We start from the raw sequence: 72089 nt of genomic DNA on the forward strand, positions 1-72089 counted from the left end.
AGTCCAGCAGCCAGTTGCACAGGGAGGTGCTGATCCCCAGTTTGCTCAGTTTGTCTGGGAGCTGTTGGGGGATGATTGTGTTGAATGCTGAGCTGAGGTCGATGAACAGCATTCTGAAGTAGGAGTCTCTGGTCTCCGTGTGGGTGAGCGCTGTGTGGAGAGCAGTGGAGATGGCATCATCGGTCGAGCGGTTGGGCCAATATGCAAACTGGAAAGGGTCATGGTTGGGGGGAAGGCAGCCTTGATGTGGTTCATAACTAGCAATGACATGCGGTGAGGTTCATGGCTGGTGAGGCACTGACGTCATCACAGTCAGATTTACAAACATATGAACTCTACAGAGTAGCTTATTCACCATTTGATTGGCAACAGTTAACGTGTTTTGTTGAAAATGTCATGTCAGCATTCTTTATATAAACTGTAGCATAGAAAAAAAGAATTAAAAAAAAATATTATTGTGTTACCTTTACTTATAAATGAAGTCCATGCGCCGCTCCTTCTGAAGAAAGGCATCTATACCTTCTTTTTATAAGCCTTCCTTATCTTTCTTCATTTTTAAAAATCTCTCTATTTCTTTCAATTTAGATATGTAATCCTCCATTCTGAAAATAAGGCCAAGCAACACGAAAAAAATGACTGGATGGTTGCATTTAACTTGCTAACTGTTTACTGTAGCTTGCTCTCACGAATTCTATTATTCTGCAGCCGAGGAGGCGCAAGAAGAATCTCTAATCACCAGCGCCCCCTGTCATGAGCCAGGAGAACTGTGTGCCTCACCTATGCACACAATGTTCATAAAAATAAAATAAAACACTGTAGTACAGTGTTTATAATGTACAGTGACTGAACATTATATACACCAGCTAAACTGTAGAAATTTAGTTCATATACTAAAAGTGGTTGAACACTTTAATAGCGATATGCAGAGAGACAGCAATGCGGTCTCACTGCAAAGCAAGCCAGCACAGTTAGCATAGTGATTGCACAATCCATGGTGAGGCTCAGCCGGCTGCTGCATCACCGCTTGTCTCTACTTAGTATCTGAACGGTAAATGTGAAAATTCAGCAATTTTGAAAAAAAATCCAAAAATTGTGAAGTTAAATGGAAAAGAACTTTAAAGTACAAATCACTAAATACATATAACTGTTTAATTTATTTTTTCATTTGATATTTCCATGACAGGCACTGCCTCACCTGCCTCCCCTGACTGCACATCACTGATAACTAGCCGCTCGAAACACTTGTTTTCTTTGTTTTCTTTTTTGGTACCCAACAATCACTGATAGTTCTATGGGCACATACATTTATTATTAGACAAAACTAATTCTATATGTAATAGTAAAGCGATTTTAATATTTTTAATGCAATTACATACAGAATTAGAGGTTCACGCCATGCTATGTGTGTATTTGATGCTGAATGTGGAAACTACTGTCACAGTGCTTCCTTTCGTCTCTTGTGGTCCCAGAGTGAAGCAGCGTGGGGAGAGGTGAGATGTAATTACCCAATCAGTGCGTGCCATCCTTATTAAAACACTACTAACTGTGTGCCATTATTGAAATATCCCCCACCGGACTCTTCTTAATTCATTAAATAAATTAGCGCCAGCATCTTTAATAATTCATAGAATGATGTCTCGTTTTTCTTTTCCTCCCCTGCTGTGGCTAACTTCGACAATGGCATGAGTTTAATAACGAGACTCTACAGATTAAAAACTCTGTGTGTGTGTGTGTGTGTGTGTGTGTGTGTGTGTGTGTGTGTGTGTGTGTGTGTGTGTGTGTGTGTGTGCGAGTGTGCGTGTGCACGTTTGCGTGCGTGTGTGTGTTCCAAAACAGAAATTAGGTTTCTCCCTGTCTTTTTCATTTTGAGATAAATGCTATTTATTTAACCGCCCAAGCCTGATTTTTACAAACTCATAGATGTAGGTCAAATATAGTCACACATGATTTGAGGCAAGTCTGTCAAAAGCACATCTTTGTTTTTTTCCCATTTGGATTGCAGTCTTCTGTCTTGTCTCTCACAGTTGTGGTGCATTATTGTGATAATAAGAATATCCTCAAGCAGGGGAGGAGAAAATAGGTGTCTAATAAAGCAGGCACCCAGATGAGGTACCCATCTTTGTCTCTACGAATCTTTAATTGACACATCTGCATCCCTAATGAAATATTTACCACCACTGATGATGGTGTAGTGATGCGTGGCAGTCACCGCTGTGTTGCCGATGGTGATGTTGGCATGAGATTGTGTTCCTGATGTTATTGGCGTCTATACCGGTTACTATTAATACCGAGTCAGGCTCTCATATTAATTGCTTATGGCGAAATCATTTTTATGTCTCTGACTACAGGGAGTAAAAGTGAGAGCCAGCCATTCACTGGCAGAAGTGAATCAGGTACATTACGGTCATTTTACTTTAAGACAAGATCATTTTTACATTCTGTTTAAAATTGTGTAAGAGTGACTTTAAAGGACAACAGACACCATTTTTTTTGTTTTATAACTGACATCAGAAAAATGTTTTATAGTATCTAAAATACCCCAAACACGCAGGCTGATATTTTTAGTCAAAAGCAAAACACCAATAAAAATGACTTGAAAGACAACCGACGTCACTTTTTTGTTTTTTAACTGACATCAGAAAAACGTTTTATAACATCTAAAATACCCAAAACACGCAGTATGATATTTTTATTCAAATGCAAAACACCAATAAAAATCTGCAAAAAATTGAGCTGCAAATTGGGCATTTTCAGAAAGTCCCGCCCCCAGTTCGTGACGTCACGCCAAGACGTCTTGCATTGCTGGAGAAAAAAAACAATGGCTTCAGATTCGGATAATATGCTTTCTTGTTACACATCCAGTTAAGAATATGATTCAAATAGTTCTGAAGAGGAAAACATACATGTTTGCAATCGGGCGGGGGGGAATGTCTCACCCAAAAAGATGCAAGAAAATGGCCACCGAGCTGTGAGGAATGAATCAGCCCGTTTCCTCAGGCTGATAGATTCCTTTCTTGGAGCTTGGACTCCCTCTGCTGGCGGCTTTTGGATGTAACATCAAGGTTTTCAGATGAACAGTACAGCAAAATACAGTAAAGTCTCGTTATATCGATATCGGTTATATCGATAGTACCGCTTATTACGATATTATTTTCGTTTCCCTTGCACATTTCTAGTCTTTTTATGTATAATTAGTACCGTTTAGTACGATACCCGGTTGTTACGATAATCCGGTTATTACGGTGCTCCTTTTCATCCCCCGCCGGCCATTTTTGTTGTGTACATCGATATATCCGTCGCGCCATTGGTCAACTTGGTCACGTGTCTTGTTACGTGAGCCGCCATCGGTCGCGCCATTGGTCGACTTGGTCACATGAGCCGCCATCGGTCGCGCTATTGGTCGACTTGGCCGTGTGACTTTGTCACGTGACACGCCATCGGTCGCGCCATTGGTCAACTTGGTCACGTGTCTTGGTTACGTGTCACGCCATCAGTCGCGCCATTGGTCGACTTGGTCAGGTGACTTGGTTACGTGCCCAGCACTCGTGTAGCAGAGCCATTTTCATTTTCAGACGCTAGCTCGTGTGTAGCAGACGAAATTGAAGTGTTTGTGTTAAAAGGTAAAAATGGGAAGCAGAAGAAGATTGATGACTTTTTTAAATTGTATACATAATACAGTAAGATGTAAGCGTTGCAGTTTCCCTGTTGTGTTATGTACATGCCCACTGTACTGTATATGAATGCAATCGTTTTTTGCAACAATGTTTCTTGTTTTGTCTGCTGAAGCGCGATGATTTTGAAAATTATTAACATTCCATACTGTGTATTAAAGGACAGCCGATAAAAATGACTTCACGCCAAGACATCTTGCATTGCTTGTGAATCCAAACAATGGCTTCAGATTTGGATAATATGCTTTCTTGTTACACATCCAGTTATGAATATGTTTCAAATACACTGTAGTTCTGAAGATTAAAGCATACATGTTTACAATCATTAAAGAATTATATGTGCCATTTTGAGGCAACATTGGGGGAACAAAAAAGGGAGCTAATGGCCAGCTCCGTTTCTTATATGGCGCTTGGCTGCCCTCTTTTGGCGGCTTTTGTTTAATGCAGTTCGGCGCAGGATCGGATATATCGATAGTCCCGGTTATATCGATATTTTTTCGGACTCCCTTGAGTATCGATATAACGAGACTTTACTGTACATTGATGTGATGAAGGACTGCTACAATGTGTCTTTTTGTCGGTCAGGTGGGGGGTCCTCTATTGACGTAACGTGAGGACTCGTCACCAACTCAAAAACAAGACTTCCTGAATGTTCAGCGCGAGTCTTAAAACGTAAAATATAGCTATATGCGATGGAATCTTTGTAAAATACACTCAGTAGAAGTCATTTGAAGCAATTTTACAAATTATGGACACAACTTATCCGGAGACGTCGGTTGTCCTTTAAAGTTGCCCAAAACTGCCACTAATGAGCTCAAAACTGGAAATATTCAGAAAGTCCCGCCCCCATATTCCTGACGTCTCATCAGGGACCTCATTCACAAACTGCATTGCTCCAGCATCAAAACAATGCTTCAGAGAGTTCAGGAGGGGAAAGGAGAAGATCCTTTCTTGTTATTCATCCAGTTATGAATATGATTCAAATAGTTCTGAAGAGGGAAGCATAAGTGGTTTGCGATAGATCAAAGATGTCCTTCCGTATCAATTCGACATATGCAAGCGACGAAACTGGTGGACACACCATATGAAGCATATATGAAGCGCCACGAATTACAGGAGTGGTACATCGATGAAAATGTTTCTTCAGCCGTCATCTGTATTTCTTTGAAGGTGTCGGACATTTCGCTTCTTATCCAAGAAACGTCATTAGCAAACTGAGTTTGGCTTGGAAGAACTCCATTTTACTTATATACGTTCAACAAAATAATTTCGAGCTGGATGATCCACATTGAGAGGAGCAGAAACAACACGAGAGGATGACAGCGGTGATCTATTGCTAACTCCGGTTAGCTCCCCGTTCTCCTTCGGCTGGTACTCTACGGCTACGAGCTAACATCAGCTGGATGTTTGTCCAATCGGTTTGCTCCACTAATATGGTGATTGCTCTCTTTCACCACTGGAAGCAACTTTCTACCCTTTGTCAGGTTGAGAGGATGACAGCGGTTATCCAAGCGGGGAATCGCTAACTCCGGGTAGCTCCTCGTTTGCCTCCGGCTGGTGCTTTACTGCTCTGGTCTGTTGGAAATGGCTGGTTTGTCCGCTGGGAATTATTGTAAACTTACACCTTCTTTATGCGTGTTACCGTAATTGGCTGCCACATAATGATTCACCATCGCATTATTTATGTAGTTTTCCTTCTATTTTCGTGATCAACACAGTGGCGAAACGAAGTACCCAAAATGTATTGTGTGTCGCTTTCTCGGTCAGGGAAGTTCTCTTTGCGACGTCACTTCTGGCATCGGCATCAACTCGAAAACAAGACTTCATGAATATTCAACAAGTCTTAAAACGTAAAATATAGCTATATGCGGTGGAATCTTTGTAAAATGCGGTCAGTAGAAGTCATTTGATTTTACAAATTATGCAGATGCGACTTCTCGTAAGATGTTGGTTGTCCTTTAATGTTATTAATGTATCATTTAAAACAGGGGTGCTCATTACGTCGATCGCGATCTACCGGTCGATCGCAGAGGTAGTACTGGTCGATCGCAGCGTGACAGTAAAAAAAACATTTGTCAGCCTATCAAACGTCCCGTCACTTGATTGACATACAGGGCAACCATTCAGATGACAACTGAATTTTTACCTTTAGGTCGCTGTGCATGCGTAAACAACGGCGGTAAACGCAGCAAAATTTACAAGCTAGTCAGCGAATTACCTCAGATTTTAAGCCCTTGCTAAAACATATGGTGATCAAAATGAGTGAGAAACCTGGATAAAGTAAGGGGGTAAAACATATTACTTTCATACGGAATGGGAAAATGTGGAGCCAGCCTTTTCCTACATGAAGATCATTAAGTCCAAATACCGTTCCACCATGAATGATGAACATTTGGAAATGTGCTTGAGGCTGGCTGTCAGCAGCTACTGTCCGGACTATGCAACCCTGGCTGATTCAATTCAGTGCAAGTCATCAAAGTAAACTCAGGTAATTACAAAAAATGTTAATAGTTATTTATTATGTTATGTATATGTAGTTATTATGTGTGTTGTGCAATATTGGCTTATTCAGTTATGCAAGGTACATCAACATACATTGTACATACAACGATGAGAAGGTTTCTTCAGCCGTCATCTGTACAAATTTGAGAACCAAATTAAGAACCACCACAGACGTATTGTACGTACAAAGAATCCTTAAAACATTTGAAAATAATTATGTTTTGCATTTTTGTCGTGGGTAGATCATTTTAACTTGGTAGTTTTTATAAGTAGCTCGTATGCTGAAAAAGTGTGAGCACCCCTGATTTAAAACATACAGCATTTGGGAAATAAAACAACATAAGTGAGAATGTGTGTAAACATTGTACTTGATAATTTTGAGTGATGTTTCGCCACTCACTGTGCAGAAAAAGAAAATATTGATGGAAAACAGCTGTCACACAGTGTGAACACTTTACTGTGCAATCGCAGAGTAATCACGTTTCAAATTTTTTAATACATTTTATTTTGTTAGCGCCATATCCAAAAATAGAGTGAAAGCTTTTTTTCCTTACGATTCTACACACAATATTTTAATATGACAATGTCAATAAGTTTGTCTTAATTTTGCAAATGTATTCAACATACAACTAAGAGCGCGGTAATATAATGACGCTATGAAAAACAAAACATGGAAAATGTGAGGCCCAACCGTGGTCCCAGTTTGGCCGAGATCCCGGCCAACCAGAGGTCCCTCATGGACAGCCATACCTCCTGCCCGACCTGGTAATTGGGTGCATGGTGGCGACGACGGTCCGCGACCAGTTGGTTCCGGGATACCGTGAGCGACAAGGCGTCCCTGGTCTCCTTCCACACTGGATGGGCCCGTCTGAGGTGGTGTTCGATGGACGGGACCTCCACCTGGCCCTCCTGGGTGGGGAACGGAGGCGGCTGATGACCACAGTCGGACATGAACGGGGACCAACCTGTGGCTGTGGAGACCAGGGTAATGTGGGCGTACTCCACCCAAGGCAAGTGGAGGGCCCACGACGCGGGACTGTGAAGGCACACGCACCGGAGGGCCGCCTCCAGGTCCTGGTTTCTTCTCTCCGTCTGGCCGTTGGTCTGGAGATGGTAGCCAGACGACAGGCTCGCCGAAGCCCCTAGGGACCGACAGAAACGTTTCCATACCTTGGACACGAACTGCGGTCCCCGGTCCGACCAGATGTCCGACGGAATCCCATGGAGACGGACGACGTGGTTAACCAGGAGTTGAGCCGTCTCGATGGCGGATGGCAACCTGGTTAACGGGATGAAGTGGGCCGACTTGGAGAAGCAGTCCACGACGGTGAGAACGACCGTCTTGCCACGGGACGGGACGGGGGGAGACCTGTCACGAAGTCGACGGAGATGTGGGACCAGGGTCGCGAGGGAACCGGTAGCGGCTGGAGGAGTCCCGCCGGGGGTTGGTGGGAGGCCTTCCCACGAGCACAGGTGGGGCACACCTTTACGAATTCCGTGACGTCCTTCCTGTATTCCCGCCACCAGAACCGCTGGGCGATGAGCTGGATCGTCCTGTTGACCCCCGGGTGACAGGCGACCCTGGAGGTGTGTCCCCAGAGTAGCACCTCCGTGCATAGAGCGGGGGGCGAACAGCCGATTCACCGGGCAACCCTTGGGGCTAGGGTTTCCCCCCAAAGCCTCCTGGACATTCCTCTCAACCTCCCACCGCAGGTCGCCCAGGATGTGTCGCGCCGGCAGAATGTTGGCGATGGCCTCCTCCTTCTCTGCCGGCTCGTGGATGTGAGATAGGGTGTCAGGCTTGGTGTTCTGCGACCCTGGGCAGTAGGTGTGTCACATCCTCGTCGCTGTCAGGAGCGCGCCCCTCCCCTCCTGTCTCCTCCTCCGCTGCTCCTTGGAGCGGGCCCCTCCCTTCCTGGCTCACCCGGCTCATGCACCTGTTCCCCATTACCTTAATTGTGCCTTCGGCTATAAAAGCCACACCTACCGTACGGTCGCTGTGGGAGTATTCTAGGAAGTTACCCGCCACTACTACGCAAGCAGGTCTCTTTGTCATTGCCCTTATCCACAACTTGTTATGCTGCCATATCATTTGTGTCTCAGTAAAAGACTCTTTATTGGAAACTCTGTCTCACCGTGTATTTCGGATCCAACCTTTACCCCTTCCGTCGTTCCTCGAGTCCTGTCACCCCGCCTCGAGTGGACGTGACAAGGTGAGAGTAAAGTTGAATCGCATGAGGAACAGCGCCCATCGGGCCTGCCGCGAGTTGAGTCTCTTGGCGGACCGAATGGCGGCCAGGTTTTTGTGGTCTGTGAATACAGTGAATGGGTGTTTGGCCCCCTCAAGCCAGTGTCTCCATTCCTGTAGCGCCAGGATGACCGCCAGCAGTTCTCGGCTCCCCACGTCATAGTTGGCCTCTGCGGGGCTGAGCCGGCGGGAGAAGAAGGCGCATGGGTGGAGCTTCTGGTCGATCGGGGAGCGCTGTGATAGGACAGCGCCCACTCCGGACTCAAATGCGTCGACCTCGACCGCGAACGCGAGGTCCGGGTCAGGGTGACGCAAGACCGGAGAGTTGGAGAAGGCTCGACAGAGGCGGTTTAACGCCCCCTCTGCGTCGGGTGTCCACCTGAATGGGACCTTGGGGGATGTGAGGTTAGTGAGGGGGAGTGCCTTCTGACTATAACCGCGGATAAAGCGGCAGTAGAAATTGGCTAACCCCAAGAATCGCTGGAGTTGTTTGCGCGTCTTCGGGGTTGGCCATTCCATCACCGCTTTGGTTTTGGCGGGATCGACCCGGAGCTGCCCCTGCTCCACGACGAACCCTAGAAAAGACAGAGAGCGGACGTGGAACTCGCACTTCTCTGCCTTCACGTAGGAGCCGCGCCAGGACCTGTCGGAGTTGCTGCCGGTGTTCTTCTGTAGATTTAGAGAAAATGAGGATGTCATCTAAGTAAACAAATACAAAGACGTTGAGAAAGTCCCTGAGCACATCGTTAATGAGGTTTTGGAATACGGCGGGCGCGCTCGTGAGTCCGAACGGCATCACCAGGTACTCAAAATGCCCCAAGGGCGTTTTGAATGCGGTTTTCCACTCGTCCCCCTCTTTGATGTGGACCAGAAGATAAGCACTTCGTAAATCCAATTTGGTAAAAATGGTCGCCGATAGAAGAGGCGCGAAGGCTGAATCCATGAGGGGGAGAGGGTATTTGTCACGGACGGTGATGTCGTTCAGACCCCGATAGTCGACACATGGACGCAGGGATCTCTCTTGAACCGTGCACCGAGCGGGGAACGCGAAGGTCGAATAAGTCCCGCCGCAAGGTGTATGTAGGTGCTCAGGGCTTCTTCTTCCGGGTGTGAAATGTGGTAGAGTCTGGAATCCGGTAGTGGGGCCCCTGGCTGCAGTTCAATCACGCAGTCATACGGTCGGTGAGGCGGCAGGGATTGCGCGTTGTCCTTGCTGTACACCTCTCACAGGTCATGGAAACAATGTGGCACACCCTCGAGACAAATCTCTATGGGCGGGCCACCGCGGGAGGGGTCTTGCCCTGCCGTAGCCGACTGTAGGCAATGGGCATAGCAGTAGGGGCTCCAACCCTGTATGGTGGGACCCTCCCAAGAGGTGGAAGGGCTGTGGGTGCTGAGCCAAGGGAGGCCTAGGATGAGTGGCGCGTTGCGGGAGGGCATTACAAGGAATTGGCGGTGTTCAACATGGTTACCCGATAACCTGAGTTTAAGTGGTGCGGTGGTACGGGTAACCTTGGCCAGTAGTCGACCATCAAGGTTGAGAATCTCCTTGAGGGTCTGGAGAATCTCGAAGTCGCAGCCCAATGATTCGTCCAGTTGGGGGTCGACGAAGCACCCATCTGCCACCGAATCCACTAGAGCCCGTATAGCTTGGGAGTTGGAAGGCAGAATAATTCGCCGTCCAACTCCAATCGCGTGACGGGCGCCGTTCTCAATGCCTCTGATGGCCGCCGCGGTCGCCGTCTGGCCGGGGACTTGCGGGTGCTGGAGGTCTTGGGCGGGGGTCCTTGGGTGCGATGACCCCCGGGGTTCGCTCGATCGCCTCCTGTCGTTGCGCCTGCTTGTCGCCGTCTGGTGTGGTTGTCCGCTGCTCGTCCGCTGCTCATGTCCGGGTTCGCCGGACCGCTGGGTACCTTGCTCCCGCTGCCGCTCCCGGAGGCGATGGTCTAGGCAGATGACTACGTCGATCATTTCGCTGAGGGAGGTGCCCGCGTCGCGGGTGGTCAGCTTTTCCTTGAGAGCGGCACTCAGTCCGCGACGAAACACTCCTCTCAGCGCTCGATCGTTGTAGCCGCTCCGGGCAGCCTGGATGCGAAAGTCGATGGAGTACTCAGCGGCCGAACGCGTCCCTTGAACACAGTCGAGAAGGAGTCCCTCGGCCTCGCACTCTGTTACTGGGTGGTGGAACATTTGGCGAAGCTCGGCCACAAAGTCCGGGTAGGAACTGCAAAGTCCGAGCCGGGACTCCCGGATGGCCAATTCCCATGACTCGGCCTGGCCCGTGAGCAGGCTGGTGATGAATGCCTCATCGCTAACGAAGGCGGAGGCTTGTTGTTCAAAAACCAACGAGCACTGCATCAAGAATTGAGCACAGCGCCCGGTTTCGCCTTCGTAGCATGAGGGGTGTGGCAGTGAGGGCTCGCGACTACTCACGGAGGGGGGGGGGGGGGTTGACCGTCAGGGTAGCGAGTCGTGTCTCGACCTCCTGTAGGCGTTGAGCAAGCGAGGACGCGATGTGGCGGTTCTCCGCGATCGCTTGCGCCAGCTGGCTCGAACACTCCGCCTGATTAGCTAAGGCAGATACGAATTTGTCTCCACCGGCAAGATCCATAGTTGGTCGGTGTATTATGTCACGTCCGCTCGAGGAGTGGTGACAATACTCGAGGGACGACGGAAGGTAGTAAGGATCGGATCCGAAATACACGGTGGAGACAGTGATTCTAATAAAGGGTCTTTACTGAGACACATCAAACATAACAGAAAGTCAAGAACAATGAAGGAGGGCAACGGCAAACAGACCTGCGTGCGGAAGGGTGACGGGGGACTTCCAGGAATACACCGACAACGACATAATGGTAAGTGAGGCTTTTATAGCCAGAGGGCACAATCAAGGAAATGGGGAACAGGTGCGTGAGTCAGGTGAACCGGGAGGGGAGGGGCCGGCTCAAGGAGCAGAGGAGGAAGAGACAGGAGGGGAGGGGCTCGCTCCTGGCGACGACGAGGATGTGACACATAGTGCATCCTACTGTGTGGATTATTGTTTCCGATGATCACATATAGCTACATGTGGTAAACAAAATGTCAATAAAAAAATCCAGAGGCATTCTATCCTGCTGCACACACTGTCATTCCAAACAGCATTTAATTTATAAAACCTTATTTTGACAATGGTCTGTATTGACTTATAACATTTCCTATGTGTACCTAGTAAATTGAGTTTATAAGACGAATAACCATCATTGCTTTAAATTTATTCTCTGTCACTGCACGCTATTTGGAGGCCTCCATGCACTGAGGCATGCGACTGTGTGTCTGTATGTGTGTGTGTGTGTGTGTGTGTGTGTGTGTGTGTGTGTGTGTGTGTGTGTGTGTGTGTGTGTGTGTGTGTGTGTGTGTGTGTGTGTGTGTGTGTGTGCGTGCGTGCGTGCGTGCGTGCGTGCGTGCGTGCGTGCCACGCTTGTCGGGATGAGGCGAACCTCTCAGCCATGTCAGGGACAGCTTCGTGGAGGGTGGCAGCCGGTTAAAATGATGATGATGAAATTAAAATTCTGTGCCCAGCAGAAGGGGCTGCGGTGATTTCACTGGCGGCTGTGCGCATCGATCTGTTCCAGCATTTGACTTTCAACCATGACAAAACTGTGGGCAAATTAATTGTTCTCCAGGATATTAGGCATCAGAGTCCATTAATCCTCTATGGAACCCCACACCACATGAATACTAATCATCTTTCGCAGGCAACCGCCTCATTCCTCGCTGCGCTGGCAGACTTCACTTTTACTAGCTAGCCTATACCTATTCTTTTTTTGTCCATTTTTTCTTTAGCTTTGCTAATTTCCATACACATTGCATCAGAACACTGTTGTTAAGTTTCAGCAAATAATAAATAACAGTAATTTCAAATACACAATAATTAGGTCCAACTGTCAAAGAATGTGCTCTCCGTTGTATTTACTTATCTTTGAGGTAACACCTGAAAAAGACAGGAAGGTGTTCAAATTATTACTATAAATATTTTTTAACTATCAACTCTATAGGAACGTACTGGGAAAATATAGGCAAATATCCCCAAACCGCGGTTGATATGCAGCCATAGTATAATGCGCACATGAATGAGTGACTCACTGTTAGGCAAATGTTAAAAGTTACAAACAAACATACACTAGTAGTCCGAGCCACTTGGATGGCATTCTGTATTATACAATCTCAAATCACCCCGTACATTTCATCGCCAACCCAAAGGAGTTCAACAGCTACAGACCGGTGGCGCTGACGTCTCACCTGATGAAGACGCTGGAGAGACTCGTCCTCGCCCACCTGCGACCGCTGGCAAGCTCATCACTGGACCCGCTACAGTTTGCCTACCAGCCCAGCATCGGTGTGGAGGATTCCATCATCAACCTCCTCCATACGGCGTTGCTGCACCTGGAGAATGCTGGGAGCACGGTGAGGATCACATTCTTCGATTTCTCCAGTGCCTTCAACACCATCCAGCCAAATCTACTGGGGGACAAGCTGCGGCATGCCGGAGTCGACCATCACCTCACATCTTGGATTACAGATTACCTCACAAACAGACCACAGTACGTGAGGGTAAAGAACTGTGAGTCGGACAGGCTTCTCTGCAGCACCGGAGCGCCGCAGGGAACAGTCCTGGCTCCATTCCTCTTCACCCTCTACACCTCGGACTTCAACTACAACACCCCAACCTGCCACCTTCAGAAGTTCTCTGACGACTCAGCTATTGTCGGCCTCATTACAGAGGGAGACGATACGGAGTACAGGGGACTGACAAAGGACTTTGTGGACTGGTGCCAGCAGAATCATCTCCAGATCAACACTGGGAAAACCAAGGAGCTGGTGGTGGACTTCTGCAGGAAACAATCCTCACCAGCACCATTGAACATCCAGGGTTCGGACATTGAGAGGGTGACCTCCTCCAAGTACCTGGGTGTTACTCTCAACAATAAAATGGACTGGACAACAAACACGGATGCTCTAATCAAAAAGGGACAGAGTTGCCTCTTCCTACTCAGGAAACTGAGGTCTTTTTGAGTTCAGGGGTCACTCCTAAAGACTTTCTATGACTCTGTGGTGGCATCAGCCATCCACTATGGCATTGTCTGCTGGTCAGGCAGCATCACCACCCGGGACAGAAAAAGACTGGAGCGCCTTGTCAAGCGGGCCAGTTCTGTCGTGGGCTGCTCGCTGGACTCTCTGGAGGAGGTGGGCAACAGACGGACGCTAGCTAAACTAAAAGCTATGATGGACAGCCCCTCCCATCCCCTCCTGCCCACCCTGACAGCACTGGGTAGCTCCTTTAGCCAGAGACTATTACACCCGCGCTGCAAGAAGGAGAGGTACTCGTTCCTACCGACTACTGTCAGGCTTCACAATTCTCAATGATCACATTTCTCTTATGGAACGGTTTTGCACATTTACATTTGCACAGTATACAGTTGACATTTTTATTTTGTTATGCTTAGAATATCTTGTTTTCTATCCTTTCACCCCATCCCAACCCCATCCCTTTTCAATTGCTGCTGTGGACTGCAAATTTCCCCATTGTGGGACGAATAAAGGTATTCTGATTCTGATTCATCTATATTAGTTTGCCTGCCTAGATAAGATTGTGCTAATGGTGTAGTGTGCCTGACATTTGAGAGAGGGAAAAATAGCCCCCAACTCCAATTATGTAAGATATTAGCACATTAGTCGGTGTGAGATCTAATTGGATAGAGGCCCTGCACACCATGACAACAATCACCTAGACCCTGTTTATCTCATAATTGATAGTCTGGAGCTAAAGCAGCACAGGCATCAAAAATTCATACAGCCCAGTGAGGGATGGCCCTCCCCTCTATTGATTGCTTTTTAGTTTCCCTCCTCCAACCAAAGTAATTTGATGAGATTTGGCTTGAGCCTGTGGTACTGAAGTTTTGTTGTGTTTTTATAGATGGCCTGTACTGGCGCAGTTATGGTTCTGTATCACATTAAAGCTGACAGGGTCAGGAACACAGAGACTATATATCCACACCCCTTGCTTATTTACAAACCAATGGAGATATGCCTCATTTGAACCAACAAATTGGGTTGCATCATGCTGATGAGCAACCAACCTGTCTTCAGCCTTCCAGAGTAGGTGCAAACACCACCCCCAACTTTCTTAATGTCATATTACTTGAAGTACAGTATTGCAAATTAGAATTGGTGTTGCAATTTCATTACCACATATAGTAATACATTACTTTTTTTAAGATTGGACCTACGGAATGTTTTCCTTCTTTAATATATCATCCGGTGACATCCAAGGAATTAATGCTTCAATCTTCCCTCGTTGACTTTTTTCACTCCATTGTTTCTCACATGAAAGGCATTTTCAGTTCACAAGCCAACACCATGTCAATTGTTGCAAAATACTTTCTTTTGAAAATGTGTGGAATGCTTTCTTTGTGAGCAGACAGATTGTTTGTTGGAACATTCAAAAGATAATTCATTGATTATTATTAAATTACATTTTGCAATGTGCCTTTTCTTCCACAAGATTCAACATGAAGAATACAATGTATTTACACTCACAGTTTTCCAAGTATAAGGATAGCTTAATAGCAAATCATCAAAATGTTTTGATGATGATACTAGAATCCAAGTTTTCATATATTTAAAGGACAACCGACGTCTCCGGACAAGTTGTGTCCATAATTTGTAAAATGGCTTCAAATGACTTCTACTGAGCGTATTTTAATAAGATTGCACCGCATATAGCTATATTTGACGTTTCAAGACTCGCTCTGAATATTCAGGAAATCTTGTTTTTGAGTTGGTGACAAGTCCGTACGTGATGTCATGAAAGGACCGCCCCCTAACCGTAAAAAAGACGCATTGTAGCGTCCTTCCATCACATCCATGTATTTTGCTGTACATGTTTGGTCTGAGAACCGTGTTGCACCCAAAAGCCGCCAGAAGAGGGAGTCCAAGCTCCATATAAGGAATTTATCAGCCTGTGGAAGCGGAGGTGGCCACTGGAGGTCGCCATTTTGTGCCTCTTTTCTGATGATCCATTGTTGCCCCAATGTTGCCTCAAAATGGCAAGGAATGAATTCTTTAATCGATTGCAAACATGTATGCTTTCCTCTTCAGAACTATTTGAATCATATTCATAAGTGGATGTGTAACAACAAAGCATATTCTCCGAATCTGAAGCCATTGTTTGGATTCTCCATGCAAGACGTCTTGGAGTGATGTCATGAACTGGGGGCGGGACTTTCTGAAAATGCCCAATTCGCAGCTCCATTTTTTGCAGATTTTGGACACTTTAAGTCTTTTTTTTTTGGTGTTTTGCATTTGACTAAAAATATCATACTGCGTGTTTTGGGTATTTTAGATGCTATCAAACGTTTTTCTGATGTCAGTTAAAAAACAAAAAAGTGACGTCGGTTGTCCTTTAAATAATGTAAATTAATCAGCAACACATTTTTGCAGAAATGGACCTTCCATCAATAATAATGGAAGGTCCATCAAGCAGTCAGGGCACGGATGACTGCTTACTGACGAATGATAAGAAATGTAAAAAAAAAAAACGAGTATAATTAATAGAGTAGATTTTTGTTGGTCAATGTCGTCTGTCATGATCCTCTCCTTTTGTTTATTTTTTTTCCCTGTCATCAACTGGAAAGTAGGCGCTCACTCACCAATCACACCTATCCCGAATCTGGCCTCGTTACTTGTTGCCTTTAAAAGCCATGCCACGTTGGCAACTGGTTCATCAAGCTGAAAATTTCCCCAAGATGGCGGCGCGTGAACACGCAGCGGCTCCCCTCTCCCGGCAAATTGGAGTTTTCATGTTTATGTTTGTTAAGTAATTATAAGTGCCTTGCATGCTGGGTCCGAGAGGGCAGTAATTTCATCTGTGCTGTATGTCATGCATATTAGCATATTTGACAATAAAGCTGACTTTGACTTTGACTTTGATAACATTGGAGTGGGAACCCATCAGCAAATGTTTGTGATTGGAAATTGTAAGTTAGAAGTCAATCTCAATGAGAAGCATGAAACTTTCAGTAACTTTAAGTGCGCTGAGGACCACTGACCTCTTCTCTCTCTCTCTCTCTCTCTCTCTCTCTCTCTCTCTCTCTCTCTCTCTCTCTCTCTCTCTCTCTCTCTCGCTCGCTCGCTCTCTCAGGCTGTCAGGTGTGGATAAAAATGAAAGCAGTTTGCCCAATAGAGATATCCCTTCAGCTTCAGGATGCCTGCAAGTATGAAGTATTTTATTTGAAGCAATTTGGATTGGGTTCTACCCTTTGTCACAATGCAAAGTAGGATACTGTTTAAAGTAAGCCATTTTAACTTGAAAGTAAAAGTTTTGGGCGTTTTATGATGACCACCGGGTGGCCTGGCTGCTTTCAAAGGGATAATAACAGACCGGCAAAACTTCTGCAATTGTGCCTGTAATTTGTGTCTCGATAGCTACTCTACTGTATATATCTAGTCTTCTTTATTACACACTATATCAGCATTAGCATAGATTTTTATTCCAAATATTACAGTAATTTTCTGAACCGCTTTATCCTCACAAGGTTCACAAGGGTGCCAGAAGTATACCAGCTGTAGGAGGCAGAGAGATCCTAAATAGTGTGCCAGCCAATCGCAGGGCACACATAGACGAACAACCACCCGTGCTCACAGCTTTCCATTAACCTGCCAAGCATGTTTTTGAAATGTGGGAGGAAACTACCGTACCTGTAAGAAAGAAAGTTTCAGATCTTCCTCTACTATAACTTCTGCATTACAGATGCAGTTTTGCAGTTTAAAAACAGTGTTTTTTTTTTGCATAGTTTATTCAGTAAAAGTAAATGTTTATCTCATAAGTAAATACTGCAAGACATAAAATAGATTGTATGGGGGATGAAGGTCAAAAGTGAGAAGAAATCATACATGATTAATGCAATTGATATACAGTTGGGAAAAACATCCCCAAATAAAAATCCCTTCTTGAAAGGGTTCAAAATTGCTTGTACGTACTTTTAAATGAAATATGAGCATGAAAAATACATTTGTAAAAAAAAAAGTAGCATATTTCTTATTTGGCTCTTTCCACTATTTGTACTACTATCATCGTACAAATAAGTCTTGAACATCAAGTCTCCCATTCAGAATGCTTAGGGGCCATGATGATATTCCCGAAATTTCCTTTAACTTGTATTTTTGTGCGCGCGTTTGCATTTTTGATGGATTTTTGATGTACATATAAATCTAAATTTGCACTTTTGGGATTTTTTACAAAATGTAGATGTTCAAAGTGATTGTGGATGAAGGATTCATTTGGAATCCTGCCTTCCCTCCTGTCTGCTGTCATAATCTTTGTCACATAAACAACTACACTCAGGTCACATATCGTAATATTGGTAAATAGAATTATGCCACAAACTGTAGTTTAGCTTTACATTCTGAACTATAATTACAATTCATCAATCTTAACCTGAATGAACATTAGTGAGTAATGGAAAAACAGAATTTATTTTGTTTTGAAAAATAGAATGTTTAGGAAGACAGAGAACAACACAATTTGAGAGTGAGGGCATAGGGAGTCGAATGAGCCTAATATAAGGGAAAATGATCATGCCAGATAAACCGGGAAGTAGTGGATCGAACAGAGATAGGGCCAGAAGGCACACGTGGGAGAGCAAGACCCCGATCAGCTTTTTCTAGCCAAATCTCCCTTTTGCTCTCTGGCTGCCTCGCATTTCTTCTCGTGCAAATTAATTGGGCTGGGGAATCAACGCTCCGATCTTAAATCCGTTCCTAATTGAGCAGTCCTTTCTGCCAGTGTCAGACAGCTCAGCATGTCTCAACTGCGTGATTTGGGGCTAAATGTACTGTTGCTTTATTACCCAACGCATAACTTGTAAAGCGTAATTGTATTAATCAGACACTTTGCATAATTACATTGTTTGCTCTCATTGTATTCCTGCACTATCTCCACCAAGGTTGAAACTGGAAGATTTAAAAAGAATTATGTTAAAACATCAGAATGTCACGTCCGCTCGAAGAGTGTTGACAGGACTCAAGGGACGAACGAAAGTAGCAAGGGGTTGGATCCAAAATACACGGTGGAGGCGGAAAGTTCCAGAAATGTTTTTACTGAGAGACGCAGGGCAAACAGGAAATCAGGCAACCGAGTAGACAAGCGGAAAAAACCTGCATATTGCTGGGCGACAGGGAAACTATGGGTGAATGGGTGGCTTTTATAGCCAGAAGGCACAATCAAGGGAATGAGAAACAGGTGAGTGAGTCCGGAGAGCAAGGAAGGGAGGGGCACGCTCCTGGCGCTGAGGAGGATGTGACAGGAAGGGAGGGGCGCGTCCCTGGCGCTGAGGAGGATGTGACATGGAACTGAAGCACAATGCAAAGGTGTGCCCATAGTTTATAAGGAACTCCTTATGTGATACAATTTATTTTCTCCTCATGTTCGTAGGGCCACAATAGCTCCCCGCTGTCACGGAACTAGACGCTAGAAGGCAGGACTCGAGTGATGAAGGAAGGTGGGAAGGTTTAGATCCGAAATACACGGCGAGACAGATATCCAGGAAAAAAATCTTTACTGAGACACGCATGCAAAATAATAAACAGGGGCAGGTAAGTGACGGCAACTAACAATGACAGATCTGACGGCAAGGTAGTCGCGACGGTAGCTTCCGGAATTCGCCGACGGAGACGGTAATGTGCGATCGGCATATATAGTCAGAAGGCACAATCAGTAAATGACAAACAGCTGTGGGAGCCCAGGTGAGTGATGATGGGAGGGGCCGCCTCCAGGGAGCAGCGGAGGAGGTGACGGGAGGGGTGGGACGTGCCCAGGACGACGACGAGATGTGACACCCGCAATATTGTGATATGCGGAACAAAGGTGGTTTGAATTTAAGTAACACGTTTCCGTCACCTGCTGGACTATTTCTGAAACCATTGGGTTCTGTTGTATGAAATTTTATAACACAATATTCTGTATTTTGTCTTAAAATCTCAATAAAATTTTCTCTTTCCTTCCTCATATAAAAGACGAGTCTCGCACAAAGATGTGTTACTTCTTGCTGTTTGCAATAGGTCATGGTGGTGTCAGTACATACAGTATGTCTGTCTACCTTTTACCGGGCAATGGTATTTACAGAAGCACCTTTCAAGAGGAACATCGGGCATAAATGAAATGGTGTGCTAAAAATCAAATCTGGTTCTACTTAGAAGATCCCACCCACTTCTTCTCGTGTTTCCATGGCTTTAAATGGTCTGACATACTTTTCAAATGAAGTTTAATAGTTTTGAGTGTGTGTGTGTGTGTGTGTTTGTGTGGGTGTGCGGGTGTGTGTGTGTGTGTGTGTGTGTGTGTGTGTGTGTGTGTGTGTGTGTGTGTGTGTGTGTGTGTGTGTGTGTGTGTGTGTGTGTGTGTGTGTGTGTGTGTGTGTGTGTGTGTGTGTGTGTTTTATGTAGGGATAGCCCAACTCTGCATTGCTTTGATTCCCTGAGAGAAAGTGAGAGAGAGAGAGAGAGAGAGAGAGAGAGAAAGAGAGAGAGAGAGAGAGAGAGAGAGAGAGAGAGAGAGAGAGAGAGAGGGCGGGGGGGTGAGATCAATGGTCCTCAGCGCACTTAAAGTTACTGGGAAAAGTGGTACAATATCAACTCAAGCTTGCATTCGCTGTGCCTCCCTGCCTCCCGCTGTTTGACCAACATCAGTTAAAACACGAAACTCCTTCATCATTCGTTTCTTATATAGAGGTCCACCCTGACCCCCACGTCACATACACCTGGAAAGGGTTTGGAATTTGCAAGTAAGACTTTAACATCAATACAGCACATCGTCTACAAGATGCTTGCTTTTACCTTCCGTCTACAATGTAGACGGAAGGTAATAGCAAGCATGCTTCCAGGCATGTCTAAATCCACTTATATATCCTGATGTCCCCCTTGCTTGACCTTGGAGACTATGTTCCATATGGTAAAGCAATCACACATCTACAATATCCTTTAACCAAACGAGTATAGTTTTGCTTTGCTGGAACTTTCTGTCTGGAGCTGCATGACATTGAGTGCTGATCCTAACAGGTGTATGAGCATTCACCACCGCCACTGTTGAACAGAGTAAAGCAATATTCTATTTCATTCTAATGATTTCCAAATATGGAGAAAAACATGCCGCTCCTTAAATGGAATTAAAGCTAACACCTGGCATGTTTATGAAAAACAAACTAATTCCTCTGTTATTTACATTTAGTTCAGAGGTATTTCTTGCAAGCGTTGCCTGGTTCCTAAAATCCAAAGTACGTTGTCGTCTCATTATGAGCACTACGCACGTACTATCGTACGAAAGTAACATTATCAAGCTGTCAGAACATCAAGTATTTTCCATCTAGAGTTAAACGGCAGAATACATTGATAAATTTGAGCACCCAAATTGTCCTCCATCAAGATATAAGTGACAGTTGCGTCATCAGGCCGCGGCAACTAAATACTTGGTTTAATTAATGTATGGCATAAATCACCTCTGACTGTAAAATTTTAAGACCACAGGAAAAAGTCATTATGATTCCGATTGCAAATGCCATCATAAAGGTTTGTGAGTCACTGCCGCAATGGAACACTGCTGCAATTTATGTCATGAAAATGTGCCCGACCACACACAATTTTTGTTGTGATATCATTTTCATCACAACAGCTGAGTCACATGTTTGTTTTGAGGTTCTGTTATTAATGTAACCATGACAGCAAAACTGCGATTTCAAGTAACATCATATACTGTATGTTATTATGGGTAAATTTGACGGACGTACAGTGATACTTCATCTTACACACTTAATTGGTTCCCAGAAAGTGTGTGTAAGGCGAGAAGTTTGTCTGCAAGCCATTCATTTCCCTTAAGAAACCATTAAAAATGAGAATAATCCGTTGACAGGTCCCCATAAAACATAATTTTCTACTAAATAAGCCTTAAAACTACACAAAATATACCTTATTTTATGTATAATAAATGTGCTATTGGATTGTAATTAAAGAAATAAAGTGTACTATATAGTACACTTTATTTATAAAGTAATTTTATTTACCTTTGTGATTGTCGTTGATGTAGTCTTGATGATATCCGAGTGAAGTTGCCCCAATTTCTCGGCGATAATACCCTTACTTACAATGTCCCCTTGCTAGCTTCTTTTCGTTAATCCAAATCAACAGAAATTTTTCAACCTCTATTATCTCGGGGCACACCCCCATATATATATATATATATATATATATATATATATATATATATATATATATATATATATATATATATATATATATATATATATATATATATATATATATATATATATATATATATATATATATATATATATATATATATATATATATATATATATATATATATATAAAAGGGCAGCCCGGTAGTCGAGTGGTTAGCACACCGGCTTCACAGTGCAGAGGTCGCCGGTTCGCATCCCGGTCCGGCCTCCCTGTGTGGAGTTTGCATGTTCTCCCCGGACCTGCGTGGGTTTTCTCCAAGTCCTCTGGTTTCCTCCCACACTCCAAAAACATGCATGACAGGCAGATTGACCACTCCAAATTGTCACTAGGTGTGAGTGTGAGAGTGACTGTTGTATGTCTTTGTGTGCCCTGCGATTGGCTGGCAACCAATTCGGGGTGTCCCCCGCCTCGTGCCCGAAGACAGCTGAGATAGGCTCCAGCAACCCCCGCGACCCTAATGAGGAATAAGCGGTACGGAAAATGAGATGAGAGATTATATATATATATATATATCGATGAATTAAGAAACAAGAAATTCAATCCTTCACAGATCACCTCAACTCTGTAGACTTCAACATTAAATTTACTCGTGAGGACATTCAAGAGAACCAACTAGCCTTCTTGGATTGTAAAGTAATTATAAAAGAGGACAGAGCGCTAAAAACAGAAGTCTTTAGGGAGGCTACGCACACTGACCAATACTTACTTTTTGACTCTAACCGACCCATTGTTTGTAGCATTGACTCCTCTACATACAATGTAGCCAAATATTTAAAAACTATTTTAGCTCCGTTGGTTGGTAACACAGAATACCACGTAGAGAACACCACAGGGTTTGTAGAGAGGATCAAAGACCTCATGTTGGAACCTGAGGAAACTTTGGCATCATACGATGTGACTTCTCTCTTTACATCTGTCCCAACCCCAGCAGCAGTCTCAGTGGTGAGGACGAGGCTGCTGGCGGATGTTTCTCTGCATGAAAGAACCAAACTGAAACCGGATCACATCTGCCAATTATTAGAAATCTGCCTTAATACTACGTATTTTCAATTTCGGGAAAAATTTTATAAACAAATCCATGGTTGTGCTATGGGCTCACCAGTTTCACCCATAGTGGCTAATCTTTACATGGAAGAGATGGAGAAACAGGCCCTCACATCCTTCCCAGGGACAAAACCTAGATACTGGTTTAGATATGTGGACGATACTTTTGTCATAATTAAGAAACAAGAAATTCAATCCTTCACAGATCATCTCAACTCTGTAGACTTCAACATTAAATTTACTCGTGAGGACATTCAAGAGAACCAACTAGCCTTCTTGGATTGTAAAGTAATTATAAAAGAGGACAGAGCGCTAAAAACAGAAGTCTTTAGGAAGGCTACGCACACTGACCAATACTTACTTTTTGACTCTAACCACCCTTTACAACATAAACTAGGAGTTATCAGAACCCTCCAGCATAGGGCTAAACTAATACCAACTAGCACTAAAGGTAGAGAAAAGGAGTCAAAACATATCAGGAGAGCACTCACTAACTGTGGGTACCCTCAGTGGTCATTCAACAAATGTCAGAAAGAAAGAACAGCGAACGAAACCAATAATTCTCAAGATTCAAAAAGGAGAGGAGTAGCAGTACCGTACATTGCAGGAGTTTCTGAAAAATTACAAAGAGTCCTTTGGCAACATAAAATTCCTACTTTTTTCAAACCGGTAAACACGTTAAGGCAAAAATTAGTGCATCCAAAAGATAGGCTACCAAATGAAAAACAAAGTAATGTAGTTTATTCCATACATTGTAAGAATGAAAATTGTAAAGAGCAGTACATTGGGGAGACTCAACAAATTCTCAAAAAAAGACTTTATCAACATCGCAGGGATAATATTAGTGGGCCTCAATCGGCAGTACATTTGCACCTAAAAGCTAGCAACCACTCATTTGACGACAATGAGGTTAAAATCTTAGCGAAAGAACATAGATGGTTTGAAAGGGGGGTAAAAGAAGCGATTCTTATAAAACAACAAAATCCTTCATTAAACCGGTCTGGTGGGGTGAGGTTCAATTTGGATCGTTCATACAATAGCCTGCTTAGGCAAAACAGGTTAGGCAACTTTCGCAATGCTGACGAGGGTCGTTATGCTGATGAGGTGATACCGGGGGGAGTGGGGGTAATAGGCCAGTCGTTAGTCAGGAATGTAGGAACAATCAGTGGGGCCACAGGGAGGGGTCCCCTGCCCCCTCCAACCTGAGAGTAGGGACCTATCATAGCTGTGTCCGGCGCCACCATGTCTGGACATTAGGGATATATAAATGGGGCCGATACGACCAGTCAGACTTTAGTTCGCTGACGAAGCCTCTTGGATAGGAGGCGAAACGTTCGAAACCTTCACTTTTGTACAGATGACGGCTGAAGAAACCTTCTCATCGATGGACCACTCCTGTACGACTGAGAGCTTACACAGACGTATATATATATATATATATATATATATATATATATATATATATATATATATATATATATATATATATATATATATATATATATATATATATATATATATATATATATATTATGTGTGGACTACCTTGCCCCTCTTAGTCACCATCCGACTACATTTCTCCAGCCCGAATGACATTCTGATGTCACTGCTGTAGATCCTGGTTGTGTGGAGCTTTATGTCATCCATGTAGAGGAGGTGACTGATCGTAGCTCCATTTCTGAGGCGGTATCCATAGCCTGTCTTGGCGATTATCTGGCTGAGGGGGTTCAGTCCTATACAGAATAGCAGTGGGGAGAGTGCATCACCTTGGTATATGCCACATTTGATGGACACTTGCGTTAGTGGCTTGCCATTGGCTTCAAGTGTGGTTTTCCACATCCTCATCGAGTTTGCAACGAAGGCTCTCAGGGTCCTGTTGACCTCATACAACTCCAAGCATTCAGTGATCCATGTGTGTGGCATCGAGTCATATGCTTTCTTGTAATCAAACCAGGCTGTGCACGGGTTGGTATGTCGGGACCTGCAGTCTTGAGCGACTGTTCTGTCAACCAGCAGCTGATGTTTGGCACCTCTAGTATCTCTATTAGTATCTCTTTCTGTGCTTTGCTCATGTATTGTTCCATGTGTCCACTTATCTTAGCCGCAATGATGCCTGACATGAGCTTCCATGTTGTGGAGAGACAGGTTATTGGCCGATAGTTGGAAGGAACTGCACCCTTTGAGGAATCCTTCATGATCAGAATTGTTCGCCCTTCGTTAGCCATCCTGGGTGAGTCCCATCCATCAGCAACTGCTTCATTTGTGCTGCTAGGCGCTCGTGGAGAGCTGTGAGTTTCTTTAGCCAGTAGGTGTGGACCATATCCGGGCCTGGTGCCGTCCAGTTTTTCATACCTGAGACTCTTCCTTGTATATCTGTCGCTGTGATGGAAACTGGGTTCGGTTCAGGGAGGTTGCTGTGCTCCTCTTTCAGAGTCACCAGCCATTGTGCACTGCTGTTATGTGTGACCTGCTTCTCCCATATGCCTTTCTAGTATCTTTCACTTTCCAGCCTTGGAGGGTCTGCTCTGCTATTAGAACCCTGCCACTGAGCGTACACTTTCGCAGGTTGTGTTGCGAACAGCCTGTTTATTCTTCTGGCCTCTTTGTCTTTCGTGTACCTCTTTAGGCGAATGGACTGGCCTGGAGCCTTTGTTTGGCAGTTTCGAGTGCTTCAGGTATGGTTATCTGCATGTACCTCTTGGGTATTGGCCTTTTATTCACACCTCTCTGGATCTCCATCAATTGACTCACATCTTTCCGAGCCGCCTTGATCTTGGCCTCCAACCGTCTTTTCCATGGTGGGTAATGAATCTTGTAGCCGAGCATCTCTAGGATCACTGATGCTGAGGCGTATATCAGCTCATTGGTTTCTGTGATCGTTCCGGTCGGGATCGTTCTCAGTGCTGCATTCACAGTTTCCATGAGACTTTCAGGTGGTACTTCACATAGCCGTTGTAATCGGTTTCTTAGTTGCCCAGTTTTCATTCTTGCCATGATCTCATCATTCATTGGGGCTTGCCTCCCAATCTCTGGTTGAACCCCTTCCTCTGATGTGGCAGCCTGGGGCCCTTCACATCGGAATTTGTGTTGTACCTCATCAATCTCAAGTTGTGATAGCAATTGCCGTTTGTGGATATTGGAACACTGAGCTACTAGTTGTTTCGTGGTCAACCTGTGACTGTGGGTATCGAAGTAACCATTCAGCCCCCATTCTCCGCATGTAGCCCCTCTGATTAGGGTGGCTTGAGTAGTAGCATTCCAACAGAGCCATGTTATCGCATCCATCTCCGCTTTGTTCCAGTAGCCCATTTTTCATCAGGGTGCTCTGGTTCCCCAGCACCTGACGCAGACCTTGTTTGGCCGGGCGACATCATTCAATTTATTGCCTCTCATTATTTTTATGAGGTAGGCATTAGCGTGAAGGGTCTTGCCCAAGGACCCACACTGGATGATGTTTTTGTGCTCATTTTCTCTGCCACAAGTGGGATTCAAACCCTCGTCTCCCATATGCCAAACTGATCTTATCTTATCAACTGAGCTATCCAGCCGCTGAGTCCACACTGAAGGGGTCTCACTCCCTGAAGGAACAATAGCAGACATTGAAAACAGCTACAGGTACCTCGGTATACCACAGGCCAATGGCAACCTCGAACTACCAAATACCTCCAGCGAGTGAGGCAAGTCCTCAGAAGCCAGCTCACTGGCAAGAACAAGACCCGGGCAATAAACAGCTATGCCCTGTCAGTGATCAGATACCCTGCAGGAATAATAAGGTGGCCAAAGGAAGACATTCAGACCACGGATGTTAAGACCCGAAAACTCCTCACCATGCACGGAGGGTTCCATCCCAAGTCCAGCACCCTGAGACTGTACACAAGCCGTAAGGAAGGAGGCCGGGGACTAGTGAGTGTGAGATCCACTGTCCAGGATGAAACATCCAAGCTCCATGAATACATCAAAGAGAAGGCTCCAACGGATGATGTACTCAGAGAATTTCTCAGACAATGGGGAACAGAGGATGAGGTGCTGGATGAGGGACAATCATGGGAGGAAAAGCCCCTACACGGGATGTACCACCGAACCATAGAAAAAGTGGCTGATCTCAAGAAGTCCTATCAGTGGCTAGAGAGGGCTGGCCTAAAGGACAGCACAGAGGCACTCATCCTGGCTGCGCAAGAGCAGGCCCTGAACACCAGAGCCATAGAGGCAGGGATATACCACACCAGACAAGACCCAATGTGTAGGTTGTGCAAAGAGGCACCTGAGACAATCCAACACATAACTGCAGGGTGTAAGATGCTGGCAGGGAAAGCCTACATGGAGCGCCATAAGCAGGTGGCTGGCATAGTCTACCGAAACATCTGTGCGGAGTATGGACTGCAAACCCCAAGGTCAAAATGGGAAACACCTCCCAAGGTGGTGGAGATTGACCAAGCAAAGATCCTGTGGGACTTCCAGATACAGACCGACAAGATGGTAATGGCCAACCAACCAGATATCGTGGTCATAGATAAAGGGGAAAAGAAAGCCGTTGTCGTGGATGTAGAGGTCCCGAGTGATGGAAACATCAGAAAGAAGGAACATGAGAAAATCGAGAAATACCAAGGGCTCAGAGAGGAGCTGGAGAGAGCCTGGAAGGTAAAGGTGACAGTCGTGCCTGTGGTGGTCGGAGCACTCGGGGCAGTGACCCCCAAACTCGACGAGTGGTTGCAACAGATCCCGGGAACAACATTGAATATCTCGGTCCAGAAAAGCGCAGTGCTGGGAACAGCACGGATACTGCGCAGAACCCTCAAGCTTCCTGGCCTCTGGTAGAGGACCCAAGCTAAAATGGGGGACAGACACCACCCATGGTGGGTGAGACGCAGATTATTATTTTTTTTAATATATATGTTATATTTGTAATATAAGCTTTTTTTAAACGTTGAAGAATGATGTTATATTATAACATAGGATTTAACTAAACACAAAGAAAAAATATTTTATAATATTTCATATTTATATTTACTCAGTGTGAAACCTGGGCCTGTTTGGATGAACAGAGAGCTGATATCCTAGCCGGGATGGATGAAAGACACACACGAAGCTCTTCCTCCACAGCTCTCAGTCTTTCTCTGTCTTTTGTTTTTACTGCAGTCAGGCTTGAACAGCTCACCTCACACAGATATGTTGTGGAAAATGGGAGCAATGTCATAATAATTTTGTTAGCCAGCATGGAGACCAAGGTGCCAACCAAAAACTGTCCAAAGGTAGATCAGCAAAGGTTAGCTTGAGGCCACGATCTTGTCTCAGTTCAGTTAGTTCATCCTGCTCCTGTAAAGACATGTTTATTCCAACAGCTGATGCTGAGCTGAACGTGTCCTTAACCCAGCCAAGGTGCTCCGTGGAGGCTGAAGAGAAATAAAATGTCATCTTCTCCTCAAGAGTTTTCAGATGTTTCACTATTGACTCACACAGTGCAGTAGTATTGACATCTTGCCATTTATTGGTGAGTGGGAACACTTCAAGATTGCCCCTTTCCACATGTTGCTGCCTTTGAACGAAAACCATTTATTTAATCTGAACTTGTAAGCAGATTTTCATTTCGACCTTGCATTCGTGTGTTCAGTTCATTGAGATGATGAAAAATATCTGCCAGGAAAATTGCCTGTTTCCCCGTTTGTTCACGCAGGCGAACAAAGTATTCCACATTTTTATTTTGGACTGAGGGGTGTTTCGTTTGGAGATGGTGTTTAAGCTTACTTGGGACCATAGCGCTGTTGGAGAGCTTTTCACCACAGACCAAGCACAATGGCGTCAGTGCCGCTGCATCTCCGGTAAAAGTAAATCCAAATAAAACATAGCTTTCGTTGTATTGCCTCACGCCAGAAACTTTGCTCTACGTCACTGTTTTAGCTTTTTTTGACCTCCATCCATACTATGGCCTTCATTTGGGTCCGGGTTTTGTCCAGGGTCCACTTCTGAGTCAGCATTTTTCCTCGTCAAAAACCTCTCCGTCACTTTCACCGTCGTCCCCCTAGCCACAATCTGCACTTGCCGCGCTATCCATGCGTCACTAATTCGCTGTCTCAAAGCGAATTAGTGACACACAACTACCCGCTGTTGCCACCTGCTGGTATGGAAGAGTACTACATGATTGCTCTGCCAGGCGCTAGAATGCACAGGCACACAAATCGGATAATTTCCCGCGGCACACCTGACAATATCTCGCGGCACATTGGTGTGCTGCGGCACACTGGTTGAAAAACACTGCTTTAGATGTATGAACACTATGCCTGAGCTGGACAAAGCGTGTAGGCACACTGGTTGAAAAACACTGGCTTCGACAACACAGAAACACCCTTAGCCACGCGCAGCAATGGTCGACTTTACGTACTGGTAATGGGACGCCAAGTCACACAAACGCACACTTCTTTCGTGTTTTTCGATGAGCTCCTTCTTCTGCTCGACCATAATTTTCTTTTGTGTCCTCTTCAGCTTAACACTAGCCTGTGGTGGGGTCTTTTTAAGAGCAAAAGTACTCCACTGGATAGCATAATATGTCTGCACTCAAAGGGGGTGTGGACAATTAGTTCGCCAGCCACCGTGGTACTGTTCGACATGTGGTTTGGTGTTCATCCGCCGAAAATGAGTCCACCAGCCACTTTGGCGCTATGTGGTTTGGTTCGTCCGCCGAAAACTAGTTTGTATGCCAATATTATATTCTCCCGAATTTAATGTTCGTCAGCTAAAGCATTCGTAAACTGAGGTATCACTGTACCAATGTTGGCTTTGATCACGTAAAGAAGGGGTCCCCAACCCCCGGGCCGCGGACCGGTACTGGTCCGTGGGTCATTTGGTACCGGGCCGCGAAGAAATAATAAATAATGTACATAATTTCCATTTTATTTATTATGTGGGTCCGAACCATGTTTTATTTTGAAAAATGAAAAGTCACCGCTTGCAGCGCATTTCCGCGACGTGGAATGGGTCGCAAAGCTCGCTTACTTGTGCGACATATTCAACCTGCTCAATTAACTCAATCTGTCACTTTAGGGGAAAATGACAACTGTCTTCAAATTGGCTGATAAAGTAGCTGCATTTAAAGCCAAATTGGATTTGTGGGGACGGCGCGTGAATAGCGGTATATTTGACATGTTTCAAACATCGGCGGGGTTTTTGGAAGAGACTGAGCCAGAACCTTCATTCCCCCAGCTGATGCATGACCACCTGCCTTTGCTATTAAAAGAGTTCGAGCTCTACTTCCCAGCCACAAAATACCCACGAAATGACAAGGAATGGATCCGCAACGCATTTGCCAACAAACCAGGTGAATCCAGCATGCCTGTGAGAGAGGAAGAACAACTGATGGAGTTCTCAAATGATGGCGGATTTAAAAGTATATTTGAGACAACAACTCTGCCGATGTTCTGGATTAAAGTGATGGCAGAATACCCCGAGATCGCCACAACAGCACTGAAAACCCTGTTGTAGTTTCCGACATCTTATTTGTGTGAACTTCACACAATCACAGTCACACTTCACAGAGGTAATTACGGTAGTATTCAGTTGCTGACCGACGCCTTCAGAATCAACAGTGAGGGGGTCAGTGCGCTGTACATGACAGGCACATGTAGTTGATATACAGTTGCGATAGCCAATCAGATCACGATTTGGCACAGTAAGGCCAGCTAAAGAGCCTCGCGTTGAACATGACGTAACATGACGCGTCCTGTGATTGGATACTCACTTTACCTCAGCCCTCAGCGCTATGCAAATCAACCAAGCTACAACAGATCAGACCCGGAAACTTTAGCAGAAAAAACAAGTCTATCTACTCGCTTTTTTAACTCACAATGGCTGAAGGAGAGGAAAACTCGCTGTCGCATGTAGGTAGGCCTATTCTCAAGAACAAATGAAAACAATTTGTTTACTTTTATTTTCAACAAATAGTTCGTTTTGTGAACATCTTGTTGTTTTTCTCATATTAAACTGACATTTTGTAATTTACCGTAAAATCTTGTTAAAGATTGCATATTCTTGGTGGACTTCATAACTTTGTGGACAAATGATTTTAAATTTCCTTTTATTTTTAAGTGTTTGCAGTATCACGTATAGTGACAAGTTCTAATTGCTAATGCAGATTTATTGATGTGTAATTGCTCCGGAAAATAGCCAGTGTTGTAGACGATTAAGGTGATGCCACGCCCATTACTGCGTGCGTGTGCTTTTGTAAATGAAATCTCCAGCTATAAATTATGGTCTAACGAGGGATATTTGTTCAAGTCGGACTAAGTAGGACTTCACTGAAGGCCTAGGTGTGAAATGCACGGACCGCCACTGGATGACACTGACCTAGGTTGGTGGAAAGCGCAATTTTGATTGGATGATACTGGCCGTCATGTTGAAACAGGTAAACGGCCCTTTAAATGAGCCCAACGAGTAAAAAAAATGACGAGTACACTCCTGCTTGAATGCACCGGAGGATTCACGATTCTAATTTGCAATTAAACAATAACGTCAATGAAACAGTCGAATGTCAGTGATATTTTAACACGGCCCATGTTAACATTAGCATCAATATACTTCTGCGAGAAGTATATTGCAGATAGCAAGCTAATGAGCTGTGTGCAGGCTAGCTAGCAGTAACTTCTCCTGTGGACCCGGCTAGTTGACTTTCATTTCTATCCTTTGGCTGGATTTTTACCAATCATGAGGAACGGAAAACCATTCATGTTAACGGTGAGTACTGTCACAAAGTTATTTTAAATAATACGTTCTGACATTTTGTTGAAAAGTGGCCGAGTTTTCGTGTGCGCGCGCGTGGGAGTGTGCGCGCGCTCGCGCGTGGGTGGCTCTCGCTGAAAAACATTTCTAAATATTTTACTTTTATGGCCCTCTTAGTCAAAAAGGTTCCCGACCCTTGCTATACTGCATTTATATATTATATTACCCTTTATTGTGGGCCAACTTGGACACACCTGTGCAATAATAATAATAATAATAATAATAATAATAATAATAATAATAATAATAATAATAATAATAATAATAATGATATGATAGGTCCCTACTCTCAGGTTGGGGGGAGCAGAGGACCACTCCCTGTGGCCCCACTGATTGTTCCTACATTCCTGACTAACGACTGGCCTGTTTGCCCCACTCCCTCCGGTATTACCTCATCAGCATTACGAATGTTGTCTAACCTGTTTTGCCTAAGCAGGCTATTGTATGAACGATCCAAATTGAACCTCACCCCACCAGACGGGTTTAATGAAGGATTTTGTTGTTTTATGAGAATCGCTTCTTTTACTCCCCTTTCAAACCATTTATGTTCTTTCGCTAAGCTTTTAACCTCATTGTTGTCAAATGAGTGGTTGCTAGCTTTTAGGTGCAAATGTACTGCCGATTGAGGCCCACTCGTATTATCCCTGCGATGTTGATAGTCTTTTTCTGAGAATTTGTTGAGTCTCCCCAATATACTGCTCCTTACAATTTTCATTCTTACAATGTATTGAATAAACTACATTACTTGTTTTTTCATTTGGTAGTCTATCTTTTGGATGCACTAATTTTTGCCTTGACGTGTTTATCGGTTTGAAATAAGTCGGAATTTTGTGTTGCCAAAAGACCCTTTGTAGTTTTTCAGAAACTCCTGCAATGTAAGGTACTGCTACTCTTCTCCTTTTTGTATCTTGAGAATTTTTGGTTTCATTGCCTATTCTTTCTTTCTGACATTTGTTTAATGACCACTGAGGGTACCCACAGTTAGTGAGTGTTCTCCTGATATGTTTTGACTCCTTATGAACAATATTCCATACACGTGAAAAAAAACTGTCTGAATTGGGTTCCTTAGTGAGGAGTGTATTTAAGTTCAAGTTTGTGTTGATTTTGTCTTTCAGTCAAACTGAATGTAATCATCGGGTTTGGGAAAAGGGGGTCCGCAGGTTATTATCCTGTGCTCCATCATTAACCTCTCACACCACCTGTAGCCCCCCACCCCGCCTTTCCCATCCCCCAAGCCCCCCGCCCCATGTCTAGCTCTATCTTTGAGTTATTTCTTGCAGCGGAGTAGGGCAGGATCATGGTTCGAGGGTCCCAGCTGTGTAAATGTTTTCAGTTGCTGTGTGACTGCAGCGAGGTCCTTCTTTTTGATCCTGCGCCAAGACAAGCCTGGCCTTGGTTGGTTTTGGCAGCTGCTGGGGACGAAAGAATGTCAGTGTGACTTTAAAAATATGACGGTTTATAATTTGGACCACAGAGTGAAAACCGAGCTGCTTGTACAGTTTGTGGTCATCTAATTATGTCGCTCACTCCTCTTCCATGATTTCCCCCACAAAGCTAACAAAGCTAACCTCTTCTTTTAGTTTTATCCAGGGATAAAGCTGGAAATCGGCTTTGTCCCAATTTCTTTCAGGGTAAACATAATGGCTTCGCGCCTTGCTGCATTACCTCTCATTTGAACATATTTCCAATGTGTATTCAAAGTAATCCTAATCTTTTCCTCATAAATGTCTTCCAAAATACATGTTGCTTTCTTATTCAATATCACTAAATTATCCCAAAATACATGCTGCTTTCTTATTCTATCTCTTTCTCTCTCGTTCTCTTCTTGACACACATTCTTCGTGACAACATTATTTCTTCGGAGTCTTTTATCATTGCAGGTCATCTGGACAAATGTTTTGACACACATTTATTTCATCAAATCATTTATCAATTGGCTGTAAGTTTACCACCTTAGCTCGTGTTGATTCCGAATGTGTTTTTCTAAGATACAGTATTGTGGACAATATGATGCTTCGAACTATTTTGGAACAGTTTGGGGAATGTCTGTTTTTATTCCAGATTGACAGTGTAACACCTGACACCTGAGGTTAAAATCTTAGCGAAAGAACGTAGATGGTTTGAAAGGGGGGTAAAAGAAGCGATTCTTATAAAACAACAAAATCCTTCATTAAACCGGTCTGGTGGGGTGAGGTTCAATTTGAATCGTTCATACAATAGCCTGCTTAGGCAAAACAGGTTAGGCAACTTTCGTAATGCTGATGAGGGTCGTAATGCTGATGAGGTGATATCAGTGGGAGTGGGGCAAATAGGCCAGTCGTTAGTCAGGAATGTAGGAACAATCAGTGGGGCCACAGGGAGGGGTCCTCTGCCCCCCTCAACCTGAACGTAGGGACCTATCATAGCTGTGTCCGGCGCCACCATGTCTGGACATTAGGGATATATAAATAGGGCCGACACGACCAGTCAGACTTTAGTTCGCTGACGAAGCCTCTTGGATAGGAGGCGAAACGTCCGAAACCTTCAAATTTGTACAGATGACGGCTGAAGAAACCTTCTCATCGATGGACCACTCCTGTACGACTGAGAGCTTACACAGACATGTCAAAATGATGTTGGAATTATACAAAGACTCAAGATGGGAGAATGGATTAGTACAATATTGCGTGAAAGCGCAAACGACTTAAAGAAAAAGAACTGGCGGTCACACAGCAAAAAGTCCCACTCTAAACTAGTTAAAGTTCTAATTGACTGTATTTTACTTGCCATTAAAACGAATGCACCAAATTTGCATTGATGTCCTTTGATACTTATTCAATGTGTTATAAAATTGCATTAATTTGCAATGCTAAAAATACATACAGTAAAGTCTCGTTATATCGATATTCAAGGGAGTCCGAAAAAATATCGATATAACCGGGACTATCGATATATCCGACCCTGTTTGCATGTAATTTTCTCCGCGCGTGCATAGAAATAGTATCGATATAACCGGGACTATCGATATATCTGATATCGATATAACGAGACTTTACTGTATAGTAACAATATAACACTTAATTCCTAAAATAAGCGTATTCATTTTCAGGTACGGTGTATTATTAAAAGTAGCGTGTCAATGAAAGAAAAAGATGTAAAAAAACCACATATATAAGGTGACATAAAAAAAACAAACAGACAATTTTATCAACAAACGATACTATTTATAGTCATACAGTGGATATGTTTCTTCTTCCTTGGGTGGGGGGCATGTCAGAAAATAATTGAGAAGCAGTGCATTTAAATGTATTCACTTAGTGTATGCTGGTAATTTTTCAGCAAAATGTTCCAAATGAGCAAATTAGTTAGTTCAATCACTGATAATGTTAAACATAATGAACATGTAGCCTGGTGCAGTCATACTTGGTTAAATGCTACCTGCGCTCTTGAAAATGAACAATGGCCTCAGCGTTGAAAAAAGCAATATGTGTAAACACTTTTGGCAGCAAATAAAGTGGCTCCAAATCAACAACTATATCGGCCCTGTGGACTAATATGGCTTTCAATATGAAGCATTATCCTTTTTGTTTTAGAAGTGCCAACACACCCCCCAAGTGCAGGAAACTGACATAATCCTAACAACAACCGTATTCAAAACTCATGTATCAAACTTTTCATGGCTTGGGAGTTAAAAAAGGAGGGTGACATATGAGAGAGGCGAGGGGTAGGAACTAGAGTGAGAGTCCGAGATATAGTAAACAAATTAAGTCAGTTTTTATTTTCAGAAGTCAGCTGCACAGCGCATGAGCTGGTGACTGGGCCCAATGTCAGTTGCAAGACCTTGATACGACAATGGAGCTCATAGTCAAATTGACGAGGAACTGGAAGCTTCAAAAAAATATCACCAAGAAAAAAAAACACCTAATATAGCATTACACAAAAACAAATAGGTTTTTCAAAAAGGTTTTCAACGAATTAGCCTCTAAAAACATAACATGGATGAATGGGGTGAGAATCCATATGTATGTGAATGCATGTGTGTGAGTCCTTCTATAAACCTGGCAGAGCGGAGGCTGCCACAGACATCATCTCTGCATTTGCATATTCATGGTTCAATTTGCACTTGGCTATGCAAATGTATGCAAACATCGTTTCAGAACATTTCAAAAATAGAAACCAGCATTCCAAACGACGTTGTGCCTTTTAATATGCAGCTACAGAAGAAGGAGTAAAAAAGGCGAAAACGGGGCAAGTGATGGCTGAATATTTGATTCGGTCCGATCTTCTGCAAGCAGGTTAAAGACAGATAAGCTGTGTTATGTTATGTTATGTTATGTTAATTGCAATGTAAATATGTAAATATTTATCATTTTAAAATCCCTCTCCCATCCAAAAAACAAAAGTTACAACATGTATGTATAAAAGCCTCACAGCTATTTAGTGTGGTAATTAGATTTGGGTGAATTTTGATTCCACCACAGTAATGTTAAGAAGGAAAGCATAATTATACGCACTTCACTCACATTAGAACTAAGGACTATACTTACTACTTAATGTGTTTTCAAACATGCCCGTTGAGCTATTTTCTTCTCTCAAGTCCATCCGCCAGTGTTGGTTTACTGTGAAATGGTTATTCAGTCGAAGATGAATGAAAAGGAACGGGTGGGGCAAAATCATCTACTTTGCTCAAATCCTATTCATCTGGTGGGCATAAGTCAAGGAAAACAGTTCCCATGGCACAGGGTCTCTGTCTGAGGGGCCGCGTGGGGCCCTTCAGACCTTTATCTCCGCTCCCTGTGCTCCTGAGGATAAACAGCTCCACGTGGAACACTAATCTTTCCTTTTCTTTGCCACAATTTTTGTCTTCCCTCATAACCAAGCATATCCTCTTCCCCCTCACCCACATCCCCCATCCGCCGTCCTGCAAACGGCAATCAGCAGCCTGTTGAGACGAGACATGCTTTCCTCCATGCAAAACAAACGTTCTCTCAAGTGGAGCTTGTAAAACTCTCACCACGTTTTGAGCGCAGTTCTGCTGTTTTGGAAAATGTGTAAATTTTATGACTTTCAAGTCAGCCGTAAAGGTAAAAGGCTGCCTAATTAGCCGGTACTGCGAGGTGAGTGGGAGCAAAATAAAAAAGTAGGAATGCCAACGCTTGAGGTCCGTTTATTGTTTTTTTGCTGTGAACTTGGTTGGTGGCATTTGGATTGGATTGGATTGGATTGGATTTGCCTTTATTAGTCTCACAGTGGAGAAATTTACATTTCACAGCAGCAAAGTTATGAAAAGAATGAAAGTAGAAAAACAAAATACATGAGCTGCTGGAAAGGCAGCCACTCTCGGGGCGCCGTCTTGAAGTCAAAAGAACAAAAAACACTAAATAACAAATAATATGACAGCATAGAGACAATATGACAAAACAAAGACACAGAGAGACATTAATTCTTCAGGACTTGCTGTACCGTCTTTGTGATGACATGAAGCAGTTCTAGATGAAAGAGGAGAGGATCAAAGCGTCTTTGCTCTCCATTTCACACCATCTTCGGTATCCCAGATTCAGATACTTTAATCCCTCTCCTTTCTTTAATCTTTCGTCATCTACTTGTGTTATTTGAACGAGTTACAGTTGTAAACACGCCGTGGCTATTTTACCACTAGTTTAGAAAGGCAACAAATAAGCCATAGAAGACGAACCAATATATTGCCTGGACAACTTCTCAATGAAGCGTGTTGTATAGTGTGGGTTTATGTAAATTATTTTTCATAGAGTGCTGTTCCATGTTTAGTTTTGCTATGCCAGTACATTGAAGCGGTGCAGGTGTGGAAGACATACGTTGATTCTCATTCTCAACGAGCGAGAAAAGGTTTTTGAGTAGAAAAGTGGAGGCTGCCTTTTTAAGATGGTTTTAAGTGATCAAAATTTCATGCAAGGCTGCAATTGGTGGTATAATGTTGCTTTGTATGAGCGTTGCCTAATGACTGCCATGTGTGGACAGTGGGTTTTGGAAGGGGATTTTGTGGAGGCAAGTGCTTGGGGCCTGAGACGAGGCCAGATTCAAGTAGACTGGTGAGGTCTGGGGAGATTGGAAAGCTGTGTGGAGAGAAGTCTCGCGGAGGGGCTCCAAAAAGGCCAGCCATATGAGATTACAACATACCTAAGAAATGTGCTCATCGGGAAAGTTTGTGTATTTTGGGAAGTGCTCCAAATTTTCCACAGACAGCTTTTTATTTTTTGGGTTATCTCAGTCCCCCAACACCCCCGACCTCCCATCGCTCCCTCTCCTCGTATTTGGGACTAATTGCGTAGCGCAGCTCCCGCTGAGTCAATAAGAGACAGCCTGGTCCCTTTTTTTCTTTCTCCGTCCCTCACCTCTCTTTCCAAACATTCGCTGATAGTGTGTGTATTTTTCAATGTAAAGGATAACATGTCTGTATATTTTTTAAGCGCAAGGGTTCAGGGTTGTTTTGTAGGTTTAATTTAAAAAGGATGACATTTTCAAGCAGGGGGAGCCAACGTTTCCCCTTTGTGGTTGGCAAAAAAAGGTGCAGTAGCAACAAAGGCTCTTGGCAGTGGTGGAGCGGGGGGTAGGGAGGGCATTCATATACATCACCACAGACTAAAGGGGACACACTCAGATGTTTGATAAAATATGAGGTGAGAAAATTACTTTAGTAATTGCAGTGTTGGTTTATTTAATTTTCAGCAGCATACATAAACCTAAGTGTGTATACCCCATGATGTTGCACATGAATTAATGTTTTAAATTTTGTTTTTGGCCAAGGTGTCACTTACATAATGTCACATTGATTCCAAACGCTTCAACGACAGAACTGCTAAAAGGGTAAACAGGCCATACCTCCACCTGCTGTTCAGCTCTAGTTTTTCACACACGAAGAGACTGCTTTTTTGCGCTGAATTGCAATTGCCTGCAGACGCATGAGAGACTTACACCAGATAGCTGGAGGGAACGATGCACAGTTCTGTCTGCGGCGCAAACTGCCGTCCTTGACTGCTGCACCCTTTCCACTCTTCCGTGTGTTCACTTCACTCGAGCCAAAAATGCGGAAAAACGTCTCACACAACGTAGCTGATTTCAGTGTTGTCCTCAAGCTATTATGTTGTTTAAATTGTTTGCATTTTTAAATATGGCTGAATTCAATAAACACATGCTACACACATCAAAGGATCTAGTTGAGATAAGGCACCGAAGCGATACTTCACATATGTACTGCATTGCATCATTATCTCGGGCACAGGTGGCCATTACGTTGATCGCAATTGATGAGTAGCTCATACACTAGTCCTAAATCAATCGGAATGAGTGTCGAAGATTAAAATAATAAAAAAATAAAACATGTATGTATCTGTGCATGTTAGTAATATATGTTAATACACACTGCACCCAAATCATCCAATAATTTTAATTTTCACCGAAAAAGTATTTCAAAATTAAATTAAAAAGAAAGGCACCTAAAATGGCGCCTGACCTGCATTGCCTATAGTTATTAGCGCTCAGCATTTTACAATTATAGCTTGGATAAGGGCTATTGCCTCCATCTTTTATTGTTGTCACTGTTTTCATTCAGTTTGTCTCATCTTCATTTCATAGATGATAGTTAACATGCTGCAAACATGCAACACATGCATCCACATCAGGTCTCGCACTAAGATAGGCAGGAAATCTTTTTCACACGTTCATCAACTCCATTTTGTTCATCTTAGGGACCTTAATGGCTGTTGCTCATTATAGAATGCATGTGCAAATGTGAGAGTATGCACACATGCTCGGTAAGTGGTCGATTGCAAGAAGTTGGATGATACAAAAGTAGCTTTGAGGGCAAATACTTAGCTCTCCCTGGGTCTCAGGAATACGCAAATCTTGATTAACATTTATGAATCATGAATCAATCAATCAATCAATCAATCAATCAATGAATCAGACAAATCTAATTCAAAATGCATGATATAGAATTCATGCTACATCCATCCATCCTTTTTCTGTACCGCTTGTTCCTCATTAGGGTCGCGGGGGGTGCTGGAGCCTATCCCAGCTGTCTTCGGGCATGTTTATTTTTATTTTTCTGTGCAAGAGGTACATCTACTTCTGAAAATGAAAACTGTCATTCAGAGCGGTGACATGTTATTTTTTTAGTTGAGTTGTAAATTAATAACTTAATCGAAAGTGAATGTCATGTATTTTTGCTTTGTGAACATTTCTATAAATGAGCTTAGTCTGGAACCAATGAACAGTTTTTGAAGGACAGTCCTTTTTTGTTCAAGTAAATGTCCTTCGGCAGAAAGGGCCATTATTTGGTAACGGTGGCCACCAACCGTTGCATGGCACATATGTAATCCAAGCGAGATACATGCTTGGATAAAAGACTTATATTTTTCTGTATACACAGTATGTGCACAGTTTTTTGTTCACTGGGGTTGGGGATTGGGGGTCGGTTGATGCACAGAAGCACTGTGAGGAGACCCACTCACTGTGTGGACAAATGGTAATGCATCTGCCTGTAATATTATTGTTATTATTTCAGAATTTTATTAGCAGGTCAGACAGGATTCACTAGTGTTGGGGTAATTTGCTATACGAACATCTTTAAACATCGCTTTCTAATCTTTGTTTACGTTTTGGACTTCCTGATCCTGCCTTCCCTTACTTACATGATGTCGCATCTACATTATGTCACATCCTATCGCGTCACACCCTGTGCGCCATGTAAATGCTCTCCCATTCCATCTATTTCTCTCTCTCTCCATGCTTCCTCCTTAGCCGACACCGCAATGTCTCTGCTGATATCAAGATTAAACTAACTTATTCTGTCCCACACCTGGCTTCCTGATGATGTAACCATCATCTGCCATCAACGCCCATAGAAGCAATGAACCAGGGACGAACGATCAAAATAAACCCATTATTATAGGTGCCGAAAGACTTCGGGTCCTAGCTGATGGCTTCGGAAGGGGGGGGGGGGAGGAGTGGGCCCTGTGTTTCTCTTTTTCCTTCGAGTGGGCCGTCCCTCCCTTCTTGGTCTCCGTCGCTCAGGATTGTTTCAAGGCTGAGTGGCACCGCTAGAATGCAGCTATGTTGAGTGAATGTATTGTGGAATAGTTTCGGCCAAAAGTAATTCTATTTACGGTTAATCTGCGTATCTTCGGCTAGTAATAAGAATTACGATCGCGTCAAGGCGGACCATCCTAATTCGAGCCGATGCGCGGCGTTTTCGCGCGTGACTGATTGACGCCATTTTGGGTCTAGACAAGGTCTGCTGCCGTACGCCAGGCTTCCAAACCGTAAGACCGGGGCAATTCTAGGGGGTGATTCTTCAGAATCACCCCCAGAATTTTGCGTGCGAGGGCTGGTAAATTTTGAACTGGACGATTATTTGTTCTTTTTTTGTTTAATTGCAGCTGCAATAGATCGTGGATTACATTATAACATTAATGCATTCATCAACACTAGCATTATCAGCACTGCTAGCCGTTGCTACGGGGCTTCCCGGCGAGTTTCATTGTCCGAGGACAATTCGTGGGCATGGAGGTCGGCTAAGGAGTGGGGGCATTTTGGAGGAGCTGTGTGTCTGTGTCTTTTGTGTGTGTCCTTTTGTCTTCCCTTTTTTGTGTTTCATTGTGTGTGTATGTGCGCGTTGTTTGAGCGTATACGTTGACAGCTGGGTGCCCTGGGTGTGAGATTCGCTCTAACAAAGGGACGGGGGAAAGGGGGGCTGCCCAAAGAGAGCGGGCAGCCCAGCCCTCCTCCTCCTTCTCTGCCCTAAAGGAGTGGGGGGCCAGCCCCCCCATTGTGATCACTCCAGCTGTGCTTTGTACAATATAGCAACATGGAGTACTCTGGAGAGACACAGTCATTGCAACTTGAGTCAGCAAATCAATTCACCAAGTGATATTGAAAATGTTGGTTATAGATTCACAAGAGCAAATCAGGACCTTCTGTCCATTGTATCAATCCGATCATTTTCTGGGACACCTGAAAACGGTCAACGTGATGGAGTTGAAACCATTTTTTGGGGACACCTGGAAAAAAATGTTTTTAAAATTCACAGCCGCATTCTAGGAACAGCAAATTGATTTGTTCGCCGAATAGGTAAATAAACTTAAATAAAATGAATAAGGTGGTTGCGTTAACATTCACAAACGTATTGTGCAAAAACCATTGTACCTGCCGTATGTAATTCTGCCGCCCAGTTCTCGCTTCTTTCATAGGATGAGAGACTGCCTTGTCATTACAAGAGGACTCGACGGGTGTGCCATGCAGACGACTATCCTGTCTCATCGAGCTTGACGTCTTCATGAATGACGTAACACTGTTTTTCCCATATCTCTTTGATGAATACCGTCCACTTGAAACAAAAACTAAATTAAATAGGCGGGCAAATTAGACTGAGTGAACAAATAAATAAGCCAACGATAAAATGAATAATCAGAGGCCGAACTTGAGTGAAGTTGAAGGCAAAAGTAAATTGTTATTGTTAGATTGGATAAAGTGTTTTCACTAAGAGAATTGACCACCTTGAAGTCTGGATTCCAATATTTTTGCCTGCGATCGGGACAAGTAATTTTGTGATCTGACTTCGGGCGACTACAAAATTGAATGAAAATGTACTAACCAACTAACATATAACAATGACGTACTGCCATTTCTGTGAGAGAATGCATTGCAGAGCCTAAACGATGAGACAGACTTTGATAGGGAAAGAAACGCCAAGAAAGTGTAGAATGAAACCATCTTTTCGACATGTGACCTGGCACAAGTCTTCTTTTGTTCTCCACAGGAGGGAGCTGCGGTCTGAAGGGAATGACGTGGACCACGCCAACATGGGATGGACCGGAGCTGCTAGCCGTCCTAGCATCCACACGCTTCATCTGGATTTGCGAGGACATCGTTCGTCAAGAAGATTCCCGATGCACGTCACTGGATTCCCGATGCACGTCGACAGATCAGACCCTCTTTCCCAGTCACCAGCTCATCCATATCACACCCTGGGGCCTGCTTACAACAAATGCTACAAACAATTTCGTTCCTCCTCGCCATCCTGTTGATCACCATCCAGGATGCTATGAAGATTTGACTGTTGTAGCAAATGACATGACTTTAATTTGAGATTGTTTTCATTGTGATTGTTTTCTTTTCTTTTCTTTTTTCTTTCTTCTTTCTGTTCACCTACACCGATGTTAGCTATGTTCTTCAGGGGGGACATGTTGGGGTAATTCGCAATACAAACATCTTTAAACATCACTTTCTAATCTCTGTTTATGGTTTGGATTTCCTGATACGTCATATCCTGCCTTCCCTCACATGATGTCACATCTACATTACTTCACATCCTATCGCGTCACACCCTGTGCGCCATATAAATGCTCTCCCATTCCATCTCTCTCTCTCTGCTGTCATCAAGATTAAACTAACTTATTCTGTCCCACACCTGGCTTCCTGTTGATTTAACCATCATCTGCCATCAACGCCCGTAGAAGCAATGAACCAAGGGCGAACGATAAAAATAATCCAACATTCTGGTGCCTAAACCCGCGCCAGTCGGGTCCGAAGCGATTGGGGGGTGCCTACCTCCGTGTTTCTGTCGACAAGAGACAAAAGCTACTAGCTTTTGGTGGTGTTCCCTCGGCGATGCCTGCTTGTTGACTGAGGCTACGAGAGGCAAAGACGTGGTGGAAGCGCCTCTTCATTCTGACCTGACCACACGGTTAAGTTTTCACGGGTGAGTGCCGCTAGCATGCTGCTATGTTGGGTGAATGAATGTGGAATCCTTTGTGGCCAGAAGGATTTCTATGCGCGTAATCCACGTATCGAGGGCGAGTAACGCGACTTTATTGGAAGTTATCATCTGATTATAGCCCGGTTCAAAATATGGCTTCTATTTCTGATGATCGGGCCAAGGCGGGTCCCCATTAAGTCGGGCCTAAATACGTATGACGTACTATACGCGCGACCGATCGATGCTAATATTTATCGAGACATGTCTGGTTACCGCGCCCTGGCTGACGTACTGTAAGTGCAGTATAATTCTAATGATAATATTCACAAGGGGTGGATTTTTGGGATTCACTGTGCGCGAGGGCCGGAAGTGAAATTTGGAAATTGAGAGATTTTTTAATTTTACTCCGGACGTTTATTGTTTTAAATAGCTGCATCTAGAATGGTTGTCGACAAGAGACAAAAGCTCCTAGCTTTTGGTGGCGTCTTTTTGTGGGTCATTCCCTCGGCGATGCCTGCTTGTTGACTGGCGATATTGTGGATTACCGTAATTTCAATTCATTCACCAACACTAGCATGTGGTCAACAATGCTAGCCGTTGCTACGGGGTTTCTCAGGGAGTTTCATTGTCCAGGGGGCAGAAGGTGGTCGGCTGGAGGAGGGGGGTGTTTGGGGGAGCAGTCTTTGTGTGTGTTTTTGTCTTCCCTTTTCGTGTTTTGTCTATCGTCTTTTTGTGCATGCATTGTGTGTTTTTATGTATTGTTGTCTATGTACGCGCGTTGTCTAAACGTCGCTAAGAAAAAAAAGAGGGGGTGGGTGGTCTGTCCGCATTCCTTGCTGGCAGACCGCCTCCTCCCATCCTCCTTCTTTCTCTACCCGTAAGAGAGGGGTATGGGGTGAATTCACAGCCACATTCTGAGATCGGCAAATTGATTCATTCGCGAATAAGTTAATAAACGAAAATAAAATTAATAAAGGGTTGCGTTAACATTCACAAACATGTTGTGTATAAAAGACATTCTTCCTGCCGAATGTGATTCTGCCGCGAGGCCTCTCTTCTCCACAGAACCGAGGCTGCCTTGTCATTACAAGAGAACTCGACCAGGTGCCATGGAGTCTGCTATCCTGTTTCATCCATGACCTATCCAACCATGCAGTGAGGAGACTTTCACCTGCGCTCGACGTCCTGACATAACACTGTTTCTTTTTTTCCATAGCTTTTTGACGAATGCCGTCTACTTGAAACAAAAACTGAATTAAATAGGCAAGCAAATTAGACTGAGTGAGCAAATAAATAAGACAGCGGACAAATGAATAAGACGGAAGCCGAACTACAGTGAATTTGTAAAATTATCAGCGTTGAAATTGTGCCACATTGTTCTCAAGAGCGACTTGAACATTGGCCGTTTGCGTTTTAGAGTTGCGTTTTAGAGTTATTTATGACTGCTGGGATCTGTTTGGGGCCCGCTGTGTGTCAAAAACTGGGGATGGTGTTTAAGCAGTGAGACAATCATGTATGTTTTTGCTCAACCTTTTTCCTCTATCACGGTTCAATTGAGGAAATAAAGATGTTTATCTCAAATTGAACTGAAATCAGCAGGATAAATGTTGCTAGATTCGATGATAAATGATTATGATTAATTCACTGTTTTGAAGCAACATGCCCTTTTCCATGAAAGACAAATCATTTTGAAATCCTGATTTGGGCAAATGCGAAATGAAATGGAAATTGTATAAAATGACAGAATCAAAGAGTGAATTTATAAAATAGTAGGATTTGTTTTGTTAGACAAAGCTAAACCTTGTTCTGCATAAGGCTTGATTAGGGCATTTGCAACAAGCCAGAGTTATTTACGATGCCTCTTATCAAGGGTTTTTGTCAGCGCAGAGCTTCAAAGAGGGGTTTAACACCCAAATGTCCACATTCCAATGTGTTGACCTCTCGTAAATGACAGGAACATTTGGAAGAATTACATAAAATGCTCAGTAAACTAGGCTAAATGACAGGAACATTTATCTTGAATTGGATGGAATTGGCAAGGTAAATGTAACTAAATTTGCTGGTGATTAAGTCCTTACAGAGATTCACCAGTTGATATTGTTGGACATTTCATAGAAGGGAAGTTTATAGATTTATTAAGATAATGATTGTGACATGATCATTACACTCGTTTTGACCTGACAATTGTAATCCCCTGAAATCAAAGAACAGATGATTTGATTCATAAACACGATAACAAATTGAATTTGATCAGATGCACCTTTATTAGTTTCTAAGCAGAGAAATTAATTTCAAAAGGAAAAGATTGAGTTGCAAAATTTGATGACTGAACTTTTTTCATGATGCTTTTTTGTGCAGATGATGTGTAACGCAACAATTAGCAAACAGAGCTGGGATGGTGGTTGAGAAATTGTTCCATTTGCAGGATGAATTGATGAACTGTGGGGTGCACAATCCATTTGCATCCACCCATCCTGTGATTTTCTAGGAAGATGCTGCTTTAAAACAGTATCATCCGAACTGAATTTTGCTTCTTGGTGTCTTTGGAAACAAAGTTTAATCTCTGCTTCAATTGTCATAGGAGATCCAACAAAGGAAAGGCCGCAACGGCTGGTGGGATGCACCTGCAGAACTAGAGTTGGCACACCCACCTGATGATTTGGGATCGATGACAAAGCCCATATTGAGAATAGTTTTGATTTCCAAAAGCATAATGTGTGGCATTTATTGTAATGCATGACAATTTTTATTGCACATATTTCTCATCCAACCATCTAGCGAGCAACGAATTGTTACAATTAGGCTTGATTGAATGAAAAGTATTCAACGTTGGAGATGCGATGGAGGAAATCCACCGTTTATTAAGACAGCATGCAGATGCTAATTTATTTTCTGGCTGCCTTTGCGTACAGCGATGACATTTGTCAGTTCAAAAGTAATTTATAGTTATGACTAAAAGTGCAGGATAAGGTGTCAAGATTGATATGATTGCGAATTATTATTATTATTAATTGGTTGCAGTGCACATTAAAGTAATTGACTGCAGTGCACATTAAAGGAATTTCTCTTTGGTAAGAATGAAATTGGCAAATGAGTTGAGTGGGCACAGATGTCAGTCAGAGATTCAGGCGAAAACAGATATATTGTGTAGGGCTTCCGCGCTAACCAGCTTATTTCAGAATTTGGAGGAGATCCTTCAGAAGGGGAGGACTCCTGCGGAATCCGTGCCAGGGTGGCCGCAGGTGAAGCTGGGTTGTGCGAATGGATGTCCTACGCAGGAGCGAAACTGACTGTCAACTGGTGCCCTCCAACTGAATGACAAAAAGCGAGTATGATGACCATTTACACAGATCGCCATAATGTTGACAACCATGTCAACTTGTGCAAATTGTAGAAGGCTGTCCTCCACCCATACAATTTGGCGACATGCAAATGTCCACCAAAGACACATTTTTGCAGAGATGATTTGCTTGGGTGCCAGCAGAGGAGTAACAGCACGAGAAGCTGTGCTCAATGTACAAAATTTTCGTGGTATACGCTACATGAATTGGTTCTCATGCAGGTGTTGAGAGACATGCCAAAATTTGGCCTCCAAAATTTTCGTCAAGAAAATTCCCGATGCACATCACTGGAGCCGACAGATCACACACCTTTACCCATTCACCAGCTCATCCGTACCACACCCTGGGGCCTGCTTGTGACAAATGCTACAAACAATTTTGTTCCTACTCGTCATCCTGGTGATCACCATCCAGGATGTCATGAAGATTTGACTATTGTAGCTAGTGAATGACATGATTTTAATTTGAGATTGTTTCCATTGTGATTGTCCTATTTTGTGATTTTCTTTTTTTTTCTTTCTGTTTACCTCTACCGATGTTAAAAATGTTCGTCAGGGGGGAGATGTTGGGGTAATTCGCCATACAAACATCTCTAAACATCGCTCTGTAATCTTTGTTTACATTTTAAACTTCCTGATACGTCATATCCTGCCTTCCTTTATATGATGTCGCATTTTCATTACGTCACATCCTGTCGCGTCATATACTATGCGCCATATAAATACTCCTGCAGCCCGTTTTTTCTCTCTCTCTCTCCATACTCCCTCCACGGCCGACACCGCGATGCCCCCGCACTCTCCCAAATTAAATCAACTTTGTTTTCAAGACCTGGCTCCCTGATGATTTAACCATCCATCTCCATCAACACCCACAGAAGCAATGAATGAGGTGAATGTATATATTAACTGGCTAGATCTAGTTTGTGCTTTTAATTTCCACCCATTTGATATTGTGTCTGTTGACGCAGAACTTTTGACAACGCTTGATTTTACTGTTTTTGAGGGTTCAGGTCGATCTAATTTGTCGGACAATGAATCCCTGTGCTTTTATTGTGTTCTAAATGAGGCTCTATCCAGCCGTTAGAGTCACACAGGGCTCACATCGATGATGCGTCAGGACTTGCTGTGTTCTCCCAACTGCATTTCTTACTGGGGTGATTGGCAGCTCATGCAAATACTACAGAACCATGACTGGCATTAAGAGCCACTCTGCGCCCTTCTCACAAAGGCGCCGGCGCCTCCCCATAAACATACGCTGAGCTACCCGCATTGTCCGGTTACAGTGGCCTGTTACCGCTTAAAAGTTGGCGGTTCCCAGAAACCAACCCAGAACTTTTCTGGGTTCTCTATTGAAATCTGTGACATGTCGGCACAATCTCTCTCTTCACCTTCCTTCTCTCCCTACCATGTCTGTTTTGTTTTTTTTTCTCTTTCCTATAGCTGTCGACATTCCCGCTCCCTCTGGCTGTCCCAGCTGCGAACATGACATAGCTCAGGAATGTTTTTTTACAGCCCACAAAACAATATTCTATTTGCATGAATTTGGTGATTTATTTCTGTCTTTATGCAATGACACAGTCTGATCTCTTTGCTTTTACCAGTGAAAGGTAAACAGCTTTAGGTGTTGTTTGTGTGTTGACTTGCCTTCATGGCGTGACAGGGCCTTAGGGCACCAAAATGCATTGCGCCTCTGGATGCGTCAAATCTCTCAGGGCGGGAAGGACCCCAGTCAACTTGTGTTGTCTAATGTCACACACCAGCAGTAAGCCAAGTCAATAAAATGAACACCTGCTGATCAAAGCGCTGACAAGGATGCGGGATGAAATTTCAACTTACTCCACAATACAGCAACGCAAATGGATGAACATGTTTCATGTGTATTTCTTTGCCTGCAGCATTCAACGTGTTTGGTAGTAGAACAGCTCGAAGGTAGTTGGATCATTAAAAGATCCCGGCACCGTGTACTTCTTGGGAATATTCCCCAATGATTTCTGTGTACCTTAAACCTTCTCGCCCCCCTCCCCTTCCTAATCTGTTATTCCTTTTGTTCGTTTACCTTTTGTTCTTTTCCCTTTATATGTTTGCCTCTATTCTTTAATTGCTCTTCCCACCCGGTGTGGGCCGTGTAACTCTGCATCCCCCTCCCCCCCAAGAGACGTAGGGAGACGCGGCCATGTGGCCGCACTGACAATGACATGAATGGCCGTGGTGGCAGGGCCACCTCTCTGAGGACGAGCATACTTCTTGGGGGGGGGGGGGGTAAAGAGTGGTGAGGTAAAGGAGGAGGTAGGAGGAGGAGAAAAGACGCAGAGAATGAAAAGGGGTGGGAAAGATGAGCACAGGGAGCCTGAGTTCAGTCCTTATTTCACTACCCTGGGTGGTTTTCAAGTGGCTGGTTGAATGAAGGCAGGCGAGGGCAGCTAAGTTTAAATCACAGAAGATGACAGACACACAAAAAGATCTACTATGACAGTCCTCAACAAGGTTAAAGCCTTAGCCGCACAGAAAAATACATCTATGTACATCAGTTGCACATGATTAAAACGTTGGAATCATATGCAATATTACCATATTTTGCTTAAAAATAACTAAATAATGAAATCGAAGTCCATTCTTTCAGTGCACACAACAAAACTTATAATAATAATAATAATAATAATAATAATAATAATAATAATAATAATAATAATAATAATAATAATAATAATAATAATAATAATAATAGGGCGGCCCGGTAGTCGAGTGGTTAGCACACCGGCTTCACAGTGCAGAGGTCGCCGGTTCGCGCCCAGGTCCGGCCTCCCAGTGTGGAGTTTGCATGTTCTCCCCGGACCCGCGTGGGCTTTCTCCGGGTCCTCCGGTTTCCTCCCACACTCCAAAAACATGCATGGCAGGCAGATTGACCACTCCAAATTGTCCCTAGGAGTGAGTGTGAGAGTGACTGTTGTATGTCTTTGTGTGCCCTGCGATTGGCTGGCAACCAATTCAGGGTCTCCCCCGCCTCGTGCCCGAAGACAGCTGAGATAGGCTCTAGCAACCCCCGCGACCCTAATGAGGAATAAGCGGTACGGAAAATGAGATGAGATAATAATAATAATAATAATAATAATAATAATAATAACAATAATACATTACATTTTAAGCGCCTTTCAAAGCTCTCAAGGACACTTTACAGTCACAGAGAAGCATAGATACAATAATAAATATAATACAATTATAAATAGAATACAATAAATCAAATACAATTATAAATAGAAACAAGAGATAGAGCTACACAGAAAATGCAATTTTAAATAGGTGGGTTTTGAAATGGGATTTGATGGTGGGAAGAGAATCGAGGTTACGAATGTTGGGCAGAAGTGACTCCCAGGGTTTGGGGGCAAAGCAGCTGAAAGCTATGTCTCACATTGTGCCGAGACGGGCAGGGAGGGCACACAGAGGTGGAGGGAGAAAGAGGATCTGACGGAACAAGAGGGAATAGAAATTTGAAGAAGGTCATATAGGTGTGGGGGGGGCAGTGTTATTAATAGCTTTAAATGTATAAAGAAGAATTTTAAAGTTGATTCTATATTTGACCGGGAGCCAGTGGAGCTCTTGGAGGATGGGGGTGATGTGGCAAAAATTCTGGACGAGTTGAAGTTTGTGGAGAAGTTTCTGAGGGACACCAAAGAGAAGTGAATTGCAATAGTCAATCTGGGAGGTGACTATGACTATGAACGAGGATAGCAGTGGTGTGAGGAGAGAGAGACGGGCGAACACTATTGATATTGCATAGGCGGAAGTACGCAGTTATTTATATGAGAGTGGAAAGATAGTGTGCTGTCAAGAATGACACCTAAGCTTTTGACCTGATGTGAGGGAGAAACGGTCGAATTGTCAATAGTGAGAGAGAAACAGTTAGCTTTGCTCAAGGTGGATTTGGTACCAACGAGAAGAATTTCAGTTTTTTCACTGTTAAGTTTGAGGAAATTATGGGTAAACCAGGATTTAATTTCAGAGAGGCAGAGTGAAAGGGAAGAAGTTGGAAGAGAGGTGTCGTGTTTGCTGGAGAGTCATCCGCAAAGCAATGAAATTGTCTACCAAATTTACTGAGAAAATTTCCAAGGGGAATATGTGGGAGTAGGTGATAAAGAGGAGGGGTCCCAGGACAGAGCCTTGGGGCACACCAGGATACAGGAGAGGACTGTGAAGTGAAGGAGTTAATTTGGATGAACTGAGAGCGGCAAGAGAGATAACAGTGGAACCAGTGTAGTGGCGTGTCAGTGATCCCTATGGAGGGAAGTCTGTCAAGGAGAATGGGATGAGAAATGGTATCAAAAGCTGCAGTGAGGTCAAGAAGGACGAGGATGGAGAGTAAGCCGGTGTCAGCTGCCAAAAGAAGATTGTTCGTGACTTTTAAGAGAGCTGATTCTGTACTGTGGTGTGGGCGGAAACCAGATTGGAATGGTTCGTAGAGATCATTCTGGGAGAGGTGAGAGTGTAGCTGGGAGGAAACAACTTTTTCAAGGATTTTGGAAATAAAAGGAAGATGAGAAATGGGGTGAAGGTTTTTGAAGTCATTTGGATCAGATGCAGGCTTTTTATGAATTGGTGTGACAGCCGCCGTTTTGAGGGGGACAAGGACGATTCCTGTGGATAGCAAGGAGTGAATAATGGCTGAAATGAATGGAAGGAGAGATAGCAAGCAGGATTTGACCAGAACTGTTGGGAGGGGATCTAATTATCAGACATGTTTTGCATATGTGTTTACCATTATATGTGTTGAATTGACAATGGACAATGTGAGATGACGGTGGCGTGCTCAGCGTAGTACCAAGAGAAAACCCACAAGGGCAGGGAGTGAACAACAACACTGTGGGGAGGACGTGCTCACAAGTTGCCCACACATTTCACCCACATAAAAAGCCCAACTACAGGGTTGCACTGAAAAATACCCCTCCCCACTCAAAGAATAAAAAATGCCCCAAACCCAATGTGGTGGTTCAAGTCTTCTTTCCCAACAAATATTGTCGCTGCGTAAACAACAATATGGCAGCCACTGAGCAACCCAATGAAGAGGGTAGTAAAGACCGCCATAATGATGATGATCATAATAAAAAATGAGATTGCTGATGCTAATAACTTGCAGTTAAACGATTCCAGTCCCAAGTTATTGTCGTCATCAGGCAAAGTGTCAGAAGGAAAAAAAAAAAAAAAAAAAAAAAAAAAAAAGTGTCCTGCTGTGAGAAACCACAAACGCGTTAAGTGTTTCAGGGAACAAATATAATCACATGACTATATCTATTCGACATACACCACAGCAAAAACAAAATGATGACATAAACAAAAGGCAAACAAATACAAACATCTCAAACATCCCGGTCCTCGCCAAGTAGTCCACAGCACACGAGCACCAGATAATTTTTGTTTTAATAGAATCGCTTAAAACAATTAATTACATCCCCCCTTCACACCTCTTCTTCACACCCCGCAGTAACACCCTCTCATACTCATTCCCCTGCGTCGCAGGAGATACAGCCGGTAATAAAAAGGCATTTATTGGACGATTTTCTGGAGGCCCGTTGGTTATTAACATGTAAATTCAATCATCACAGCTGTTCCATTTTCAATCAGATGGAGTTTGAGAGAGGTGGGACACAGACGAGGACACTGCTGCACTGATTTTATTACTCACACCTTCATTAGGGAGGCCTGCAGCCACGGTACCACCACAACAATCAACCTCCTGACATAAACACCACGAAGATTCTACAAGCATGTAAACTCCACCCACACAATACAGATGATGGCATATTGAACGATACATATTCAAAACAGATAAACTGCAAAATAACTTCAATACTTGTATATACAAAGTATAGACAATTGGGGTAGCTATGATTCATCCTCCCCTGCCTTTTTAAAATTGTATTTATTTATTTATGTATTTATGTACTTGTTTATTTACTTGTTTATTTATTTATTAATTAATTTATTGATTGTTTTGGGATATGCTGTTGCACTTTGTTGCAGCTTTTGGCTGCTTTTGTGTAAGATGCAACAACATGGACAGGGCTTTTCATGCAACAATCCAATCCATGTGACTTTTTTAACTCTGATATTCACGTTTGAGTACCACCCTTCAATTGACCATTGTTGTTATTATACAATTTCTCAGAAGGAGTTTCTTCATCCTCAAACGTCTGTTGTGGGCTTGGGCATCATCTGACGGGAATCTATTTTTTCCACTGAGCATTTGGCTGCTCCTCCGAGCATCAAACCGAAACGTCAGAGATGACCTTCTCTCCACGATGGCATGGATCAAATCCACGTATCCAAGAGCAGAAAGCATCCAGACATCCTTGCTGCCCCAGAAACAGGCTGGGTACTGCTGGTTATTCTTGAGATTGCCAGTTTGGCACAAAATACCTCCAGTGATGGGCTTTGTCTTTGATCATTTTTCTAATCCATCTATACATTTTAAATAGCCTTGGAGATGGACATCCTGGAGAAAGCGCAATACCGAGATGTGTGGGTCAGCAAGTCGAAGCCCTGTGATGAGATATTGGTAAGTAAGGTTAATGTCACAGGCAGAAGGCACTTATAGTTTCACTTTGACAATGGCCTGTAGGGAATATGGTGGACACCTTATAGAAACTAACTCATTGACACATAAAATCTACGTTTTCAACTATTTCATTATCCCAACACCATCTTCCAGTGACATATCACCAGAGTTCAAGTGGATGGCCTTTTTTCCTCGTCTTTTTCCTCTCAACTCACAGACCTGAGAGCTTATTGATCTTTCATCTTTTCTGGGGAAGAATCACATTATTGCCAATAGGGAATTAAGTACCACAGCCATATGGAAATTAAAGCAAGCTTGACAGTGGAACGTGGCAATAAAGCAGGGGTCGGGAACCTTTTTGACTAAGAGAGCCATAAAAGTAAAATATTTAGAAATGTTTTTCAGCGAGAGCCACACGCACGCGCGCGCGCACATACAAACGCAAAGTACTAACTTTGTGATAGTACTCACCGTTAACATGAATGGTTTTCCGTTCCTCGTGTTTGGTAAAATTGCAGGAAAACGATCGGAATGAAATTCAATTTGCCGGTCCAGAGGCGAAGTTACTGCTAGCTAGCCTGCACACGGCTCATAAGCTTCCACACTTGCTATCTGCAATATACTTCTCGCAGAAGTATGTCGATGCTAACGTTAACATGGGGCTTGTTAAAATGTCACTGACATTCGACTGTTTCATCGATGGTATTGTTTCATTGCAAATTAGAATCAGAACATTTTCTCTCCTCGCCGTCTTGCTGGAGCTCAAACACTTTGAAAATGTTTAAAAAGGAACAGGCTAAGATTCCCCCGTGCACGCCCGCATTCGGTGATCGAAAGCCGGCTTGAAGACCTCCGCAGACGCCCGCTGTCACACTTCCAGGAAGGCTGCGTCACCCCCCAGCTCACTCCCACCCGATGCGGTTCCCCGCACACTCACCGGTGCATTCACGCTGAAGTGCACTCGTTGGGCTCAGTTAAAGGGGCTTTTACCTGTTTCAACATGACGGCCACTATCATCCAATCAACATGGCGCTTTTGGCCATTCAAGGTCAGTGTCATCCAATCAAAATGTCGCTTTCCGCCAACTGCAGCCCCAACGGGAAATGAACAGCGAAAAAAAACGACGAAACAAAAAAGTAAATACATATTTTAGTTTTATCGGTGAGCCATATGCAATCATCAAAAGAGCCATATGTGGCTCGCGAGCCATAGGTTCCCGACCACTGCAATAAAGTAATGTATGTCCATGCAGGAGATCGATTTATCTTCTTAATAAGTGTAAATGGATCAGTGGATCTGCAACATGCAGTGCACGATGTGCACTCTCGCCATCAACTAAATGAACAGAGCAAATAATTTCAGCAGAAAGAGGAAAAAAGGCAGTTATGACTGACACCATGTTAATAAAATGCCATCAAAGCATTGTATTTTTTGTGGGAAATTTAGCCTTTCCAGAATTCACTAACCAATATTTTTTGAAGATCCAAGTTTATAAAGGTGAGGAAGGTGAGGTTTGTGTGACGATGGAAAGTCAGACAGCGCCGTGTGCTTGATAATGGAGCAACCTCCCCGGGCTTTGAATGGCTGGCTGCATTTTCGAAAAACCAATGGAAAGAAATATGCGCCCCCCCCCCCCCCCCCCCCCCCAAAAAAAAAAGGTGAATTTTAGGGATGATTAAAATGCAAAAACAACTGGTCACTGCTCAAAGTGCAAAATCAAAAAAAAATAATGCCAAAGTCATGGATAAGGAAAAGAACATTCATAAGGAAAATTATTAAAAGGAAAAACAAGTCAAAATTATATCGGGCTGCTGTGACAGAAGCATGAGCAAGAACATCTCACAGTTAAGTATTATGAATCGGCTGCAACGATCCACGACACACACAAAGACACACACACACACACACACACACACACACACACACACACACACACACACACACACACACACACACACACACACACACACACACACACACACACACACACACACACATACACACACATACACACACACACACACACACACACACACGCACACACACGCACACACACGCACACACACACACACACACACACACACACACAAAAATGGGAAAACAACGTCAGACGCAACTCTGAAAGGAGATGCATAATTTACATAGATTATATATTAATCCAAATGAATTAGCATATATATTTGAATAAGGATGTAACTGCTTTAAGGCCTTGTTTTGATTATTCCACTATGACTGCAACCTCTGATCATTCTGAATAGAATGTTGTGTTGAAGATTAACACACTATGCTAATAGTGGCTAATGGTGATATGCAGATTGAGTTAATTACTAAATGGATTTCACTGCACTTTGCAATGCTCTGCCACACAAACTGAGCATGTTTGTTTTCGTCTATATTCAGAGCAGCTTATTAAATCACATCCTCCATTTAATGCCAAAGAATGAACTTTGGTGGAGTTTGGCTGCTTTCCAGTTTTTATTTATTTCTGCTGAACAAAGGAAGATGATCCCACACTTGCCCTTCATCTTCAGGATTATTGCAGCCCGTGATTGTCTCCATGGTCGCTGTAATTTTCTTCGTTAGCGACAGTGGTTCACGTAAAGATGATCCTCCGAAAATACATCCCCCTCTTTAATGCAATGTGGCCACGTGCATGTCTGCGCAAGCCCATTTTAGTGGTGGAAATAATCTTCAGCTCTCCTATCCTGTAAAGAGCAAAATTAATCGGCCCTGGCATCGGTTTTATGACTAATTTTCCTGTGGCGCAACAAACTTGGTAACGTGTCATATTGGTTTATTGTTGCGGCACTGATAATCAATAGCATGGATACTGGGATGCCGTGGCAGGCCTGTTGTGAATTGATCTACCGTGGATGCAAAAGTCTGCCGCCTTCAAAATGACAGGTTGCATATCATGAGCTTGTAGTCTGTTTAACCTTTCCAGGATGATGTAGCCACACACTGATGCAGCCGGAAACACAGAGACTGCACTTACTAATAAAGGCTGTTGTTATTTTATATTCCACCCTTTCCACATCAATGAAACGTGAGGTTGTAGGGTGACTCATGTGAAAAGATTTGGGATGTATATTTGTCCACCTCCTACAATAGACTTTATCCGTCCCCTCCGCGTGGATGGGACCCCCAACTCTTATGTCACATGCAACGTTGATTGTGAGTTTTATCACGCTGATCAAGGGGTGCTAACTTGTGATAATTGGATGTTAAATTAAATCACTGTCTTCTACTCCCTGCCATCTGAATTGTAAATGTCATTGAGTGGCGGTTAATATGATGGATGAGCGATTGTGTTTTGGAATATTAAGAGGACCTAGTAGAGAGAAAGAAGAGAAGAGAGGGGGCTAAATATGTCTTTGGGCTCTTGCATGAGTGGATTAAGGGAATGCAACTTGCCGAATTCAGTCATTCAAAGTGCAGCCTACATGTTTGTCTGCAACACAGTAAGAGCCGCTTCAGTTTTGATTGACACTGTAAAATAATAATAATAATAATAATAATGATAATAATAATAATAATAATAATAATAACAATACATTTCATTTTTAAGCGCCTTTCAAAACTCACAAGGACACTCTAAAGTCACAGGATTTTTTTGTGCGGGTGAGCAGCCATTCGCTTCAGTGTTCACTCTAGCCAGAAGTAACACAGCAGAAAGTGTATATTATAAATATTAGCAGGAGAGTTTTTGCTCTCTTTCTAGTTGGCGCTATCTTTTAAATGTCTCTTCACGAACAAAAGTTTGGACTTGGAACCTCTTGTCAAGAATGTGCGAAGTCTCTGCTTGCTTGCCTTTGTGTGTGAGCTTTCTCAAGGCAGATTTTGTTCTGTCTAGAAGAAATGAAGGCCTGGAAGGTGTATATACGTATATATGTTCCTTGCACATCCCATGCTCTTGAGTTTGGCCCACTAGAATGTTATCGAACTTTTATTTTAATTTGGACAAGCAAATTGGTGCTGTTGTTCACGCCATCTTGGATCATTGGTTTCTTGTCAACCTATATTTTTGAAGTTACCCAGGAGATTGTTTGTTCCTGTTCAGTGAAAGGTTAAGGCGGAAGGTTGGTGTCAAAAAATAAACATGCTAATCATGATCACTGACATTGGATAATTCACACACATTAAGAACAGGCAACATGAAAAAAATAAGTATTTGCTTTAAGGATTTTGAGACAAAGGTCTCCCTCGAGACAAAGAAGGAGAGGCAGATTGAACACTCATCCCTCAAAACAAAATAAATAACAACAAAAACCGAAAAGTAGTTGTGGGGTAGGGCATGCATGCATACTACTTTCTCTAAGAACACAGTTTCTCATTAGGACAAGAAATGTTCTAATTAGAACAAGAAAGCTCTCTGGTTTGCACGAGTACTCTAAGGAAAGTTTCTAGCCCCCATTAGAAATATTCACCCATCCATCTACCCATGCATCCATCCAACCATCCACCCATGCATCCATCCATCCATCCATTTAGAAATCTGCTTTTCCTCACAAGGGTCACATGCATGCTAGAAATTATCCCAGCTGGAAGTAAAATGATGTAAAAATAAACAAATACATGCCAATGCTTTCATATATGACTGTATCTTATCCATGGTATATTATACATGTACATGCTTCAGGTGCCTTTTTTTTGGGTCCTGCAACATGAGCTCCTGTCTCGTTTGCCTGCTGTGTTGGCACCTGACCTAGGAATGAAAAAGCAGAGTCCTTACCCCTTATTATGAGAACACGAAGTCAAAGGCATAACCTTATATGACAGGGACCTCCTCACTTCCTGACCCTGTCACTCCTCATCCATATGAAGCCCCAGCAATGGCGGCATGTTGCCGACAAGGACACCATACTCCTCAAGTATATCATCCACAGAATTCTTCCTCTGGGAGTACAACCTCCCAGAGGTCCTTTTTCGAGAAAGAAAACAAGTGATATTGACCCTTACTGAAGACTGTAGCCAGTTTTGTTTATATATCGTAAAAATATTACTTATTTAAAATATGGCAGGTTTACATTATGACTTTATTCTGGCAAAATATATATAATAGAACCGTTGTTATAATTATGTATTGCTGAAAAAAAGTTGTGGTTACAATACTTCTTATTCATCAATTTTGAAGTTGTTTTCTGCCTCCTTCATTTTTTACCTGTACACTGCACAATTAATAAAATGCATATTGATTAATACATGTACTGTACTCAGCCTTAAAAATGTCACAAACAGATAAATTAGTTAATTGGGATTGCAAGAAGTGATTTAAATATATATAGAATGCTTACAATTTGTCATATCTTGCTCTTTCGTGACAACGTAAACAATGAACATATTTTTAGGCAGTAGTAGTTGGTGTCACTCTACTGTAGTACCATAGCAAAATCATGATCCATAAAGATATGGCAATGAGGATGCACACATAAATGTGCTAAGGCGAGAATATATATATATATATATATATATATATATATATATATATATATATATATATATATATATATATATATATATATATATATATATATACATTGTATATGTGTAATAATGAAGTACTACTTACTGATCTACAGTAGAAGGGTGGAAAATAATAATACAAAGTAATAGTGCAACAATGATCAATGTAACAATAACAACACAATAAAGGAAGGCAAAACGATGGAAAAGTGTCATAAGTATAGGGACCATAGTCCCATAAAGGTTTGGTTCGCTCTCCTTTCTAAGGAAAATTCAGTTTGTGCTGGCTGCATCTGTCACGGTTTGCAAGGTGATGATGGCGGGTGTGGATCTCAAAAAAGCAGGCAGGAGGGGGCAGGGGGCACAAATTGTATTAAAATAAACATCAATGACCCGACAGCGAATGGTCGTGCCGAGAGTGGGAACGATTGGGAACGACCAGCACCTGCGAGGCAGCAGGCAGGGCTGACAGCGCTACCCATTGGTCGCCAATCCGAACGTGGCAGTCCGCCACTGATCGGGATGACCAGCACCTGTGCAGGTGCAGGCGGGGCAGACAACGCCAACCGTTGGTTACCAACCAGATCATGACAGCATCAATACACCTGTCACTGCCCTTGTTGAGATGTAGACCACAGGAGGAATGTAAGTATGTAAACTGTTTTTTTTAAACATCAACAGCCGTTCAAGCGTTTGTGGGTAGTGGATCATCCTAAATAACTACAGACAACACAAAGCTAATACATTTTCCCCCTGAAACGCAGGAGAGCATTAAAATTTACAGGCACAAGACCTAAAGTAAATACTGTACACATCAACCTACAACCAACATTAACACACACACACACACACACACACACACACACACACACACACACACACACACACACACACACACACACACACACACACACACACACACACACACACGCACACACACACACGCACACGCGCACATACACACACACACACACACACACACACACACACACACACACACACACACACACACACACACACACATAGAGACTCACACTCGGAGTGTCCAGCATTCTAAGTGATCTTGTGGAGGTTAATATGGCAGCAAATTACCATATTCAACAGGCTATTCTTCCACTACTCATTCAGAGATGAACGATATGCCTATATTTAAAGAAGTGTCAAACATTAGTGTCATCATAAAACGTGGTTATATGTGTGTATAGTTATCTACATACAGATGTGTGTGCATAAAGCAAAGTTGTGCGTCCACCCTATATACCCATCTCGAGAGATAGAGAGAGAGAGAGAGAGAGAGAGAGAGAGAGAGAGAGAGAGAGAGAGAGAGAGAGAGAGAGAGAGAGAGAGAGAGAGAGGAGAGAGAGACAGAGAGCGAGAGAAAGAGAGAGAGAGATAGAGAGAGAGAGAGAGAGAGAGAGAGAGAGAGAGAGAGAGAGAGAGAGAGAGGGAGAGAGAGAAAGAGAGAGAAGGGAGAGAGAGACAGAGAGCGAGACAGGGAGAGAGAGGGTGGGGGGTTGGGCACGCCAGCAAATGTGTGTTCATCTCAGCTGGACAGGAATTAACCTCGATCCACGCCTCCCACTGCAGCGCTCACGGACAGAGTGCAGTTTCACTCCAGGTGAGTGTGGCTCCCTGAAACGGTGATGCAAAGACGGTTCATGAGCTGACAGTTTACGAGCAACGGGGCAAGCGGGTGCAAAGCAACACCAGTGCAGTGATTAGCATGAGCTTTTATGGTGCACCGCAGTGGCTGCTGGGATATCTCATCATATGCACGGCCTGTCACTTCATTAGAAAGTGGCTACCCCCCATGGCATGACGAGCTCAGCAAAAGCCGCTCGCTGAATAGGCTTCAACGACACATACCTCTACATCAGGGGTCGGGAACCTTTTTGACTAAGAGAGCCATAAAAGTAAAATATTTAGAAATGTTTTTCAGCGAGAGCCACGCGCACGCGCGCGTGCACACTTTTCAACAAAATATCAGAATGCATTATTTAAAATAACTTTGTGATAGTACTCACCGTTAACATGAATGGTTTTCCGTTCCTCGTGTTTGGTAAAATTGCAGGAAAACGATCGGAATGAAATTCAATTTGCCGGTCCAGAGGCGAAGTTACTGCTAGCTAGCCTGCACACGGCTCATAAGCTTCCACACTTGCTATCTGCAATATACTTCTCGCAGAAGTATGTCGATGCTAACGTTAACATGGGGCTTGTTAAAATGTCACTGACATTCGACTGTTTCATCGATGGTATTGTTTCATTGCAAATTAGAATCAGAACATTTTCTCTCCTCGCCGTCTTGCTGGAGCTCAAACACTTTGAAAATATTTAAAAAGGAACAGGCTAAGATTCCCCCGTGCACGCCCGCATTCGGTGATCGAAAGCCGGCTTGAAGACCTCCGCAGACGCCCGCTGTCACACTTCCAGGGAGGCTGCGTCACCCCCCAGCTCACTCCCACCCGATGCGGTTCCCCGCACACTCACCGGTGCATTCACACTGAAGTGTACTCGTTGGGCTCAGTTAAAGGGGCGTTTACCTGTTTCAACATGACGGCCACTATCATCCAATCAACATGGCGCTTTCGGCCATTCTAGGTCAGTGTCATCCAATCAAAATGTCGCTTTCCGCCAACTGCAGCCCCAACGGAAAATGAACGGCGAAAAAAAACGACGAAACAAAAAAGTAAATACATATTTTAGTTTTATCGGCGAGTCATATGCAATCATCAAAAGAGCCATATATGGCTCGCGAGCCATAGGTTCCCGACCCCTGCTCTACATCTACATCTGTCTTCTCACTCTTAAAAAGTACCATCACAGTTAACATCTTGTTGTGATCATTCATTCCCACTTCATCCCACATGACAATTAGTTCCACTGATTTTCTTTCCCTACAAATTACAGTTTATTTGGAAGGGATTCAATCAGCTCACTTGACATCCATCGGGATCACCGCCTTTTTAGAAACTGAGAGCTTCTTGTAGGGTCACACTTCGGAAATAACTCCTCCTCTTCTTTTCCTTTCGGCTTTTCCCCTCAGGGGTCGCCACAGCGAATCAATGTCCTCCATCTATCCCGGTTTTGTGCATCCTCTTCTCTCACACCAGCAACCTTCATGTCCTCTTTGACCACATCCATAAACCTCCTCTTCGGTCTTCCTCTCGGTCTCCTGCCTGGCAGTTCAAGGCTCAGCATCCTTTTCCCGATATAGTAACTCTCTCTCCTCTGGACATGTCCAAACCATCTCAGTCTGGCCTCTCTGACTTTCTCTGCAAAGCCTCTAACATGAGTTGTCCCTCTAATGTACTCATTCCGGATCCTATCCAACCTGGTCACTCCCAAAGAAAACCTCAACATCTTCAGCTCTGCTACCTCCAGCTCTGCTTCCTGTCTTTTCTTCAGTGGCACTGTCTCCAGTCCAAATATGGCTGGTCTCACCACTGTTTTATACACTTTTTCTTTCATCCTAGCTGAAACACTTAGGAAATAACTAATGTGCTCAAATAAGCCCCTATGTTATTAGTAATAACGAACGACATTCATTTATGTGAAAACACAGATACCATTAATTATTTTTGTGTAAATATAATGACCAGATTCAGTACATATTGTGATGCAATATTATGCAATATTTTGATGAATCGTTGCCAGGGTTTACATTCTGAAATAATCCAATGCATGTCATTCCTAGAAAATGATGTCACATCACTTGTGAGCTATGTATGTTTGCAATGGAGAAAAGGCCTTTGGTAGGTCCATAGGCACCAAATTTGTGAACACTGCTCGATATCCTGAAAGTTTCAACGAATAATAATGGTCAATAACATCATGCCCGAAGACAGCTGAGATAGACTCCCGCGACCCTAATGAGGAATAAGCGGTACGGAAAATGAGATGAGATGAGATGTTGGAAGGCTGCACTGAAACACAAAATCATGCATGGAGGGATTCACTTTGACAAACTGTTTTTTTCCTTGTTTATATTCACTTCCAGTGGGTGTGTATTTTTAAACTCTTTACTGAATTGCTTCCCAAATGTACATAGATATTCACAATAAAAAAAACAGCTTGCATATTTAAAACATTCATTAGTTATTAGCAGATAATTTCTCACTTTAAACCCCTTTCATGTATAAATCATGCATATTTGGACTTGAAGGGGGCCGTTTCTGTGTTATTGATGTGGTGCTTGACTGTAATCAATTAGTCATTGGACCATAGCTTTTAAATAATGCATTTATTAACACTTGTGATGTGTTTAATGCCAGCGCCTTGCAGTGCAAATACTTCTGAAGTACCCTAATGAGTCTTTTCTGGGCCAGCTCAGGGAAAATGGCACATCTCACTCTGACAGTGCCTTGTTTACACAGAGTTGATGGCGTATAAAGCAATGCATAAATTATGGTACGATTTGTTATCACACTCGTTTTAGTGGAATGAGCTTGTATTTTATATTTACCTTTCACCTGGGTGGAGACTTGTGGTCATTTCGCAGCCTCACTTTGTGTAATAATGAACCACAACTATTTATCACAGTTTAAAAAAAAGTTGCTTCTTGTGTCGTAATTCAAACTCTGTCAGGTCATTATCCAATAGGAAGAAGCCTTCCACCCACCTGTGGACAAACCTCTTGTGAAAACTGGAGCTGTTTCGCCCAGCCAGCCAGGTTATGCACACCATCCATCATCGTCAGCCGCATCGTGTTTGTGGTCTGTCAGCAACATGTGTATGTGTGCACATGGATGGTACAGGAGTGCATTGTGGGAGAGCCGGGTATTGTTGGAGTGCTGAGGCTCTGCTGGTAGGGGTGGCTTTTAATTGGAACACCCACTGAGTGCTATGAGTGCCGCTGTCACAATGAAAACTCCACAGACGGGCCCACACTGATTCACTCATATGTTGTGTTACTGTCTCCTGAGGGCTTGCAGATAATAAAGGCGTTCACAGCTTTAAATACCCGTGCCTTGTGTATTTGTGTGTGTATGTGTATGTGTGTGTGTGTGTGTGTGTGTGTGTGTGTGTGTGTGTGCGTGTGTGTGTGTGTGTGTGTGTGCGTGTGTGTGTGTGTGTGTGTGTGTGTGTGTGTGTGTGTGTGTGTGTGTGTGTGTGTGTGTGTGTGTGTGTGTGTGTGTGTGTGTGTGTGTGTGTGTGCGTGCGTGCGTGCGTGCGTGCGTGCGTGCGTGCGTCTATGTCATACCTGCAAAATGTGTGCTCATACTTGCTATGTCCTAAGAGGCTGCCAAATATATTCTTGTTGTCCATACTGATTTGACAGCTACATTGTTTAAACATTAGATTATTGTTATTTTGGCTGCAGATTTAAATTGCCCTGCACAGGGTTGAGAATGACACTGACTGCTGAACATATTTATGGAAGTGTTGTGTCAATAATGCGCGCTTATAATATGTTGAACAGAAAATGCCACACAGCTGCGGTGGTAGGCTGTGACATGACCCACAAGTTTATTTTTTTTGCTGTGATCTCATACAAGAGCTCAGTTTACATTAATAGTCATCTGGGCCCTGAGCTGGCCCAGAAAAGAGTATGTTTTTGTTGGAGTTTATTGTTGTAGTTTGCAGTGGGACATAATTACACTGTATCGAACTGAGATCAAATGGTCTGAATGATAACATTTGGTTAAAAAGATTGGTCAAAAGCATGTCAACAATTCTTTTACATTTATGATTTACAGATTTCAATAAAATTGACATATTCTCAAAGGATATTAATAAGTATGATCAACTAGGAGGTTGGAGGTAAGAATCTAAGCCAGGGGTGGGCAAACTTTTTGACTCGCGGGCCGCATTGGATTCTAAAATTTGACAGAGGGGCCGGGCCAGGAGCATTTGGTGTTTGGGACGGAAATACTAAACCTAAAGCATTAAAGGACAACCGACGCCTCCGGACAAGTTATGTCCATAATTTATAAAATCACTTCAAATGACTTTGACTGAGCGTATTTTACAAAGATTTCACAGCATATAGCTATAGTTTACGCTTTAAGACTTGCGCTGAATATTCATGAAGTCTTGTTTTCGAGTTGATGACGATCCCCATGTGACATCACGTTTGGACCGCCCCTGACCGAGAAAGCGACACACAATGCATTTTGCGGTACTTTGTTTGGTCTGAAAACTTGTTGTGTTGATCCGTGTTGATGGCGAAATTAGAAGGAAAACACATAAATAACGCGATGGTGAATCGTTGTGTGTTGCACCAAGACAACTATTTGATATTCGCTGACAAAAATTCCCAGCTGACAAATCAGCCCATTTCCAACGGAGCTTGGGCGCAATCTTCTGCATTTTCTGAGTGCTACATTTCTGTCATTGATGGCTCAAATTGATATTGGAGGACACCTTTAATCAATTGCAAACATTTATGCTTTCCTCTTCAGAACTATTTGAATCATATTCATAACTGGATGAGTAACAAGAAAGCATCTTCTCCGAATCTGAAGCCATTGTTTTGATTCTCGAGCAAGGCAAGACGTCTTGGCGTGACGTCACGAACAAAGGGGTGTGACCTTCTGAAACTGGCCATTTCCGGATTCATTTTGAAGTCATTTTTATTGGTGTTTTTCATTTAACTAAAAATATCAGCCTGCCTGATTTGGGTATTTTAGATGCTATAAAACGTTTTTCTGATGTCAGTGGGAAACAAAAAAAATTGTGCTGGTTGTCCTTTAAATGCAGTGTGTACAAACCTCATAGCACAGTAAGAACACTACAACCCAATTTATTAACTGTATTTCAAATGTGAAAAATATCCCCGATCAATTAATAAATTTGTCTCAAGGAATATGGCGTTTACATAGGAAATGGAAATAGATTAAAATAACATGCATTGTGATTTATCAAGATTGCGCCTGTTTTTAATAAGTTTTCATTGAAGGGGCAAAGTTAAAGAAATCAACCTTTATTGAAAAATGGAATCACTTTCAACATTCAAAACATATTATTACACAACAAAATACAGTAATGTCTCGTTATATCGATATCGGATATATCGAGACATTACTGTATTTTGTTGTGTAATAATATGTTTTGAATGTTGAAAGTGATTCCATATATCGATACTATTTCTATGCACGCACAGAGAAAATTACATGCAAACAGGGTCGGATATATCGATAGTCCCGGTTATATCGATATTTTTTCGGACTCCCTTGAATATCGATATAACGAGACTTTACTGTATTCAAGCTCAATAATACCTACTTGTGTTAAATTCCACCAAATCATGGATGGATTGTCTTGACCGCGCGCTCAACAAACTCTCCACGGACGCCCTCGCCGTCACGCGCAAACAGTACACGTGTACGGTCGCCGAGCACACAGACATAGGCTACTTGCAGTTGAAATTTGCATACTCGGCACGGCAGCCAATCAGAAGCCTGCTTCTTTCTTCCGGACTTTCGCAAGCGTTATAAAGTCATGCATATCATTTTCCAAAATAGATGCACAGAACCTCAGCCCAGAAGAAAGATTCAAAAGAAGCTAACAACATATGTGACGCTACAAAACGTAAACTTACATTAAACCATGACTGTAAAGCACAGGTGTCAAAGTCAAGGCCCGCGGGCCAAATCCGGCCCGCCACAGCATTTTTTTCGGCCCGCGAAAGCAAATCAAACTTGTTAAATTCCATGATGATTCCTAAAATCTGAGCCAAAATTTCATATTTTTGGATGTCAACCACAATAAAAGTCATTATTCTTGACTTCAGATTTGAAAACAAGTTATTCATTAATTTGCTGTGTGCTCTATATGTAGTAATTGAAGGGATTTAAACATTCTAATGGGTTCCCCAAATTCATAACGGCCCTCGAGAGGAAACCATAACTACAATGTGGCCCGTGGCAAAAAATGACTTTGACACCCCTGCTGTAAAGTGTACGTGAGACTTATGAAAGGGGCTTCGTGGCTCTTAGGAAGCAATGCCAACCTTGCATTGTGCGCCACAATGAGAATCGACTACTGCAGCAAAATCTACAGCCATGCACATTTACCGTAAATTAAGCAAGGTAGCATTTGTAGTAGGTACATTCTTGATTTAAAAAAAAAAAGTTATACTTCGTGACATTTTTTTTTATGTGATTAGTTGTCTCATTGTGTTTCAAGTTGTGAAAAATGGGGCAGGCAACTTTTCAGTTATCTGCCCTGTTGTCCGCTAACTTTTTGTCATGAGTTTCAGACATTGTTTTTACTATAATTTGGGCAAGTTCGGCGGGCCGGATTATAAAGCCGCGGGCCGTAGTTTGCCCATGTCTGATCTAAGATCTGCCCATGCTGTGTGCACCTGAAGTGTTCTTCCTGTGCTTATGTGGGCTTTCAGAAACATGTACATTCAGTTATTTTGAACTCTATATTATTCATAGATGACAATGTGAGTAGGATTATTTGTCTGTCTCCATTATATATCCTACATATGCACATTGGTAAAGCATTCAATATTTTTTTTCTGCTATTAATGGATCTTGGTTTGCCATTCTACTGCCGAAAACAGAGGTACACAAACTATATTACAGAGTCGAAATACTATTAATCCAACTGCATCCATCGAAATAACCATTCGTACCTTTTTGTTGACCTTTTCGGGTGGAATGGGTGAGAAGTATCAGAGGTGTCTATTAAATATCATTTAAGACAGACGTGTCCAAAGTCTGGCCCAGGGGCCAAATGTGGTTGTGGTCAAATTTCATCATGTAGAAATTCATACATTGGGCGATAGTGCTGTTACCTGCTTATGTTAAGTGTTACCATCTAAAGGCTCAATTAGGAAAACTAAATTACTATATGACTAATTGACTGAATGCGCCTGCCAATTTCCTAAAATGATGACAATCAACAAAAGGAGGGACGGCGGTTAAAGAATGGGTGGAAATTAGATTTCTTCACTGAAATACGTAACAACTGTGTCTGCCTCATTCCGAGAGACAGTGGGTGTTTTTAAAGAGTTCGGTGGGAAGCGACATTACAAAAAAAAAACATGCTGACGTATATGACAAGATAACAGGGAAACTGAAATGTCTTGAAGCTAGTTTAATCTTACAGCAGCAAAACTAAATCAAATTACCTGAAACACATGCTTAAGATTACTGAAATTCAAATAAAAAAGTAAATGTGAAACTCAAAAATCTGCTGAAATTCATTCAAATTTATTGTGGCCTGGTAGTCCAGTGGTTAGTGCAGAGGTCGTGAGTTCAATTCCCACTCCGGCCTCCCTATGTGGAGTTTGCATGTTCTCCCCGTGCCCACGTGGGTTTTCTCCAGGTTCTCCGGTTTCCTCCCACATTCCAAAAACACGCACGACACGCTGATTGAACACTCCAAATTGTCAGAAAATACGGTACCTGAACGAAACCAACACAGGCAAGCGGACAACATGCAATCTACACACACATATGTTAACACCGCACCTCTTGACTATGCGGCACTGACACTAAACTACTTCTACCCAGTGCTTTGAAAATACCCTGTGCTTCAAACATTATTATCTCATGAACATGGACTGTCTCAATCCTATCCGAATATCCGGGGTGATTATTCCTCTTCCCATCTCCTCTTCACAAATATTTTGAAGAGTATATTTCTGACTCATATTCATCCCCTATTATAATATTTCCATCGCAGTGAGTCTGTTACCTTGCTCGCCTTTTCTCTCTGCCGCATTTGAATTCAAAAAGCACCTCGACATTTCTTCTCTCTCTCTCTCTCTCTCTCTCTCTCTCTCTCTCTCTCTCTCTCTCTCTCTCTCTCTCTCTCTCTCTCTCTCTCTCTCTCTCTCTCTCTCTCTCTCTCTCTCTCTACCTATATTTCTCTCTCGCTCTTTCTTTCTCTTTCTCTCTCACTCGTTCTTTCACACACAGACATACACACGATTGACCCTCCCCCAAACAACAACCTAAAGCGAACATGCACATACACATTCGATGTTTCAGTGGGAGTGGTGCCTGACAGGAACAAGTGACAGCTCCCTAATTACCTCCTCACTGTAGACGCTGACGCTGCCTGAGACGCACTGCTCATTTTCCTCTTCTTCCTTCCTTCCATCCCTCCCTCCATATCTCATTTACCCATATATCAATTCCCTTTTTTCCCACCCTCCTCCTCAATCTCCCAACGTGGTGAATTATGCATGCCCAGGAACTCCCAATCTGCATTCACACCAGCCCTGCAGAGACCAACCACCTACAGTAAATGTCCTCTGTGTGGACAATTTGTACTTGTTTTTCCTCCATGAATTGGAGGGTGACACACAACAACGTTAGACAGTATACATAGGTTGGGTCTTTATGCATTTGAAATTTTCCCATAAGCATTGATAGTAAATAGGAAGAGCTTGAGAGTGGTATGTACCAAATTATCAACCCGCCTCTCCCCAGCCAACCATGTGTCCATGTATAAAAGCAGGAAGAGGGCCTGGGGAGACAGCATGGGATCTCCAGAGAATGATAACATTCATTTTAGTCGCACCACACAACAGTTGCCCGGGCTCCCTCTGCCACACCTCTACCTCACCCAGGGTGTCAGCTCAAAGGCCAGATTGCATTTCCCGTTGACGCCTGCTGGCCCCACAGGCATGTTTTGTTCTAATAGAAAATGGAAGCCTTACACCCCCCACCCGCTCAGCCACAGAGTGTGAATGTTCAGTGGGAGGTCATGCACAAACAGAGGTGCTATTGAATCACAAGTCAGGCTATAGGAAGGAAAATCTTCGCAATGAAGGAAAATGGTGAGAGTAGAGGCACGAAATGATATGACGTGAAAGAAAAGAGGCCTCTGCATCGACCATTCCAGAAGAGAAGTGGGGAAAGAGGAGAAGTAAAGTGTGATGCTACAAACCAACAAACAAATAATTGATATGAATGAACTACTAAAGGTGTCCGGGACATCCAGTTTACCTGTCCATGTGATGCACATTATTAAAACTTCTTAAGATAGTCCTTAACTTTTTCCATCTTGGAGTGGGATGTTAAATGTTAATATTCAATAACTCGGGTGTCATTTTTCAAAGAAACTTTAAATGAGCCTCAACTTTTGAGAAGGTTATTTGAACCTAATCTTAATTGAGATTGTTGGTGAAGAAAACATGGCTTTCATGCTTTCAGAGCGATTGAGTGCTTATGAATGACTTTTTAGTGATGTAGAGGGATGACTGTTTACGGTGTTATTAACATTGCCAAACTGAACAACAGCGCTCTCAGACTGACATTGCTATTTGTTCTGGCTTTCATGTGACTCACAAAGTTTGCTTTATAATACCTCAAGTGCAGGTGAAACATTTACTTTGACCAATGTCAATTGCAATCAAACAGAATAAATAATTCCCTGAGTTTAATAAAAAGCAATGCGCTCCATGAAGGGCTGGGAATTCCTTTTGGAACACAAAATCACCAGACTAAATAATAATTTTTTTCAGTCGTCTGTAACTGCCTTATGATCATTAAATTATTTTATTTATTTATTACTGGTTCATTTATTTTTTTATTCATTTTTCCATTTATTCGTTTAATTCATGTTTTGTGTGTTAAAACTAAAGATTTTGAGAACATTGGAATGTTTTATCTGTGATTTTCTTGTGGAAAAACTGATGCGCCCCAGCCTCACCCAGACTCTGCCTCCAGCGGCTCCCGGGTAAATTGAGTTTGAGACCCCTGCCTTAGAATGTTTCATCTCCGCCACATATACATACATTCATAACGCACAACAAATTATTAAATAACTAAGGGGTGCTCATTACGTCGATCGCGATCTACTGGTCGATCGCGGAGGTAGTACTGGTCAATCGCAACGTGACAGTAAAATAAACATTTGTCAGCCTATCAAACGTCCTGTCACTTGATTGACATACAGGGCAACCATTCAGAACTGAATTTTTACCTTTAGGTCGCCGTGCATGCGTAAACAACGGCGCTAAACGCAGCAAAATATACAAGCTAGTCAGCGAATTACCTCAGATTTTAAGCCCTTGCTAAAACATATGGTGATCAAAATGAGTGAGAAAGCGGGACCAAGTAAGGGGGCAAAACATATTACTTTCATACGGAATGGGAAAATGTGGAGCGGCATTTTCGGACTGTTCATGGAAAATACGACATTGACTTCCCGCCAGCTGAGAAAGAGAACGGTGGACGAACTAAAATCCCAGTTATCCGGACAGCAGTCATTTTTCACTCAACATACTTCAAAAGCGAAAGCCGCCACCGAAGCATCGTTCCGGGTGAGTCATGCCATCGTTAAAAACAATAAGTCCTTCCAAGACGGAGAGATGGTAAAAGAAGCATTCGTTGAAGCAGCTGACTCCTTGTTCAGAGATATTATCTTCAATCAAAGCTCTGCAGCTGTCAAGACATACAGTTACACGGCGCTGTGAAGCCATGGCTGAGGATTTAACCCAGCAAATGTGCAAAGACATCGGAGATTGTGAGTGTTCTCACTGCTGAAGTCCAGGGCTCATGGACAGTTCTGTGACTTATTCACACAGGAAAAGTACTCCAACATGAGGAAATGTGCTACCTCCTTGACTGCATTATTTGGCTCCACTTATTTATGTGGGTCAGCCTTTTCCTACATGAAGATCATTAAGTCCAAATACCGTTCCACCATGAATGATGAACATTTGGAAATGTGCTTGAGACTGGCTGTCAGCAGCTACTGTCCGGGTTATGCATCCCTGGCTGATTCAATTCAGTGCAAGTCATCAAAGTAAACTCAGGTAATTACAAAAACTGTTAATCGTTATTTATTATGTTATGTATATGTAGTTATTATGTGTGTTGTGCAATATTGGCTTATTCTATTATTCAAGGTACATCAACATACATTGTACATACAAAGAATCCTTAAAACATTTGAAAATAATTATGTTTTGCATTTTTCTCGTGGGAAGATCATTTTGACTTGGTAGTCTTTATAAGTAGCTCGTATGCTGAAAAAGTGTGCGCACCCCTGAAATAACTAGTTTTCAAATCCAAAGTCAAGAATAATGACTGTTATCGTGATTTACATATGACAATTTGAATTTTTGGTTCAGACTTTTAAGATTAAGAATTAAGAATCAATTAGAAAGCCTTTAATAGTCCCACAATGGTCCACAGCAACAAACGAAAGGGGGTGAGGAGGGGAAGATAAAAAAACACAAACTGTACATCGTGCAGAATCATGAAACACTGGACATGATCCATGAGAAGGTTTCTTCAGCCGTCATCTGTACAAATGTGAAGGTTTCGGACCTTTCGCCTCCTATCCAAGAGGCTTCGTCAGCGAACTAAAGTCTGACTGGTCGTATCGGCCCGATTTATATATCCCTAATGTCCAGCCATGGCGGCGCCGGACACAGCTATGATAGGTCCCTACTCTCAGGTTGGGGGAAGCAGAGGACCACTCCCTGTGGCCCCACTGATTGTTCCCAACAATGGTCCTTCCTCTTCATCCAGATCCACTGGCTGCTTCTTTCTGCCGCTTCGGAAAGTGATCTAACTGTGTGCCGCAGAGCC

The sequence above is a fragment of the Hippocampus bargibanti genome, linkage group LG04 (genome assembly GCF_051943395.1).
Source record: "Hippocampus bargibanti isolate YZ-2025 linkage group LG04, ASM5194339v1, whole genome shotgun sequence".
Lineage (NCBI taxonomy): Eukaryota > Metazoa > Chordata > Actinopteri > Syngnathiformes > Syngnathidae > Hippocampus > Hippocampus bargibanti.